Source organism: Euleptes europaea, chromosome 4 (genome assembly GCF_029931775.1).
Source record: "Euleptes europaea isolate rEulEur1 chromosome 4, rEulEur1.hap1, whole genome shotgun sequence".
Taxonomy (NCBI): Eukaryota; Metazoa; Chordata; class Lepidosauria; order Squamata; family Sphaerodactylidae; genus Euleptes; species Euleptes europaea.
This window is the reverse complement of record NC_079315.1, coordinates 49,791,654-49,851,329: the sequence shown is the minus strand read 5'-3', so window position 1 is coordinate 49,851,329 and position 59,676 is coordinate 49,791,654. Positions and strand designations below refer to the sequence as shown.

At 40.5% G+C, this 59,676-nt stretch overlaps 1 protein-coding gene across 1 annotated transcript; it reads left to right on the top strand.

The window, feature by feature from the left end:
- The first annotated feature begins 653 nt into the window (after positions 1 to 653).
- CEMIP2 (cell migration inducing hyaluronidase 2) lies at positions 654 to 55,191 on the top strand. The gene is made up of 23 exons (XM_056848097.1): positions 654 to 984; positions 4,847 to 4,987; positions 7,054 to 7,615; positions 10,275 to 10,438; positions 11,769 to 11,957; positions 17,927 to 18,096; positions 18,914 to 19,123; positions 20,295 to 20,500; positions 21,203 to 21,272; positions 22,542 to 22,670; positions 25,641 to 25,729; positions 26,516 to 26,647; positions 27,528 to 27,563; positions 27,917 to 28,072; positions 29,279 to 29,456; positions 39,164 to 39,379; positions 40,528 to 40,736; positions 43,818 to 44,000; positions 45,011 to 45,230; positions 46,982 to 47,080; positions 51,830 to 51,978; positions 54,497 to 54,600; positions 54,820 to 55,191. The coding sequence occupies exons 1-23, from the start codon at positions 654 to 656 to the stop codon at positions 55,014 to 55,016; spliced, it is 4,140 nt and encodes a 1,379-aa protein (XP_056704075.1). The 3' UTR covers positions 55,017 to 55,191.
- Positions 55,192 to 59,676: the final 4,485 nt, after the last annotated feature.

Sequence of the window (59,676 nt, the reverse complement as noted above, 5' to 3'; positions counted from 1 at the left end):
CACTCCACTGACCATCAGTCTTCCTACCTGAGCTGACGAAGTCTTTGGATTGCCGCTAAGGCATTACTGGGTTTTTGCCTGTTAGTGTTGCTAGTGGGGTTAGTTTTGTTGAACAATATTTGTTAGAATTTTCTGTTGCTTTCTTACCCAGGTCTCTGAAGATTGAGCATTTACACTTTCTAAATAAACAGTGCTGAAAACTTTGTTTCTTCACGGTTTAAATTTATTAATGTAGCAAGCCTTTTGGGGGGAGAGGGCACTTGAACCAAAATTTAGACATAGTTGGCATGCCTTGGATATGCACTCGTACTTATTTTATATGATCAATTGTTGTCTAATTGCAAAAACGAGTACTTAACCACCATAAACTAATTAACATTTTATTTCTCTGGCTGTTGTTCATCAAAATATTGCAAAATTTGCTGTATAAGTGCTGATGTTGCAGTTCAAGCTGGATTTTTTATTCCATAAAGTTCGAAATGTGTGTATTGTTTGAATATCTGAATATTTGCAAAAATAAATTCCCTCCACATTAGTCAAGAAGCTCCAGCTGACAGGATATGTACTAATGAAGTGTGTAATTCAAGTAAATTACTTAACAACTTGAATTTTAAATTATAACTCTTTTGTTCTTGTTCTAGTGACTGTGTAACATGCAAGCCATTGATCCCAAGGCAAGTTCTCCTGCCTTTCTTCAGCCTCAGAATGGAAGCAGCCATAAATCTTCAGGATACGTCCCCGGAAGAATTGTTGTCCCTTTTCGTCCTCCACCCCCTCCAAAGAACCAAGCTTCAGCCAAATTTACCTCTGCGAGACAGGAAGCTCATGCCACAGTAGCCTGCTCAGATGAGCAGCGACGTCAAGCAGAAGCAAGCAGGAAGAAAAGACACAAAAATACTCTCATTTGCTTTGCCATCTCTAGCTTTTCATTTTTTGTTGCACTTGCAGTTATTTTAGGGATAGCATCAAAATATGCTCCTGATGGTGAGTTGTTATCCTATTCATGTTGCCCTCTATAGAAGTGTGTCCTGATAGGTTACATCCTATGCATATAGGAGAAGTCTTACCAGATCCCTCCACCTCATTGTTTGTTTGTTCATTCTACACAGTTTGCCTGATGTATAACGATGGCTTATGTCAAGGCAAACTGTATCAAGGTGTACATTTCTGAATAACTGCCACGTCTCTGGCACAGTTTAACAAATAAAGTTGTAAACAGCTATATCGCTCCAAACAAAATCCAAAAACAAGAACAGAATCCATGTAGTGCCCTTTACTAGGATGAGCAATATTGACACAAAACATTGTGCAAGCTATCGAGCTCATCAGACTGGATGTTACAAAAATTTTAAGAATACAGGGGCGGGAAGCAGATATTTTAGGCTATGGTGTTAATATGTGATCTTGCAAATATTGTTTGTAAGATGCATTCAGGCAAATATTTGAACTTTATTGCTAATTTAAGAGATGCCACATAAGAAGAGCAGAGTGTTTGTGTGCCTGTTCCAGATGTTCATTATGCTTCAAATGAAATTAAGATTACAAATGTATGATTTTTGTAACATCTAGTGAAGTATTTACTCTACTTTTGTTTCCTTTTGACTCTTTGCTGCAGTCTTTATTATGTACCTCCAATTCCCATGGGATGTTGCACGCTCTGAGCGGCTTATTGGCTTCAAGGGGTATTTCGTATCTGCTATGGATCCAGTTTTCTCATTGTATGTCCCAAGTTAAAAGTGCTAGACTTAAATTCAAATAAACATAATGTCACAAAGAGGGTACCCAAAGAAAAAGACGCAAGCATAGAGAAAATTAGAACACTGTAGAAGGCCAGTTATAGTGGGATGGGGGAAAGAATCTCATTCATGCTTAAGACTTCACTTCTACAGTGTGCCATATATAGGGAACTGCCCTTGAAACTTGTTTCAGAGCTTCAGCCAGAAAAGAATGTGGTAGCCAGTATCCTGACGCGGGGTGTGTGTGTGTGGGGGGCCTAGTCCACCGGAAGCAGTTTACACTAGGCTTTCTGGTTTTTCACTGTCTACCTGTTGCCCTGACAACACAATCCAAAGCATTTATTTTGAACTATCCATTTATCAAACCCACAGTAGTCCCTTATTATCGCTTTAGTTCCCAGTGGGTGTATATGTTACCAAATATGAGCAAGTGTGTGGGGGGAGGCATTCTTGGCAGCTATTCCCTAGCCTTGGAACTTTTGTTTTTCTTCAGAGAACTGAAGAGTACGCATGGGCTTCTTGGAGAGGAAACATAACCCCTTATTAATTTGATTATGCATTTAGTGGTTGGAGGGGTAATTAAAATAACTCTTCTTCCTATCAGTTCTGAGCTGGAATTCTAACTGGAAGAAAACCCCTTTGAAATAATAGGATTTATTTGTGAATAAACACAGTATTATGCTTTTAGAATAACTTCTGGTATGTTTTATGTTGGGTTGATAGAGTTGAGCCCAGGAAGTGAGTAGATTACAAAGGACCTTTTGTAGGAGAAATATTATTTTCCTTCATTTAAAACTAAAGTGAATCATGAAAGTTATGGAAATATCTGTCATCATTCATCATGCTGTTTTCTATAGAAGTTACTTCACTTAAGGTGTAATTCACTTTGAGTAACTTAGGTTGGACCATTATATCAGCCTCAATGATTAGCACCTACTTACCTTCAGTTGCTTGAAGATAAATGTTTAAGAAGTATGCTAGAGTGAAATAACATCTTTCCAGATACATGAAAATGTAGAGAGTGGAATGCCGAAAACATTAAACACTTCTGGGAAACATTAAGACTGAGGGATGAGTTGCATGTTACTTATTCTAGAGGATTGCAACATATGAATAACCCTGACTTCACAGGACCAAAGTTCTATCAAGTGTAACATGCCGTTTCTGACAGTATAAGCCACAATCATGTGTGTTTATTTCTGGGTGTTTATTTCTATGAAATGATGCAATATACTACCCTGAACTTGTTTTCCCTGAAACATATGCATGCGGCAGCTCCAGGGTGAAGCTACATATTACATGCACATGTAACTGGCTGGAGAGCCAGCGTGGTGCAGTGCGCAAGAGCAGGGGACTCTAATCCCCACTCCTACACATGAAGCCTGCTGGGCGACCTTGGGCCAGTCACAGTTCTCTTGGAACTTTCTCAGCCTCACCTACCTCACAAGATGTCTGTTGTGAGGAAGGGAAGGCAATTATAAGCCGTTTTGAGACTCCTTAAAGGTAGAGAGAAGCGGGGTATAAGAACCAATTCTTCTTCTCATCCAGATGTTTATCAGGTGGTTAAAGGACTGTACAGTATCTTTTGCAGTGGTAAAGAAGAAGGAGGTAGAAGAGGTGCTCAGTAGTAATGACTAACACATTTTATATGGACAAATCTAATAGAAGGAAGCAATTCCTGAAAGCTTAGTGGATCAGTTTGTAAAATTGGCTCCAAAAGGAAAAAGAAAGAACTGTCATTCACACTTGGACTGAAACAAAGGGAAGGAAAGCACACTGTTGGGAAATGTTGTGAATCACTGGGGAAGAGGGATAGAGAGAAGGGGAACGGGCAGAATGATCTAATGAGTCGGTAACATTCTGATAATGTCCATGAATCATTCCTGTTGGTGATGGGAATTTAATAAGCAGCTGTCAAGATATTTTCTCACAGAAAAAAATGAAAAGAATGCCAATCCCTGGTTCTCAGGTAAACAATAATAGAGTAGAGGGTGTTTTAAACATTACAACTCTGAGATTTGAAACCAGATTAAAATTCCACGGGACACCCAATATTTACAAAAATGCTTTTCCTATCTACCAAAAATAATATGCAATATTTACAGTGTTTAGTACAAATGAGGGAAGGGGAAAATAATGAAGTGCCCAGTATTACCTTCCGAAATGTCCAATGGGTTTTAAAAACTGTTATGAATTGGCAGAAATGGCTATAATTAAGGGTATCTGTGGAACAGTCTTAGAATGTCCTTTTGTGATGACTTGGCCAGAGATCAAATTGCTTCTGCTGAAATGTGCTGCAAGTTCTGATGTGCCACTGAAATAGTGAAGGAAGGTAGGAGAATGTATGGAGTCATAGTCTCTTAGGAAGCCCCAGCCTGAGAGATAAGCAAGGTAATTTAATTGTAAATCACTTGCTCATAGGAGAACAGAGCATGGGAAAGTCTCGAGTCAAATGCAGAAGCAGCAAGAGAATGAGGGTTCGTGAAGTGTCTGCTTGGAGCACTGAGGGTGCTGTGTTATTCATTGACCAGCAAAGGGTAATTTCTGTATTCATGAGGATCACTCAAGACTCCAGAGAGTGGTCAGGTGTATATTCTGCTGCTGTGTATAGGCTTGGACCTACCTGAAATTTTGCATTCAACAATCTGAGAGGGGGGAGTATATAATTAATCTTTGTCCTTTTTTTCCTCTTTGTGTGTGTAAAGTGCCATCAAGTCACAGCTAACTTATGGCAACCCAGTAGGGTTTCCAAGGCAAGAGGCTAACAGATAGTTTACCATTGCCTTCCTCTGCATATCGACCCTGGACTTCTTTGGTGGTCTCCCATCCAAGGCCAGCCCTGCTTAGCCTCTGAGAGCTGACAAGATCAGGCTAGCCTGGGCCATCCAAGTTAGGGATTTCTCCTCTTTAACTATCTGAAAATCATTTTTAATCATCCCTAATGAGTAAATCTATGGGAATTTCTTTCATGCATTGGTTAAAACATGGCTTGGGGCCAGAAAAATTGCATCAATGACCAGTGAGCTGTCAGTTTCTTGTCCCCATTTTGAAGAGTTTTCCAGCTATCAAGATAACTTTGATCTAGAATTGTGTTTCCTTTTATATTGCAGAGAATTGTCCAGATCAGAATCCTCGCCTTAAGAACTGGAATCCTGGACATGATGGAGAAAAGAAATACATAATCAAGCAAGGAGATCTGTTTCGTCTGAATGCGGATGCCACAGTGCACTCTATAGTTATACAGGATGGAGGTATGTCAAGCAATTTCATGGGTTCAGTATGTCTTGAAGGCAAAGTAGATGTGACTGGAAATCCGTTTTTGTGTGTCTGTTGAATGTACATATAAAGTGAGGGGGAAAGTCTGTCTCTTACAACAGAAAGTGTATGTGGGTGAGATAGCATCATCTGTGTCTCTACACTTTGACACTTATCTTTATACTAGTTCAGTTTTAATACTGGAGATGAACTCGTGGAAACGGGCCCGCAGTGACGGAGCCCAGCCAAGGAAGGAGAAGGATTCCATTTCACCCACCTACATACACCTTCTGTTTTAAACATCAGATAAACATACACAAGTTCAACACATGCAGAAAAATGTGGTTGTACTCACTGTATCTTGCTTGTCCCTTAAAACTATTATTTGTGCTTGTAGTTGGTAGAAATGAAATGAAATGAAATGGATGGCATGAGTGTGGAACATCAGGAAAAACTTAAATAGTATTTCATAATTTTGCTTCTTATTGACCTGAGTCAGTTTCTTCCAAAGTATTTTAAATGGTGTGCACAAATGGGCTGCTTTTGTGCCTGTTACATTCTTTTGTTAAGAATCCTTAAACTATCCTTGCTTTGGAACCCTACAGCATTTTAAAATTTTGCATAATTGCATTCTGAGGGGGAAAAAAAATTGTGCCTATCCAACAAAAGTAATTAGTTCAGTGATAATTGCACAATAATATTATGTTTCAGCAGTTTCTGAATGGCACTTGGCACTATGTGAAATAGTGCATCCTTAAAATATAAGTTGTATCATTACAGTTGTGGATATTAACAAAATTTCAAGAAATGATGGCTCTCACCCTGGGAATTAAGGACATTCACATTTGGGAAGTACATCTTGGTAATTTCTAAGAATAGAGAACAGAGTATGGAACTTCAGAACAGCAATTCAAGCAGATTATTTCTAAAGGAAGTTTACTCCCAGTTTACTTCCTGTGCAGTGGAAGCAGGATATCACAATTTACTTTGTACTATTTAACCTAACATGGTACTAGGGAAGAACAAAAGGACATTGTGCAATGGCAATAAATTCAACTGCTGAAAATGTAGGAAGAATAATCTAGGAACATCAGCAACTTTGTCCTGTACAAACGGGACTCCCCCCAATAGTTCTTTCAGCATCACTTTTTCCAATAATCAGCCAATACTATAGCTCGATTCAACAACTAATTGGTACACTGTTACCCTCTTGTTGTCACTGGGTTAGACTCTAAGCAGCTTTTTGTACTGTAGCTATTACTATGACATCTCTTGATCTTTGGAGTTCAGAAAACATTACTCAGAGCGTTGGTGTTAAAACAGACAGCAAGTCCTAAGATTCCCTTCTTCCTTAAACGTATTAATTTAATACACTTTTATCTCACCCTTCCAAGGAACTAAAGTTGTTGTGCATTGTTTTTACTCTCCTCTATTTTATCCCCACAGTAAACCTGTACAGAATGTATGTGTCTAGTCCAGGGTCATCCAGCAAGCTTCATGGAAAAGTGGGGGCTTGATCTTGACTTTGTCAGATCCTAGTCAAACTCTAACCATTACACTACACTAGCTCTCATCATTTAAAAAAAACCCGTGTATGTAGTCTTCTTATGTAGATCCCTTGATTTTATTATTCTGGTCTATTTTCATGTTGATTCGCAGGGCTCCTTTTAGTACATTTCCGGTTGCTATGTCAAGTGCATAAAATATAAACAGATAAAAAGTACTTCACTGTCATCAGTGTGTGGGAGGCTTATTCAGCAGGATTTGGTTGGTAACTTTACAAGGGCATGATCAGACATGGCAAGCAGTACACAATGTTTTTTTCAGCCTCTCAGATAAGGTCTTTGTTCTGTGTTTGATATTTCTTGACATGCTGAACAATACTCATTTTTCTGTTAAACTTATTTGTGTACTTAGAGTTAATGTTTACTAATGTTTAAATTGCATTGTTAGTGCAGTTATTAATGTGTGTGTGTATAAATATATATATTCAGCACAATGTAGTTGTATTCCTCAAAATAGATACTATTAACTTGCTTACCAAAAATACTGTTTCTTGTAGGATTACTAGTCTTTGGTGATGACAAACAAGGATCCAGAAATATTACACTACGAACACGTTTCATCCTGATAAAGGATGGTGGAGCGCTTCATATTGGAGCAGAGAAATGCCGCTATAAATCCAAAGCAACTATAATCTTGTATGGTAAATTGGAAGAGGGTGATTATGTGCCAACATTTGGCAAAAAGTTTGTGGGTGTGGGCCCTGGTGGAACACTGGAACTGCATGGCACTCGGAAGTTATCATGGACTTCTCTGTCAAAGACTCTGCACTCTTCAGGACTTGCCTCTGGCTCATATACCTTTGAGAGGGAGTTTTCCAGAGGCCTAAATGTGAGGGTTATTGACCAAGATACTGCACAAGTTTTGTTGACAGATAAATTTGATACTCATGAATCTCAAACTGAAAGCCGAAGACTTCAGGATTTTCTAAAGGGCCTAGATCTTGGTCGCATTGTTGCTGTTGCTGTAGGAGATTCAGCTGCTAAAAGCTTACTGGATGAAACCAGAACAACCATACAGAATCTTCTGGGAAGCAAGCTCATCAAAGGATTAAGTTATAGGTAAAATATGGGAAAGGCCCTTCCACTGCTCTTGCAAAAGCAAAATGTCTTACTTGAAAATTTGTGTCTAAAGTAAATACTTTTGTTTGTAGTTTTGTCTTCCTCTTATGCAAAGGTACTTTGCATACTTTCATCATTTTTCCTTTAGATAGTATCTTGCAGGAAGTGTTACAGGAGGGATTTTTAGTTTGAAAGACTGCTCCTGAGGGCCAGAAGACTCTTGGTAACAGAATGCAAATTGGCTCACAAGTCTGTGGCAAGAAGGGGAAAGAGGATGCACATACTCCCTTACGCCATTCACACTTATGCAAGAGTTGAGAGGGATAATGTTTGCTGCTAATTTCCCTTCAAGCTGTAGCCCCCCCCCCCCATTTCCATGCATTCCGTTCTCAAAGGGTTTAGACAGCTGCAGGGAGAAAGGGGATCGACCTATTCTGTGACTGTCTCAATTCCTAGTTTGTACATATTCATCTACAAAATATATAGCAGTTTAAAGAAACCTCCCCCCTCCATTTTTGTAAGAAAATATAAATTCTTCTACAGCTTTAGTTTTAAAACTGTGTGTTTTTACAGTAAATATTTTAACAACTGATTTTTTAATGGCCATTTTCTCCTCTTGGAACTCACGTAATGGCTTTTCAATTACAACTGGTACAGTTGTGGTAGGTTCCTACCATATACATCAGATATGAAGATACAGAAGTTACCCTCATAGATTCATTTCTGTTTCTCTAGCATCCAGCATTAAATATATGTCACCCTTCACCAAATTAGCTTGTACTCATATCCTTCTATGCTCGTTGAAGCTTGCATGGTTGCCATACTATGCTTGATTCTGTGCATGAACTATTTGTTATCCTGCTTGTAGACCCATACTATCTCCATGCTTTCCCACAAACTCCTCATGCCAACACATATAACCAGGAGGGAAATGTTCACAAATACAAATTATGGGAAGCGGAGATAGCATGGATGCACAAACAGAATAATAAATGGGTCATGCACAGAATAGAGGATGGCAACCATGCAAGTGTGTATTTGTACCTCTAACATGCACAGTATGGAGCGCATGCACTGGTAGGTGTTCTGCATTAAGGTCCATGTTTGTTATAGTTAAGTATCTGACCTGTCTGATTTGGGTGAGAAGGAGACTCGCATTGCCTCTACTGTGTAATACTTACCACCCATGTTGTAATCCAGTGCCAGGAGTATGCCTTATGGCAGCAGTGGAACAAGGACATGTAGCTAGCATCCTACTGGACTTAAACATTCCTTGAGAGTGAACAAGGTTGGTCTGTAATTCATACAGCCATATACAGAGTGTCTGAGTTACAATAGGCAATTCATGATTGGACATATTTTTGAGAAAGTACTTATAGAGTAGAATATGTATTAAAAATGCAAGCATTGGTTGTCAGGAATAAACTTGTTCTGTCTAAATTTAGCTCTCTAACTTCAAAAGTTTTAAGTGAAATAATTGCTGGAAATGATGATACCAGTTGGCAAGCAACTTGGAGGGAAACAAGGATGGTAGAGAGACTAATTCCATTGGCTTCACTGCTCTCAAGTCAGAGCTGGTTTAAATTAAAGCTAATAGGAAAATCAGGAGTAACTATAAAGTCATTAATGTTCTGTCAGAGCAGTGTAGCTTTTCAGAGTTAGAATCGGGAAGGAGGATACAGAGGAGGATCTTGGCTTGCTTAGTGTGTCTACAATGAGGGTTTTGTGTGTGTGTGTGTAAAGTGCCATCAAGTCGCAGCTGACTTACGGCGATCCAGTAGAGTTTTCAAGGCAAGAGACTAACAGCCATGGTTTGCCATTGCGTTCCTCTGCATAATGATCCTGGTATTCCTTAGTCCCCCATCCAAGTACTAACTAGGGTCAACCCTGCTTAGCTTCTGATATCTGATGAGATCAGGCTAGCCTGGGCCATCTAGGTCAGGGTGAGGGTTTTATGCTAGGCTGATAAAATGTCCTGTGATGGCCCTGAGATGCAGCTATGGGAAACTTTGGACTTCCAAATATATTTTTTCCATTATTGATGCTTTGTATTGGGCTATCTGAGTTTGCTTAACGATTGCCAAGACACATACTTGGTTCTGTCATGGAGGAATATCCTCAACTTTCCCTGTTTCTAAGATTTTCTCTCCTTTCCCATTTGTTACTGTGTACTAATTAAAAGAGTTGTATTGCCTAAAAATAAAGTTAGAGGGACTTCCAATGATTAATGCAATGAAAATACTTTCACCTTCAGTATATTGGTGTTACAGTACTTTCAACACAATCCTCTTCTCCACTTTCCAAAATGGTGGAAGCTCCTGAAACAGATCCACCTCTAGGAATGCTTTAAATGCAACAGAAAATGCAACTAACTTAATTCAGCTGCAGATATAATTTTTCAACACTCTTGTTCTTTTTCGTTTCCCTTTACTGTCTTATGACATACAGATCTATTTGTATGACTCCATTCTAAAGACACTTTCTAAGCAATTTAAACGTTTAATGAAAATCTAATAATCTCTGAGGTTTACTGCTTTGATTTTACTTGCAACTGTGAAAGAAACGTTTAATACCTTGAGGATTCCCACTCTGTTTTGTACTTACGAAAACTCTGTTTAGGAGGCCTTTCTATTCAAAATATGTGCGTTGTTCTTTGCAGGCAAGCCTGGGCTATAGTTGGTGTAATCGGGGATGGAGATTGTAACGAATCTGTGAGAGACTATGAAAACCACAACACAAGAGGGAGAGCTCTTGCACAAAGGGAGTTCTTTACAATGGATGGTCAGAAGTTTGCTGTGCGAGCTTTCAGTGAATGGATTGATGGTAAGAATTTTCTTTTTAAGAAAACCAAACAGGTAATGAAATAGTTGAAATCTTGTGCAGCGGGAGCCAGTTAACTCTGAAAGCACCTTTCTGTGGTGTACCTGTGCTCTCTTCATGTCATGCTGTGATCTGGCTAGAAGCCAGAAATTGTGTTGGTTTTAAAGTAAAAAATCCAGATTGAATGGGACTGCATGTATTGTTCTCCTATGCTGTTATTTTTGCCCCCACTGCAAAAGAGGAGCAAGCATACCAGTCTGCTACAGGTGAAAGATCTCACTCCCCTGCATGTATTTTATTTTTCCATCATTTTCCATGCTTTTCATTTATCTATGAAGTAAGATTTCTTTCCTTTAAAAATCCATGAGAAGTATGTTTCTGGCAATATTTGACATATGTCCTTACCAGGCAACTCTGATGGGAAAAAAACATTCTTTAATTCGTCTAGTGTTTGCTGTTACAGCAACTAATAGCCCATTCCTGAGCCAAAAGGTTGAAAGTCCTTAGGAGGCCAGGAAGGGGCTGTGCCAGCGTCCGGGCCCCCTGTGCCGGTGCCCATGCCACTTACGCCACCCAGGGCGGCATGGTTGCCGGCAGGAGGGGCACGCATGCCATCATCCTGGTGCTGCTGTGCCAGCACCGCCCAGGGATACCAGCACAGCCTTGCGCCAGCATCCGGAGGGCTCACGGGCATTCCCAAGGTGTTCCCATGCCAGGCCAGGGGAAGAGCCGGCTTTAGATGGCCTCCTAAGCGTTTTCAGCCTGTGAACGCCCCCTTTGCCCTTACCTAGAGATATGCCACCTTTTGAGGTGGCATATCCCCATGCAACCCAGTGGAGCAGTTGCACCGGTTTTCTAGGTAAGGGTAAGATTTCAGCTTCGGTTGGGGGGGGGGAACCTCCTGCACTGCCCCCAGCCACCGGCACAGCCCTCCCCCTCAGGAATGGGCTGTAAAGGTAGCTGATAACAAAGCGTTTATACATATGAGTGTGGCAATTGCAAAGCATCCTTGGTCATGTTCTACACAGGCAGCTCTTTTCTTTAACGTGTTCAAGAAACTCAAGATCCATACAAATGTCTTTCTAACTTTTTGTGCTTGTTTATAAAGATAGGTAATTTAACACAAATTATATCTGGGATCTTCACTGCCAATTTTAAGCAACATTACTTATATAGGAACTTAAATAGGAACAGTAAAGGGAAAATATGCTACAGAATGATTGTTGAGTTATTGGCATACTTCCAGTACTGGTGTTTATGCTTTAAAGTTCTTAGTAGTAAAATGGCATTTTGTGAGAGCCTGCTACTCAGTTATTTCCTTTATTGGTCTAAGGTGTCCAGAAGTCAGGTTTCCAGGTTGAAGTAGTCCATGGAGTCATACTGGATCTGTTGGAAGATGTTAGTACTTGGAAAGCTGAAGACCAGATAGTTGTTGCAAGCACTGATTATTCAATGCATCAAGCAGAAGAATTCACTCTCCTTCCCTGTCCAGAATGCAGCAGATTTCAAGTCAAAGTTAGAGGTATGAGCTCAAGGGGGTGGGGAGTAGCATATATATCAAAGTTTGCATTTTCTTTTTATCTATAGCACTGCTACCTTAAATTAATACATTTACATGATTTTCTGGCTCTTAGAATCTGTTCCAACTGCTTATCATCCACTTTTCTCTAAATCCTCATTTGACCCTGACATGTGCACACACCCTTTCTATCTGCAACACGTTTATGAAAAGGAAGTTTCAGATCTCATGTGTGGCCTTTTGTGATTGGCTTAAATCTCTGTTTTTGCTCTGGGCATGATTAACATACAGATCACCCTTTGTAGATAATAGTGTCTGTTTTTTTAACTGAGTGTTTCCTATGTGCTTTTGTTTCACTAAGTAGTTTTGGTTTTTTTACGTCTGCAAGCATTTGTCATTCTTAGTCTCTCTGCTGCTTCTTCCTACAAAGTTTTGTAGAATATCTTGGGGGAGAGGTGAGACATGGAAGTATGGCAGACATGTGATTTTCATTTTGACTGGGCGCAGACATACATCCCTTTACTGAAGTAAAACATTTATTTATTTATTTATTTATTTATTTCGATTTATATCCCGCCAGGCTCAGGGCAGGTAACAACATTAAAATCAGCCAACCGGCACAATAAGTATTCATTAAAACTTGAAAACAATCATTAAAATTTAGGTGCTGATATTCTCTTTTTCTGCTCTCAGGAGTGAATTTCCTTGTCCCACCATCTTTAACTGTGGTAAAGCTATTGTCAGCACCAAAACTGTCGGCAGCTAAGGCTAACTGAAATTCTCGCAATCAGGCTAAAAAGCAGTTATCAGAACCTTGTTAAGAGAGAAATCTGGGTCTTGGCAGCCAGTCATGCCTCATATAGCTATTCCTTCACTGGATTCATGGTTTCCTCTGCCTGCTGTTCTTTGCAAAAACTCCTTTTCTCAGTCCTCCTTCCCCATCGTATATCTCCATAGTTTTATACATCAGCAGCAGGAATGGTGAACTAGGATGATTCTTCCTCTTTTTTGCAAGGCCACAACTATGGGCATTGGAAGGACCCTATTGGCCCTCTCCTAATGACTTTCATGCTGAAGGTAGTTGAGGTTAATAACTAACAAGGTATGGATACAGATTTGTATCCACCAAAACCTATTAAAGCAGATACATATTGGGGCAAAAAATCCCAGCTTCACATATACACTGATGGGATCTGTGCTGGCAGCGACAGACCAAGAAAGGGATCTTGGGGTGGTAGTGAATCACTCGATGAAGATGTCAACCCAGTGTGCAGCTGCTGTAAAAAAGGCAAATTCCATGCTGGCCATAATTAGACGAGTAATAGAGGATAAAACTGCTGATATCATACTGCCCTTGTACAAATCTATGGTGAGGCCACACTTGGAATACTGCGTGCAGTTCTGGTCACCACACCTAAAAAAGGATATTGCTGAGCTTAAGGAGGTGCAGAAAAGAGCAACCAAAATGATCAGTGGGCAACTGTCCTATGAGGAGCGGTTAAAACGCTTAGGGCTGTTTAGCTTGGAAAGAAGGTGGCTAAGGGGAGACATGATAGAGGTCTATAAAATTATGCATGGTTTGGAGAGAGTGGACAGGGAGAAGCTTTTCTCCCTCTCTCATAATACTAGAATGCGGGGTCATCTGCTGAAGCTGGAGGGTGAGAGATTCAAAACTGTTAAAAGGAAGTATTTCTTCACACAACTCATAGTTAAATTGTGGAACTCCCTGCCAATTTGGAAGGCTTTAAGAGGGGAGTGGACATGTTCATGGAGGAGAGGGGTATTCACGGCTACTAGTTAAAATGGATACTAGTCATGATGCATACCTATTCTCTCCATGATCAGAGGAGCATGCCTATGATATTAGGAGCATTGGAACACAGGCAGGATGGTGCTGCTGCAGTTGTCTTGTCTGGGGGCTTCCTAGAGGCACATGGTTGGCCACTGTGTGAACAGACTGCTGGACTTGATGGACCTTGGTCTGATCCAACAGGGCTTTTCTTATGTTCTTAATTCATCTGATCTGTATTGAGAATGGAATTACCAGCTCTCTTGGTGTAGTAAGCTCTTGTGCCAACAGACAGCAGAATCACAGACAGATCTGCCACTATGACTTCATGCCCATAATAAATACAATTATGCTGGTCAAACTACTGCTCTTGAAGCAGCTTCCAGTGATGCCAGGACAGGCTAGAACAAGAGTTGGCAACCCCACAGCAGAGAAGCTAGACACACATGGACAACCAAAACTGTGCGTCGTGCTATAGACTCAGCACTGCATTATGGATGGGGACTCTGTTGGATTGCTCCCTGGAAAGAGCCAGCAGAGATGCGAGGACATGAGCAATGTTCTGCATAGCAGCAGACTGCAAGTGGGGCTCATTCTATTCTGTACATGGTGAGAACTATGGATTTGAGAGGATGGCACCACTGAGAAGCTCCTCCAGCTCATATGCCTTTCTTCTCTCACTCTTGGGGAGTCCCACATATTGAGATTAACTAGTTGAAGTCATTGAGCCAATAGTTACCCATCCCTTGCATAAATAGTTGATGAATAGTTATTCATCACTTAATTACTTCAGAATCTTGTAAGAGTGGTGTTTTGCCATCCTATTTTATCTATAACCCTGCTGTGCAACCGTGATCACAAAATACCTCTAACTCCCTACAAATCACATGCAGCTTTTCCATCCCAAATGCATTAGGATAAAGAAATGAAGAGAGCTGGATGATAACTTACTACTTCTCTGAGCAGCCTTTTTCAGACCTGTCTAGGAAGAGAAAAGTCAACTGATTACTGCAATAAAGTAAAAATAAGGCACACAGCCATATAGAAATATGATTAAGGGCTATATTGAAGGTGACTGAGAGTTCATGTATCTGGAATTGACTGGGAAAACAGGGTGGCAAAAAAGTTAAGGTCATTGATGTAACAGTGGTGTGAGAAGAAATTAGATTTACGATAAGTATGTGAGTACACGGCTTCAGCATCCAAGCACTGCTTAGAAATTTTATTTCCTCTTACAGACCATGCATTTTGTTTTATTTTAATCCTAAGTATTATCTCGGGTGATTTTTGGTCTGTAAAGTGCTGCCCCTTCCGCTTCAAATTCTTCATCTTAGTAATTTTTCTCTCTGCTTCTTTTAGTCCTCAGACTTTAGCATCTGCAGAAAACTTTCTCACATGAACAAGGAAAAGCAAACAAATTATTCCCATATGGAAGTTGTTCTTTGGCCACCTAGTCATTTAATATCCAATTTCATTCAATGTTCCAAAAATGTTTCAAGATCCTCATCCCTTTCGACTTTCTTTTCTTGAATATTTACAGTCTTGCTGAGTTTGGGTGCAAGAAAATCAGTTTCAGATTTTAATGCCAGGAATAGTCTCCTTATATATTCAGTTTCTCTTACCTTTTATGGTTTGCATTATTTTTGAAAGCTTTTTAAAAATGGGTGTAAAAGTAAGAAAATTTATGGAAGAAGTTTTCAGTATATTTTAACATCTTCATATACTGACTTTCTAGGAGCTCCATGCAATTTACATTACACTGAACAACAGAAGTACAAAAGATGTTAAAAACATTACCCAGAACTAAAATATTGTAAAAAGTTAATTTCCACTACCATTTTGTACTCTGCTTAAATTATTTATATGTTATCATGAGACATACAAAGCTCCAGAAGCCCATATTGTCACTTCCACTTGTGAAAGTATTAATTTAGCTCTCTATAGTCAGCAACCTACCCTGATGTTTGGTGTATAACTTAAGCAAGTCATTATGAGATGGGCTTTGGATGAGTATATTTTGAATGCCATATCAATAGTTCCTTTACCTGGGTCATTCATTTTTGAGCATTGCCCATGGGTAGGCATCCAAGATCATTTCTAATTCCTGAGCCTGATCCCACAAGTAATTTCTCTGTTATTTAGTATTTATTTTTGTGTTGTTCAGTATTTATATATTCACACATTTGTAGTTTACAGTATGTAGCAGTCTTGTAGGCCTTGGTATAGATAACATCTACGAATAAACCTAACAGAGTCATCTTTATTCAGGCTGTCCCCTGAAGACTACTCCAAAAAAGTGTAAGGTCAGGCCATGTTTGAAATCCTTAGCATACTTCATCCAAATGCTGTAAGGTACTTAGTAGGTACTGCACCAACTCATGTGGCATTTCAATTAGAAGAATTTCCCCCCTTTCCATCACATCTTTGGCTTTCCAGGGGCTATTGTTTTGGAGTAGGAATATGCAATGACCACTTAACTTCCCTCTCCTCCTCAACTGTCAGGCCAATATATCATCTCCCATCATGTTTTTCAGACGGGGATCCCTGTCAAATGTTATTTTTCAAATATTATGATGGTTACTTTGCTTCTGGTAGTGAATTGGCAGTTTAGTAGAGTTATATGGAGTATGATTAGCCATTAAAGAAACGCTAGTGATATGGTGAGAAAAGCACAAAGAAAAGTTGAAGATTATAGCAAATTGCACTGTCCAATGAATACCTAGGGGGTGGCCTTTGGTATCTTAATACTGTGATCTTAGCAAATCCAGCAGCCTCTACAGTTGCTGTGAAGTCTTTGTAGAAACAGAGTACCTTTCTTTTTAGTCTGCCTCTTTTTCCAGGCATGAATGATATTACTAATTACTACCTTTTTCATCTTTAGCACTGCTTTCATTGCCATTGTATAGTTACTGTTCCTTTCAGAAAAGAAAGAGAGAAGACTGGGATTTAGGACCAGGTATCAAGGGATTTTGTGATGTGTTGACAAAGCTAGGCAGGCCACCTTTGTAGAAACTATGAAGCCATGGTGAGAAGGGATTTCTGAGTTTGTTTTTTCAGGAAAAAAATGGAAAATTGGGGAAAATCAAAATGCATGCAACAACTTGCATTCTTCTCAGATCTAATTTTACTGCTTTAACATCATGCCATGCATTAGTTATAACTTAGCATATACAATTGTACAGTTTGACATATTTATGAAAAATAAAGAATAGGGGGGCAGTCCTAAGCAAATTTACTCAGAAGTAAATCCCATTTTATTCAGTGGGACTTACTCCCAGGAAGGTGTCATTAGGAAATATACCCAATATTTGAGAGATCTGCAAACTTCTGCATCATATGCTACTGTAACAGATGTATCTTAGTGTTTTTCATCTGAGATAGCAAAAAATAAAAGTTTAAAGTAGAAAACTCAAATTTTGTAATAAACAGAGCAAAGTGTATGTATTTGCACATAAACAGTTTCATATGCTCACAACAGAACTTTCTAACATTGGAAAAAACAAGCCTTCAGTTATGTGTATCCTAATAGCAGATTAATTTTGGACCACATTCACCAAAACATATTTTAAAGGTATTTATTGTTTAAATGTACATGTCTAAAGTATCCACAGAAGTTATTATCTAGTAGTTTGTTTTATACAAAAATCTTCATATTAGACATTTTAAATGAGTAAAACCTTGTCATAAAAAGCATTTCACTCATTCCAAAAGAGAAAATAGTTCATATGATAATTTTGCAGGGCTCTCACAAATTTCCAATTTTTCCACTTAAAAAAATCTTTGAGGGGGTTGCCAACCTCCAGGTAATAGCTGGTGATCTCCTGCTATTACAACTGATCTCCAGCCGATAGAGATCAGTTCCCCTGGAGAAAAGGGCTTCTTTGGCAATTAGACTCTGTGGCATTGAAGTCCATCCCCTCCCCAAACCCAGCCCTCCTCGGGCTCTGCCCCCAAAACCTCCAGCTGGTGGCAAAGTGGGACCTGGCATCCCTAGGGGGGTGCAGGGAGAAACCGGTAATCCCACCTCTTAACTTTCCCCTGAGCCTTTCCATCTCTAGGCAAGGACAAATTCTGTCAATGAACATTGTCAATTAATCCTAGGTTGTACATATTCATATTGGATAAGCAATCATTGTTTTCTTTCTCTCACTTTCTCCACAACTTCATCTCCTTTGTGAAACAGAAACTCCTCAGTTCCTTCACACAGGAGAAATTGTTGATGGAGTGGACATGAGAGCAGAGGTTGGAGTTCTCACCAGGAACATCTTAATTAAGGGAGAAACAGAAGATTCCTGCTACACTGGCAAGGACTGCCAGTTCTTCAGTTATGATACTTTTGGTGGACATATCAAGGTACGGGGTTGGGGGGGGATTGATTTGCTTCCTGTCAGCTCAGCATCTGACTGAAAAGATCCCATAAGATTAATTTTTAATTTGGGAGAGCATTGGATTTGCCACTTGGATTTGCCAGTTAATGGCTTGTCTTGCCTACAGTATTTCTCAAAAGCTTAAATTAATTGTCTGAAAGGCAAATTTTAAAAAGTCAGGATTAAGGAAGGATCCTGAGATACATGGGAAAGTGAACATAACTATGTAGCATTTTTATGGGATTCTTTAAGATTATGAAAGCTTGCTTACTTTAATGATATTGCTTACATGGCCGATTCGACCCTGAACAACGTCACACTAAGATCAAAATAAGACAAAGAAAAAGTAACTAATGAATCTTGCATATTTAGAGATTATATTTTCCAGTTGTTCTTGACTCATGTAGAAGGATTTTGTAGCTCGTAAAAGTTATAGGAAGGGTTGTGTGACCAGGGAGCACTTGGGCATCCATCTAGCCCTGTGTTACCAATTAGGTTAGTTAATAGGTTCCCAGCATTGTTATCCAAGATCCTTTTCATAGGAAGTGCTGGTAACTGAACTTGGTATTTTATTCAAGCTAAGTATGTACTCTGTCAACGGCCATTGCTTTTGTAACTGCAAGCAACTGAATTTCAACTGTGGCTCTTCTGTGTGGTCATAACTATTGTTATGTTTGCATGATCTTTGATATTGTTATATTTGCACCAGATGAAATGAATGCCATAAGAGTGTGATTGAACGAACGGATAATTTTTAAAGAAAAAGTGATAATTTAGTATGCAGTTGGATTATTCTTTTTCAGATTGTGAAGAATTTCACATCTGTACATCTTTCCTATGCGGAACTCAAACAAATGGGTCAACAGGTGCAAGGATCTTACTCAGTTCATTTTCACCGCTGTGGAGATGTGGATGAGAAAGGAGGGTACAGCTATAAGACTTATCTAGATGGTCTCTCAATTCATCACTGCTTCTCCAGATGTGTGGCAATTCATGCAACAAATGGCTTGTTGGTAAGAGCACTGAATAAATGATACCTTGTAAAGGGAGTTGTGAAGAGCCAAAATGTTACTCTTTAATTTACATTTAAGTGTAATAACTAATGAAACTGTTGGTTGTGATTGTAGGGCAATTTAAGGGAGAAGGAGAACTCTTCCCAAGTGTGGGAGCAGTATCTGGGCTGCATCCACTCTGAAACAGACCTGTGAGGCTGCAATGGGGAGCAGGATAAACTGTCTGTTCTAGATTTTCCAAGCATGGTTAGGGAATCAAGTGCCATTACATCTGCATCAGTATTTAGAGGTGGATCAGGGGAATGGACTTGGGTTTGGATCTAGCCATCTCTTCCACTCAATCTCATCTGATTCCCCTTCTTAACTAGAGTCCCCATCCTTGCAGGTCCCCTGACTGGAACTGCATTTTTGGTGGAGGAGGGCTAATAAGAGTTAGTGATGAAATGCCAAACAAAATGAAAAGGTCTACAGCCGCTGACGGAATATAACAATTGAGGGAGGCAGACAAATCTCCATGGGGAGGGGGGTCCCAAAATTTAGGCACCACAACTGAGATGGCCTCTTTTTTTTAGTTCCCACCCTTCTAGCCTTCGAAGGTGGGGGCACCTGAAGCAGGCTTTCCAGAGATGACCAGAGAGATTGGGTAGGTTTATGTAAGAATAGGTATTATATAGTGGTGCTGGGTAGTTCAGGCAATTATTAATTCTGTTCAGTGAAAGCTCCTTTTAAGGGAAGGCATAGTTAAATCAGCTCAAAGATGGACATTGGTTGAAATGACTAACCATGCAAAGAGGAACTAATGCAGTTTGAGTCCCCAGTGGCAGCTTTGTCTAAAGGATAAAATGGGACAACATGGTACCCATAGTGAATTTCAAGCTTTTCATTAGCATTTACTTAGATTCTTTAAGTATCTTTACATTGTGATTGACACCTGAGGGTCAGGATTCTTGCTGCCTATTTATAGACGCGTCTGGAGAAATAGCACAAGATTCACTATACTCACTATTCTTTTAACATAGATGGCAGGAATTTGATGTTTCAGCTCATGTTTTAGCGTAACTCCTTCATTGCTGACACAAATAGCAATTATACCAGGATAGTAAAAATGTAATACATTTTTCAAGTTTGTAAAAGCAGTTGGGTATGACATCATGAACTTTTATTTCTGCAGATAAAAGACACCATTGGCTATGATACACTAGGCCATTGTTTTTTCATGGAAGACGGCATTGAACAGAGGAATACACTGTTTCATAATCTAGGGCTGGTCACCAAACCAGGCACGCTGCTTCCCACAGACAGGAATAGCACAATGTGCCTGGCTATGAGGGATCGAATATATGGGAAATACGTGCCAGTGCCTGCCACAGACTGCATGTGAGTAGATGGCTGTATGAGGGACAAAAAGTTACAAGTGCATATTGTCTTGCCCATCTATTCAGGGGCAATTTCTTTTCAAGGTCAAGCTACCCACTAAAGACTTAAACATTGAAGATTTTAAGAAGGCAATGTGGTACAGTGGATGGTAATTTTGGTTTGGTCATAGAAGACCCAGATCGCCCTGATTCATGAGACTCATTGCCTGACCTTAAAAACAGTTTAGCCTAAAAGGCTTCTTAATAAGATTAAATTTGGTACATAACTGTGTGCTACAATATGGCTCTTTTAACATATACAACATTCTTATCCTTTGGAGTAGAATATTTAGCATTCTGAACCTCATTTTTAATGAATATCATTAATGTGTCAAGAAGGTTTTTCATCCTCATGGATCAATTTGAATACATCCCATCTTCCAGAGAAAATTCAAACTGTGTAATTTACTTCTGCTCTTTAATCCTCAGTGCAGGAAATCAAGTTTCTTTATGAAAAACAGATTAAAAGTATCCCAGTTTGTTGCCAGAAATTGAAATGCTGACATAAGCACTATTTTAAGCACTGAAACTCAATGCATGGAGAACTTTGAAAAGGCAAAGAATGTTGCATGTTAAAAAAAACTATTACTTGATACTGGAGCTAGGAACTTTCTACAAGATGGGCCATTCTTAATGTTCACTGTGTTTCACTCATATATTGCAGGGCTGTTTCAACCTTTTGGATTGCTCATCCCAACAATCACCTCATAAATAATGTAGCTGCAGGCTCACAGGTGAGATTTCTGAGCATTGTGACTGAGTAGTCATACTTTCCAAAACAAAAGCATATCTTCTATGGTGTGAAGGTCACTTTTTTTAATGGACATATCTTCATTCCTCTGTTGAAGCTAGTAATGTGGCATCTCTGATGAAAAACTTTCCCCCTAGATTTGCAGAATGGGCTTACTGTAAGAGTTGCACTGTGAATGTCATCTTCAGAAGAGTACAACTCTATACTTTATCATTCTAAAGTATATTTTAATGAGACTAATTTGGGACCTAAATGTAATGGAAAATACAAAGCGTATCACTTTTTCTAGAGAATGTTTTTGCCTTAGAACTGAAAGGTTCAGTAAATAAAAAATATGGATGTGACTATGGTCACACTTTTAAACCAGGAAAAAATGAGCTAGTATAAAAATGAGTTGGTATAAAACTAGAAGAACACCAGGGCTGTTATCCTTGCTGTGAAATTTAAGTGAAAAACAGAATGTGTACTTTATTAAATCCGATGATGTCTGTAGACTTCAATTATAAGTAATTATGTTGAAGCTTGGTATTCATATTCTTAACGGGTTCTTAATGGACTGAAGTTTTAGATTGTTCAGTTTAATTTTATTGTTTATAAAGATGGATGTAAAAATCTGTATGGAGGAGCATGGAGAATTTGAAAACCAAGGAGTTTGCAAGCTAGGCAGGAGCAATGTGATGACATTGCGAAAAGCAATATGCCATTTGGAGCTGTATAAATATGCACTGGGCAAACATTTTGACATGTGAGATACTTGGAACTAGTTCATTTTTTGACATATATGAATACGTAAACAATCCAGGGAAAATTTGAAACAGAGCAATAGATGCATTAAAGGCTTTTCAGAAGCAAGAAACCAAAGGAAAACATAACTGAATTCTTGCTGTTTCTACTTGCCAGGGGTTTGCCTACCCACTGGATTAAGGGACAGATCTTACTCTCTTTTTTTAAAGTCTGTCCCTAGGTTAGACTAGAATGTTTCTCCTCTGGGTTAGTTACTTTCTGTCTCAGCCAGAGAGGGAAGCCATTTTTTAAACCTCTTCTCTTTAAAAAGAGGTGAGGTACATATTTAAAATTCTATATAGAATTAACTATATAGTACCTAGAAAGTTACTAAGTTTTCCTTGGTTCATGAGGATAGAACAACAGAAAATTAAGCATATGAAGAGACTCGATGTATTGATGATAACATCACTTCGTTGGCTTCCAAAGTGATCTGCGACTATCCTTGTTTGTTCCTTCTTATTTTAAGGATGCTGGAATATGGTATTTATTTCACAAGATACCTACAGGAGATTCCCGTGGATTGTTTCCTGAAACCAAAGCTGAACTCACACCCCTAGGAATTTTCTATAACAACAAGGTTCACTCCAATTTTAAGGTAAGAGTCAGTCTTGTGAACTGCAGTTATGTATGGTTTACAGCCGAAATATAAATCAAACCTGTAGTTAGCCACTTGCCCAAAGTCCTAATTTAAGACAGGCACAAGCTGTCACGTTTCTGAGAACTGAGCAATTTATTTTGGGGGTAGTTAAATGCACATCATTATCAATCTCTGTCTTCATAAGTGAACATCTATGTATGTTACAGCCAATATATTTAATTGGTATGGGAAGCAGGTTTTCTTCCTTATATTTTTCTAGCTTACAGTTGAAGATTCAACTGAGAGCCACCGTGGTGTAGTGGTTAAGAGCGGTGTACTCTAAACTGGAGGACCGGGTTTGATTCCTCGCTCCTCCGCACGAAGCCTGCTGGGTGACCTTGGTCTAGTCACAGTCACAGAACTCTCTCAGCCCCCAACTACCTCACATGGTGCCTGTTGTGGGGAGAGGAAGGGAAAACAATTGTAAGCCGCTTTGAGACTCCTTAAGGTAGAGAAAAGTGGGGTGTAAAAACCAACTCTTCTTCAAAAGCGTACTTTAATATTACTGTTAATGGGCTTTCCTGGAAAATAACCATGTTCTCTGCTCAATCCCTTTAGAAAACACCATAAACAAAGCATGTATCTATTTCTGTACATAGCTGTGTGCAACTATAAAACACTGCTATAAACTAGAGTAAAAAAAGCTTGAGTGGTTACATAGTCAAATGAAACAATATTGTTGCTGCTCTGCATTAACCTTTATATGGCCCAGAAAGGGTTTTTTTTGGGTCATTTCTGCACAAATTGGTCTTCCCTGCCCCCAAGAGTTCAACGTTTGTCATATGTTTCTGAAACTGCACAAATTTTCAGAAAAACTTGTCAACCAATACAAAGGGCTGCTTTAATGCTAGAGTCTTGGAATTCATCAGACAATCCACCAGACAATGTTTTATTCAAGGGAATTATACCTACCAGTCTTCTAAATGAGACTCACAATATTATATAAAAAGCGTATAAAAATCCCCTCAACATATTATCACAGGCGCCAAAGGCATGGACACACACACACTCCCCTCAGCTGGACTCCAAAGCCTGAAACAAACCTGGTTGAGAGAAAACAGCTGGTGGGGCATTTGCAGGAAAGAATCTGTATGCATAAGAAAAAGATTTATATACCTCTTTTCTGATGAGCACCCCTCCTTCATGCTCATGAATTCTCTCCTACAATTGCCTCTGCATCTAAACAAATGAAACTACAAATCTGCACTTTAACACCTGGGGGGGTAAAGTCAGACCCTTCACAATACCGTATTTCACCGCATAATCATCGTCGACGCATAATCGTCGCACCCTGTTTTTTCAGTCCAAAAATTGGTTTATAACCTTTCATCGCGTAATCATCCCATGGTATAATTCTGTTTGTCATGCCGCTTAAAAGGTAAACAGAGCAGCAGTGTATTCACCAGTGGCATACGGATACGCATTTATCTCTCACGCATTGCGAGCCGCGAACCTAGAATTCTCAGCGCACGCGCATTGTCAGTATATTTCTGAAAGCTGACGTGTGTGGTTTGTTTAGAGCTCTGCAGTACTAATGGTATTGTCAATCAACCCAATGAAGCGACGCTAGCTGGGAGGTGTGGGGAAAAAAGCTGGCTGCTGCAGCCCAGCACCTGGGCATCACAGCCACGTTTCCCGCGTGGCATGCCAGATGCCGGAAGAAGGGAGATACTGGCAATTTTTTTTAAGCTTCACATAATGGTCGCACCCCACTTTTTTGCAAAACAAATTGACATAAAATCTGCAATAATTATGCGATGAAAGATGGTATCTACCCCCTTATTCTTGTTTCCTGCCTTTTCCTTTCAGCCATTTCCCTCTTTAGCTACTGAAAACTATGCAAAGTCACTTTGATTTGTTTAACACTTGAGTATATCATTTCCTCTTTCTTACCTGTCACCACTACATCCTGGAATAAAGGTATGGAGCACATCCTTTCTTTCATTCTTCCAATACAGAGTTTCCAGAGCTTCTTCTCTGTGCCATTTCTTCCTTACCCTCTTTATCACATAATCTTAGGCTCATTGGGAAGACCCAAGAACATCAGTACTTTTTGATTGTGTATCAGGAGGGTTCCAATGATGTAATTAAAATACAATCACATTTTATATGTCTGTTATGCTTTGATATAATAAAACCCTTAGACATCCTTAGAAAGAGTAATTTAAATTGCTGTAATGGGCTTTTAATTGATCCTGGGTCTTTCTGTGAAATTCACAAAATTAAGCAATACCAAATTAAGCAATCTTACAGTTTGTGGCACTTTTTCCTGTTCGTTTCTTAACTTAAAAGTCTCCTGTTAGTTGGCTGAATGGAAATTAATGATGTCATGTCCCAAAGAGAACTAATCCCTCAAAATCTATTTAAAGAGTTGTCAAATAGTTTTTTTGTTTAGTGATGTCCTATTGTAGAAATTTGAAAGCCAGTTTTGTAGCCAGTTCAAAAAGAGAATATCAGTGCATCTGCCTTTGATCTGAAAGTAGGGTATTCTGATTTTTTTATTTTTATGTAATATTGCAATTTCCTGGTTTCTTTAAGTCTGTGAAAGCTCCAGGCTCTATTCAAGAACATAATCCTATGCCTTTTGCATATTAGAGGAGTGTACTTAAGATACTATTGTGGCACAGCGATTGGTCAGATTCATTTCTTACAGCATAATTGAGAGCCAGCATGGTGTAGTGGTTAGATTGTCGGCCTAGGATCTGGAAGATCCAGGTTCACATTCCCACATGATCGTGGAAGCTTGTTGGATGACCTTTGGCTAGTTACACACTTTCAGCCCAACCTTCCTCACAGGGCTGTTGTGAGGATAAAATGGAAAAAGATGTAAACTGGTTTGGGTCCCCACTGGAGAGAAAAGCAGGATATAAATGAAATAAATAATAACTGAAGGTGAAGAAGCCTAATTTATCACACCATTTATTGTAGGCTGGTTTATTAATTGATAAAGGCGTCAAAGTCACCAATGCGAGTGCTGAAGATCCAAGGGAGTATCTCTGTTTGGACAACAATGCAAGGTAGAATATATTCCCTGAATAATAATTAGAGTATTAAATACAGAACGCTCTTATTTATTGATATCTGAGCTCACTGTTTGTTTGGTCTCTCAATCCAGTTTTAGGAAGATCTTGCTCCAAGGCAAGGCAAAAAAGAAAATCACTGTTTCAGTCTTGTTAATAACCTCGGTCACTAAACTGTTTGTGTTCCTGTCTTTCAAATTGCTGAGTTTAGTCACAGTTGCTGTTAAGTGAAGCTATTTTTATATAGTGAGAATTGTTTAGTGTCCCATTAACAGTCAGTATTGGGGACTCAAACAAGAACATACACCCTTCACCTGTGGACTCTGTATAGCAGTACTTGAACCATCAGTGAGCTCAGAGATAGCTTAATACTTTTGTCCATCTCTTCCATGTCTCTTCCATTTTCTCTTGCCTTCTTAAGAAATGGAAAAGCTCCAGAAGTGGCAAGTGATCATTGCATTCTTTCAAAAAATAATTTATTTCCTCATATTTATATCCCACCCTTGTTCCTGGCAATACAAGGTTAAACCCTCTGAGTTGCCTGCCTTCAGCACGTTGTTGCCCATAGGGTTTGAAGCATCCAAAGAGTCATTTGTAGAGTGGCTGTCAGGCATCACTTAAGGTCAGACTTGAAGTAAACAACCTCCTCTTGATGCAAACATTTTGCCTCTTTTAGTTTTGCAAAAAATAATCTTGATTGTTTGCAGAACTGTAATTTTGGATGCCATAAAAGTATGTGCAAATATCCGTGGAGCCGTTTCTGATATCTTTTTCTTCTACCAGGTTCCGGCCCCATCAGGATGCAGATCCTGAGAAGCCCCGTGTTGCTGCTGTGATAGATGGGCTAATAGCTTACAAAAACAATGACCATGGGGCTTGGGTCAGAGGAGGGGACATCATCATCCAGAACTCCGGGTAAGTTTCCAAGAGCTACTATCTCTGTGTTGCTAGAAGTAAATAGTTCTTTTAAACCGCACTGCAAGAGCTGTGCTAGTAAAACTTTGTACTGTTAACGTCTCAGGATATAAAGGGTAGGGCATCTTGGCCGTCTTCTGGGCATGGAGTGGGGTGTGTGTGGGAGGTAGTTGTGAGTTTCCTGCATTGTGCGGGGGGTTGGACTGAATGACCCTGGTGGTCCCTTCCAACTCTATGATTCTATGAAATATCAAAGTTTACCTATCAAGGGTTATTGCTTTTGCTTTGAATGAGGCTGTGTGTTTGCAGGCCTAATTGTAAATTTCGTAAGAATTTGGGGCAAAGCCAAGGATGGAGATGAAGCAAGTTAATTAAAAGTTAAACAGTATGTTTTTCCTAATGTTGCATCACAGCAGTTTTGAAGAACTGTGCAAAAGCAAAATATTTCTAGACTTCTAAAAAGATTTCATACAGCTTTTAGTTATCATGCACTGTAGTTTTTCATCTTTGCTCAGAGATTTTGGCTGTAATCCTTTGCACGCTTCCCTTGAAAAAAAAAAGCTAAATTGAACTCAGTAGGACTTGCTTCTGCATAAATATGCCTAACACCAGGCTGTTAATTTTCATTCCATTTTAAAAGAAAGCATTATTCCATCTCTCCTTGTACAAAACAGATCTTTCAGAAATCTGTTAGCAAAGTAATTTACATTGATCATAAACATTTGTGCTGCCCTACCTAATGGCTACATAATGTCACAGTGTATGTTAGTACAATCATTGGCATGCTCCTTCAAATGACTTATTTGCTTCATATTGTGTATTGTCTGAGGTTTAGATCATAGTGTTTGATAATTCCAAAACAATGGTTTTTCTCTTCTAGATTTGCTGACAATGGAATTGGACTGACCTTTGCCAGGTTGGTGCTATTGTGCTTAATTTCTGCACTTTCTTACAAGTCTTCCTTAATTTCAGAATGTAACTGCACATTTTGTTTGTGTAGTTGAAATGAATTGAAAGGCAGCAATAAAAGCCATGGAAGGATTTTTTGAGCCAGTGGCTCCAAATAATGTCTGAGACCTGCGTTCGAGGCCAGCTCACCCACAGGCTTCCTGTGATCCAGGTTTTGATTTACCATAAAAATTATATTTCGGACTTCCAAAAAGAAGGACAATGACTTTTAATTTCTTTTTGAAGAGATAATGTTGCCTCTTGGAAGTCATAAAAAATATTATGTTGCTGAACATGATCCCTTGCCTTTGTTTTTGATAGTGATGGAAGCTTCCCAAAAGATGAAGGCTCCAGCCAGGAAGTTAGAAACTCTCTGTTTGTTGGTGAAAGCAAGAATTATGGTTTTTTAGGTGGCCAGAACAAATACTGGGGGACTGGAGGAATTGACAGTAAAAATCGCACTCTGCCTAGAAATCGGTAAGAGAACAGAGTTGCCCTTCCAGAAATATAACTCTTCCTTTCATTTTTAAAAATGCAGTAAATCTGATGCTTAAACATAAGCTTGTTCAGCACTTCTTCCATGATTTGCTTTGCTCATGATGTTTCTGTAGAAATCATCAAGCAGTTGTTGCAAAGGGTGCTGCAGAATAAGTCTTTCACCTTCTCAGGATTTCCCATTTCTCTGAGACTTAAATTGTAATGTGAATGATTATCTTTGAATTATATTTGAAGTGCTTCCATGTTCATCTGTATTGAGAAGTTGGGGGAAGTAGTGAGAACATAATGAGGGCAAGCCCAAACTAGCAGCCTTTGATTTCTATGAGGTAATCAAATATTAAAGCAAAGCTTAATTTTTAGAAACTCTTGCTCTATTCCATACAGTTGTTTATACCACGTGAGAGCCATTCATTTGTAGGCCCATTTATTTGACAGTAAGTCCCATTGCAAGAAACACAGCGGTCATCACCCTTAATCATAATGTGTACAGTTTCATCAACGCTGCTTCCAGATGGAGCCCTTGTTGGCACACTACTTCAGCATTGGGACAAGTCTGAAACCAATTTGTGTTAGTCTGTAGAGTGGACCAAGGACTAACTAGTCCTTGGTCTATAGCACAGTACAAAAGAGGGATAATTGCATACGGTTTGGCCACTATTTGGTGACATTTTCTCATAGTTGCATTCTTCCTATTCTGATCTAATTAGATACAGTGGATGCTGATGTCTGTAAGGACAGTGGGAATTAAGTGTTGAGTTCATATATAAATTTGATTGTGGTTCCTTGGCTTAAATGTACACTCGCTTCAAAAATTAAATTTTGTGCAACTAGTTTTAATATGCTGGAATATGCTCTGGGCCCTTAGGGAAAAGCAGGAATAGAAAGTTCATTAAATAGGATGTGACTATGGCCAGAATAACTACTGTTCAAAAGTCTGTCGTTGCCAGTACCATGTGTAAGCACTGTTCTTAATGCAAAGCTGGACATAGTTTAAAATGTATCTCACTGACCTTAATTCATTAATATTGAACTTTTACAGCCCAATTTTAGGCATGTTTTCTCAGAAGTAAGCCTCACTTAGATAACATCAAACTTGTTCTTTGGTAACTTTTGTTGTGAAGATGTGTTCTAACTAGTGTGTGTGGTGGTTAAAAAGGTATCTTCTAAATATGTGTTCTTTAACAGGACGTTCCCAGTCAGAGGCTTTCAGATTTATGACGGACCTATTCATCTCACCAGATGCACATTTAACAATTTTATACCAACTTCAGATAGATTCACCAGTGCCATTGGATTTTTGTTGAAAAACACCTGGCAAATGACACCAAAAAACAACATTTCCCAAGTGACGTTTGGTAAAAGTGTAAGTTTTGTGGTTGTAGTACTAAAATAGGAGTGGAATTACTATTTGAAGGTAATAGGGGGTTAATTTTATCTTTCAGGCTTCATTTGTGCATATGCACTAGCCTTAAATCATTGTCTTCCTCCAGAGGGTGAAGACTTATTTGTTTAATTTGGTGTTCCTTTACTGATCCTCATTCCTGTTAATGTTAATTGCTGTTTTATATATATAAATGTATGTATTGCTTTGTTTTGTAAAATCAATTCTTAATATCTTTTTACTTGTTCATTGCCTTAAAGGCCCTACTAGGCAGGATAAAAAGTTTTAAATAAATACCTTCTTACCTCTCCAGCTGCTTCATCCTTAACTTATTTTTATATCAGAATTTGTTAATCAGTGCCTCTTCCATAAAGTTACTGAGCTCTGGCGTAGCACCCTTATGATATCTGATGATCTATGGATGTAAACTTTGGACAGAAAAATGTGAGCCACTGTCTCACTGGCCTGTCCGTCCAGTCCCTCCAGCCCTTGAAGGGGCCGAGCCAGAGGCGCTTCTTCGGTCTCAGACCACTCTGAGGGAGAGTCAGAGCTATCTTCTCCCCCAGAGTTCTAGGCCTTGCTGCAGCCAGCCTGACCCATGGCTCTGCTCCTCGGCCTCCACACTCTTCTGGTTTTTATAGAGCCTGGGTCCTGAAGCTCCACCCGGCCTCCTGCCCTGGCTCCACCCCTAGCCTGCCCCTCCCAAGGCCATAAAAGGGCTGCCATGGAGGCTTGCTTCAGCCCCCATGCTTCCCCAGCCTGCGTATTGGGGCCAGCGTACACCTCGGCCCTGCCCTCCCCTAGCCCTCTCAACCATCAGCTGATCGGCGGGCTCGACGCTGCAGGGTGTGGCACTTTGGGCAGGCCACGCTTCAGTTACCAGCTTCCTTCTTCGGTCTCCGTCCTCCACGCTGACTGGTCCGTAGTCGGGAGGGGCGTTGCCCATGCCCGCAACCTGTGGAGGGAACGGGAGGCATGTTGTCTGGGGTGCAGCTGGGTTCCTGGTTCTCCCAGACACCTTTCTCCAGCCCTGATGTAAGCGAAGGGGGCAGAGGAAGGTCCGTGGTGCCTGCGGTGGACCCTGGTGTGGGACACAAAATTTACTGAATTTGCTAGCCCTTTTTGCTATTTTGTGACCGAGTGCACTACAAAAAATATGCAGAGTTGAAGTTATGTTTCTGGTTACCTCAACAAAGGCTGTCGTTCTAAACAGTTCCCTAGTGAATATCTCTCTGCCCAGATGCACATCCATCACTTCTAACCTCTTTAGGTCAGATATTGCAAAATGTATCCCAGAGACCTCTGTTTATAGTTACCTTTGCAAGGAAGGTTGTTTTATACTTTAAGGGAAATGATGAGACCTTTAGTACAGCATCTTTTTTAGCAATTATATGCTCTCTGTGTATTCAAAGCCTGATGGTGCATATATGGCTGCTCTATGTTGAGATAGCTGCATTCCATCTCCCAAAAGTTTATCACCATCTTTCTCGAAGACATTTTTACTTTTGATACTGTTGAAACTAAATGATTGAATAAGGTCTTGTGACATAACAGCCCCACTGGCCCTGTGGACACTGCTCCATCCTGACCTCCAAGGTATCTAGGCACCAGTGACTGCCCAGGTCTCTGCCCGGTGACGCACCACTCTCCCATCTTTCCCATCCCTTAGAGGGATTCTGTTTCCCTCTTTTGGTACTGCTGCCACAACCTTTGTAGGAATTACCCATCGCGAAGACCAGCTACCCTTCACTGCATTGCTGTTCTAAGGCACCACTTCATGCCTGTGTCTCCTACTGTCCAGCAACTGGTTATTACAGGGTGTGCTTACTGAATTTGTGTGCCACTGGAGAATAGCGATTTGCTGACTATCCCCCTTCTCCTGGCATCCATTTTAAATAGCATGTTCAAATGGTGGAGGTCTGTGTGGTACAGAGAACAACTACCAGCATTCAAAATTATAAAGCATTTATTAAAAATAAAATATCCACATACATACTCTCATCATAGCAGCAGATAGAGCAAGGAATCCAAAGGAAAGTCATAAACATGCAATACCTCTGTCTCTTATGCTATGCATGCCCTAGCTGATCTTATTCTAAGGCAGGTTCTTTAACTTAGGCATTACAATGTTCCCGCTCTGAGGAGGATGGCATCTTGATCTTTAGGTGATTCCTACCGGCTGCTCAGGGGAGCAGGACTAAAGTTCCACTTTCTGCCTACTCAGTAGGACTTCCTGATCCTCAGTTTTCCTCCTGCCTCAGTAGGGAGGTGAAGCAGCAGAGTGAGCTCTGCAGCTAAAGTGAAAACAGTTAGGAAAGCCATCTGCTTCATCTTACTTCTAAACCTTCATTCTTATTCTAATTCTTCTACCTAGCCTATTTTTCCCCCTTTAGTTTCTATCTACCTAAATTCTCCTCAATTCTCCCCACCTCCCCGTCTCAGCCAACAGGCACCATAATGGTGTCCAGAGATGAAAGAGAGCAAGATGAGTTCCTCTCCAGCTAAGACCATGTAACAGGTCTTATTGCCCTCAAAGAAGGAGCTCACAAAAATGGTCTCTACCTTCTGCGGATGTGGTTTAGCTAGCAGAGGAAACGGAGGGGACTGAAGAGGCTATCGCACGCAAGCACAAAAGGCCTGATGCAGCACCAGAAATCGGTATGAAAATATGGAGAAATGCTGACGAGGCCCTTACCTCAGAAACTGTTGCAACAAGGGTGTTTGCAACCGGGTGAGCCCCTTCTCAATATTGGGTGCCCCCTGGGACAGGCACTGCATTTCAGCAGGATAGAGATTTCAGAGTTAGCTCTTCTTTGTGAAGAAATTGCCACGCTTAGAGGGGAACTGCATGGGCTACAGCCTGCTTCTCGTGCCTCATCCTCCAGAGACTCCCCTTCTCTTCCCTCTCATCGGTGCACTCTGCAAGCCAGGCAAGGCCCCCTCCTCCCAGGCAAGGCCTTTCCTCATGGCCAATGAAAGCGGGCAGGAAAGCAAACACAGAGGCTGCAAACTCATGTTCCTGCGATCTTGCCATCGCAGAGGGGGAATCAGAGGAAGACATAAGGGAGGAGGGGGAATTCTCTTCAGAAGAAGAAGAGTTGGTTTTTATATGCTAACTTTCTCTACCACTTAAGGAAGAATCAAACCGGCTTACAATCACCTTCCCTTCCCCTCTCCACAACAGACACCTTGTGAGATAGGTGAGGCTAAGAGTGCTCTGAGAGAGCTGTGACTAGCTCAAGGTAACCCAGCTGGCTTCATGTGGAGGAGTGGGGAATTAAACCCGGGTCTCCAGATCAGAGTCCACCGCTCTTAACCCCTACACCATGCTGGTTCTCAGGAAGAGGACAAGACGGTAGAGGAGGATCAACAAACCAGATTATTATCTGGGGAAGATTTCCAGGGTTTATTTTCTAAGGCCATTATTGCATTAAACCAGTCTGAAAAGTTCCCTAAACAGAATAAACAATGATGCCGTACCCACCCCAGTAGGGGGACAGCTTCAGGGCTTCTCTTCCCAATGGTCCCTGCTGACATCGAAGCAGTGGGTTCAGCAGGTAGTGGCGCAAGGCTATCAGATAGAGTTCTACAGAACTCTGTTGGACAGGTTCATTCAGTCACCCAAATCAATCAAACAAGAAAAACACCAGAGAACCATAGCAGTGATTCAACACCTGCTGCAGATAGGTGCCATAGAACCAGTTCCCGTAGAAGAGTGTTTTTCTGGCATTTATTTTATTTTCTTCACTGTGCCCAAAAAAATAGATACTGGAAAGCCATACTAGACCTAAAAGAAATGAACAAGAGACACTTCCATATGGAAACATTGAGATCAATAGTAGAAGCCCTGTGTCCAGAGGTATTCATGACTTCAATACATTTGACAGAGGCATATCTGCACATACCCATTCACGACTTTCACAGAAGGTACCTTCAATTTGCCTACCAATCCAGCTATTTCCAATTCCAAGCCCTACCATTCGGGCTGTCCTTGGCCCCAAGGGTATTTACAAAGGTCTTAGTAACCCTGATAGCCAAGTTGAGGAGGTATGGAATTCCAAGTTCCATTCCTACCTCAATGACATACTGGTGTGTGCTTCGTCACTACACCTAGCCAAAGCACACACAGAAGTGATGTTGCAAAAACTGGAACAGCACGGTTACCTAATCAACCAAAAAAAAGCCATCTATGTCCAACCCAACAACTGACTCACCTGGGAGTAGTGATAGATTCCAAGAGAAACAGACTGTTTCTTCCAGATGAAAAGGTGACCAAGATCTCCACCATAGCGAGATAAGTGACAAATACCATGACATCCAAACTAATGTCACTCGCCAAATTACAGGGCTTGATGATCCCTTGTATAGACACAGTCCCCTGGGCCCGGCTACATTTGTGTCCGCTACAGTGGCTGCTTCGTCCGCACCAACTTGCGGTACTACACAAAAAGGCCAAAGTAATATTCATTCCACCATCCACCAAGAGAAGCCTAAATTGGTGGTCTCACAGGAGCAACCTGGACAAGGGGCAACTCTTTGTACAAGACAAAATCATTCAAGTTTTCACCAATGCCAGCCTAAAGGGTTGCGGAGCCAAGTGTGAGACTCACCTAACTCAGGGACAATGATCAACATCAGAAAAATCACTACATATCAACTACTGGAAATCAGAGCAATCAGGAAGTCCCTTGTAGAATGGTGGGCCATCAACATGTCTTGATATGCACAGACAATGTGGCAGCCAAAGCCCATGTCAGCAAACAGGGAGGGTCCAGGTGATTGAGCCTCCACAAGAAAAGCTCCTTGTTTGGGCGGAATCCCACTTGAAATCCATCAGGGCAGAACACATTCAGGGAGTTCTCAACACAGAAGCAGATTGGTTGAGCTGCAAAACAATGGAAGAAGGGAAATGGACAATCAAGTCAGATACCTTCTGGTAACACAAAGATTCAGCGTACCAAAGGTGGACCTATTCACCACTATATCAAACTGACAAGTTCTTCACTTCTATTACAAGTTTCAGCATCTGGAAGCGGAGAAGGTGGACACCCTACTTTCACCACACGTTCCCTCCTTTTCCCATCTTACCCAAGGTAATAAGGAAGATTGGAGTGGGCATCCATCATACTCATAGCCCCATACTGGCCCAGGACACCTTGGTATTCGAGCCTTACGGAACTCTCAATCCAGAGTCCTTGGAGATTATCAGAAACTCTGGACTTACTACAACAGGGTCCACTACACCATCTGGACCCATACCGGATGTGCTTAATGGCATGGTACTTGGGAGGCAACGACTTGTGAATAGGGGATACAAACACAATGTGATTGACACAATATTGGAGGCCAGATGTCCTTCCACCAGGAGGCTATAAGACATGGAATGAAAAGCCTTTGTACTATGGAGCCATTGCAGGCACATTGACCCACTAGTAGCCAACATAGGGTCCATCCTAGAATTCCTACAAGATGGCATAAGTCAGTCATTAAAGGCCTCTACCTTACGTAAACAGATTGCGGCTATCTCCTCCATTTTATCGTCGATGGAAGGATTCTCTTTAACCAAACACCCTCAGATGCAGACCTTCCTAAAGGGAGTGTACCAAATGCCTCCTCTGGTCATACACAGGTTTCCCACGTGGCAACACCACGTAGTTCTTAATGCCCTCTAAAAGCCACCATTTGAGCCCATCTGAGAAGTCATATTAAAATTCATCTGAATGAAGACCATCTTCCTAGTAGCCGTAACATCAGCACATAGGATATCAGAACTAGGGGCTTTACCCATCAACAAAGGTCTCTGCATATTTCATAAAGAAAAAGTTGTTCTCAGACCAGACCTTGTGTTTATTCCAAAGGTGAACTCTTACGTTTCACAGGAGCCAGGAAATCCAATTACCATCCTTCTGGGGTTTCCGGTTCCTGACGGAGCAACACCTTCAAACTGAACCTCCTCCGTGAGAATCGTACTTTTAATATAATTTTATACAATTTGGACACTTTGAAGCTCAGCAAATTACTTTGAAGTTGCTTTGAAGAAGTTATCTTTGATTTACTGTTATCTGAAGGGGAGTACCCTGGTCATGTGTTAAGCTTCATGTTTTAATTTATGACCCGGCAGCTGGGTGGAGGAGAGGAGCTCAGCGTCCCTGAGATATATTCTCTATGGGGCAGCTGCTTGGACTGTGTATTGTGCTGTAGTCTCTGCTTGGACTGAGTCAAGAAGCTGTAATAAGTTTCCCCCCCCCCCCCAAAAAAAAAATCAGACGCATTTTAATGGGGGCTGGAAAACGCTCTCGTGACTCAGAGGACTTAAACTCTACCCCTGCAAGCAAACAAAGCAAGATTGGGGACTATTTTATTTCTGCTAATACCACTGAGTTCACTGTTCCTGTTTCAAACCATGCTATCCTAGCAACCCCTCGGTGGCGCCTCAACATAATACTCAGCGGGAAGACCAAATTGAAGCTCTAACATCTTTGTCGGAAGCCGAAGAGGTGGACTCCAGGGATTCCAGTAATATCTTAAAGGAGCTTTCTCTCCTCACAGCTAAAACAGTGAACAGCATCTTTGAAACTCTGAAACGTGTGTGTTCAAAACTCGATCATCTAAGCCATCAGGTCACCAAGCTCACTAGTAAGAGTCAGGTGCAGTCTGAGCGTCCAGAGTAAAGTATTCCAGAGCGGAGTTCACACCCATCCCAGCATGATGTCACCAGAAGCCAAGTGAGTCCTAAACTCCTCCATTCCAACACAGATGGAGGTTATTATCAGCTTGTTCTACAGCCACATAAGGCTTGTTTGAATATACACCATTTTAATGGTTATATCCCAGACTGGAAAATGAAGTCTTTTGCCACCCAGCACTTGTGATCCCTCTTGGGAAATAGATTCAATTCTATCGACTTGAAGTCAGTTGAGCCCCTTAACTCCTCACAACAGTCCTGTAGTGTGCTACTAACCTTTGACAGCTCCATTCTTCCTTCGTTACTTTTTCGTCAGAAACGTTACCTAAGCTCCAAAGGCATTTTTCCAACACGGGTCTTCTCCAATGTTATTCAGTCCTCGCTCTTTTCAAAGATTGATCACTCTCCTAAATCTATGGCCCCGGATGAACCTACCAGGGGGATTCTTCCCAGCGCTTCCCAACAGGATTTAATTAGCTGGTCTGATGCTGTCAATCTCAGAGAAAACAATGAAGACTGTCTCCACCTTGAGAACAGCATTGAGGAGGATTTGATTAGCTCTTTCACAGCTTTACCTGCCTCGGAGCAGATGGCAATAACAGACTGGAGCAGTTGCGAGTCAGACTTTTGGAAACAAAGGAGGTTACCTCAGCGCTCTTGTCCCAGACTTCTCCCCCTGCCATGGTTAACACAGAGGTAGCCCTACTTCAGCCTACTCCAGCTTTATTGTCCCCTATCTCAACTAACCCTGTGAGGGCCTTTTCTCTAGATAACTCACTGTCCAAGGCCAAAGATCTCAACCATGATCGCCTGTTCTCCAAAGCTGGGGGGAACATAAATGAGTCATCAAAGCAACCTCCAGAGAATATTGAAATGGAAACTTATGGATGCCCCCCTCGGAATTTTCTTGATAATCCAACCACGCTCAACCAAGTGGCTCAATTCAACAATGGCTGTTTTTTTATGGACTCTAGGGGAAGCTTAGAAAAGATCGAGAAATTAAATTGACAACTAAAGTTATTATCTTGGAACATTATGGGGTGGGGGAATAAGTTATACGACTGAATTTTTTCCAGTTCTTGCGTAGGCATGACATTCTGTGCCTCCAGGAGACATGCGTGCAAGCCACACCCGCTGTCAAAACCCACTCAAAGGGTCGTGGTAGTGGGGGTTTGGTGGTTTTCGTTTCGTAATTACCATCCTTCTGTCACATCCAAATCACTTGAAGGACCGAGAGTGGCACAGATTGGACTTGAGACATCTCCTAAGGATTTACATCAGTAGGACAGAGAGTATCAAGAAAATGGAAGCCTTATTCATCTCCCTCACAGCAACCAACAAAGGGAAGAAACTCTCTAGACCACCTATCAGCTATTCCATCCTGCAGTTCATTGCAGAGGCATATAAGGCAAGCAAACTTCCAGTCCCGAAGGGCATATCGGCACACTACCTCCGGAGTGTGGCAACATCATCAGCATTTGAAATAGAGGACTCAGTCGAGCAAATATGTCGCGCAACCACTTGGTCATCCGTGTCCACATTCGTGAAGTACTATTGCCTGAACATATATGCATTGGCAGATGCCACCTTCGGAAGAAGAATCCTGCAACAGGTCGTGGAAGAAGCATAAACCACCCAACGAAGACTAGCACTAGAAGATCCTGAAGATCAAGATGCCCTCCATCCTCAGAGCAGGATAGAACCTTGATTACTTACTGTGAAGGTTCCTTCTGCTCTGAGGATGGAGGTCATCTTGCCCACCCTGAGGGAAGAAGGGCTATAAGAAGAAGAAAAGGAGAACAATAAACAACACTCAGCAAACCAATACCACATACAATGCACATAAGTTTTTAAAAATCTAACTACACACACAGAATAAAGTAACAGGTAAGTGTTGGAGAATTGATTTTTTAAAAACTTATGTGCATTGTATGTCTTAATGTTCTCACTCTTAATGTTCTCCCTTCTCTTATTATTCTCCAATTCAGTTATTAGTAACAGTTATGACAAAGTTTAGAGTTCCTGTCAGAGTTAGCTCAGGAAGTTTTAAACTGAGGTTCCCTGAGCAGCTGGTAGGAACTACCCAAAGATCAAGATGTCCTCAGAACAGAAGGAACCTTCCCAGTAAGTAATCAAGGTTCTTTTCTAAAAGCTGCCTATTACCTTGTGTATTTGTTCAGGCAACCCACATGTGTCCGCCCCACATGGCAATAGCAGCCTTCAGCTGGTGCTCAGGTGTGAGCATTCCTTCTCCCTATATGGAATCAGCCAAAGAGACCTTCCCCCTCTATGCCAAGGGATTTACTCTCTGTTTACCCACCCCTGTGGTTCAAAGAAGCCTTTCCTGAAATCTCCAAGAAAATACATTCTATCATCTGTCTCCCAAGTCTCTGTCCTCTTCTGGGTGTCAGCTTCTAGCTGGAGTTATGAACTGACCATTTAATTGTCTTCAGCCAGGGAGGCTATTAGCATTTCTAAAGCATCGCTGGTTGAGGTTGGAGAGCATTTGACCCACCCACCCCCGTTCTCTGAGAGCCAGCATGATGTTAACAGCAGAGGACTCTTATCTGGAGAACCGGTTAGATTCCCCACTCCTCCACATGAAGCCTGCTGGGTGACCTTGAGCCAGTCGCAGTTCTCTCAGAACTTTCAGCCCCTCCTGCCTCACAAGGTGTCTGTTGTGGGGAGAGGAAGGAAAGGTGATTATAAGCCACTTTGAGACTCCTTAAAGGTAGAGAAAAATGGGGTATAAAAACTAACTCTTCTTGTTGTTTTTCTTCATCGAGAGATAAAGAAAGAGAAACTATTTAAAACTAAAGGTGAAGATTTTGTACAGCCCAGACCTCCACATTATGATGTATTCCCCCACAGATTATATTTGGTGCACATCATCCCCTAATTCCAGAGCAAAGCATCTCTATTACCCAATTTAACAACAACAAAAATTGTACTGCTACTGAATTTGCTTTAGGGCAAGAGACTCATATTCTTCTTGTCTTCTAAGGTTTTTCTAAAAGTCTTTTTTGGAAAACCCGGTCCTTGGTTTGAAGAGAGTGATCTTGATGGTGACAAGAATTCTATATTCCATGATGTAGATGGATCAGTAACTGGATACAAGGACACTTACGTTGGTAGAATGGATAATTACTTGATTCGACATCCAGACTGTATTAATGAGACCAAGTGGAATGGAGTTATCTGCAGTGGGACCTATGCTCAGGTTAACTGAGATGTCATTGTATATTTTTGTGGTTAATATATATAAAATACGAACAGCAAAAGTTTTGTCTTCCATTTTCTCAAACTTCTACAAATTTTTTAAAATTTAGTCTATTTAGTAGGCTCAAAGATATATATTTTTAATTTAATCTATTCCGTAGGGTCAAAGCAGAGAGTTTAGAAGAAAGAGGTTTTCCAGAAATGTAGGATTGGGTATGGAAGGGCAGAATGACCTATTCCTGCATTGAAATAATAGCTGACTGTGTGATCTTTCAGTTCATATAACCAGAAGTGCTTAAATCCTTTCCAACTTCTAATTTCACACCAGCTTTCAGAGAATATTTAGATGGGCTGCTTTTTTCATCTTGGATTTGCCCTTAGTCTGTGCAAAAATTCTCCAGTTGCTAACTTTTTAAAATCTTCCCTGTTTACATAAAATCTAGAACTAATTTAGTTACTCTGGAAGACAGTTTTCTGTTCAAATTATTTTCTAATTCTGTAATGCTAGTTTTATTGTGTTGTTCATTGATTGTCTTACGGAGTTTGATTGCATTCTGTAATCTTCCCAGTAAGAAAGGCAAGCTTTATATAAATGGAGTATTTGAAGAAGGGATTCTGTTTATATTGCCTTAGAGGCTATGGGCTTGTTCTTCCACTTCCATTCTTCCACTTTCTGCCTTGTTTCCTGTTTAATACTAACCATAGTATGTTCTGGTATCTGAACTGACAACCTGTTGTTAGTATTTGGTCTCTAAACCAGAACCAGAACTCCTTGCTTTTTATTCAGGTTTGGAGGGAAACCAGTAATCATAGTTCAGTGATTCAAACATGGTTAATTGTAAACAGGAAATGAAGAAGGAAGTGACATGGGCAAGAGTGAAGAATGCTGTGCATAAGTTTGCAGTTCCTTTGCGTTCATCTGAACTGAGCCTTTGCTTATATGCTCTCTAGCTCAACTTGTCATCTCAATTCCTCATGTAATCTAGTGTAAAACAGGATTTTAATGTGAACTTGGATGTGCAACAGGCCATTCAAACATGTTAGGGTGTAGGCTGTATCTCCTTCCTTTTCATTTGTATTGTTTCCACTTGATGTAATAACTATCTTTTAAAATACCCTTTTCTTTACTAATACTTGCTTTCTTTTTAGGTATATGTTCAGACATGGAACCCACAGAGCCTAAACATGACTGTTGTGCGGGATGAATACCCTTACAACCCTATGATACTTCGAGGTATTAATCAGAGAGCTGCATTCCAGCAATATCAGCCTGTTGTGATGCTTCAAAAGAGCTATACAGTTCATTGGAATGGACAAGCTCCACAAACAACTTTTTTTTACCTCATTAACTTCAACAAGTATGTTTCTTTTGATACTTCATTTTGGGTTCTGAAGAATAGTGTTCTGTAGTCGTAAAGAAATCAGTTATCATCAATGTTACAAAGCCAAGGGAAATATAATTTTTAAATTTCATTTTAGTTTTTGCAGTGAAACGGTACAACTTACTACAGACTGCTCTGAGAACAAAGAACGCAAGGAAGAATCTATAGTTTAATGAAAAATAATTCTTGTTCCTGTAACAACCACCAGTGCAACCTTAATTGGTTTAATTTACATTTGTTGTCAAGAGATTTAATGCATTGATTTTCTTTAATTTATTTACTGGTCGGGCAGACCAATCCTCTGTGTGTGTGTGTGTGTGTGGATATGCGGCAGCCGGGAGTGGAAATAAAAGGAAAGAAAAATGGAAAATGGTGAAAATCCTATTTTGGTAGCGTAGCCACACCACAGCGCAAAGGGGCATTCCCGAGATGAAACGTGTCTGGAAGTTGACTAATGTCCCCTGGTAACACTCCTCCCATGCTTGTGTGGGCTTTCCCTTCTGGGATTTCCCTGCCAGTATGGCAGCAATGGCGGTGAAGGGTTAGGGTTAGGGTGAAGGCTGGTGCAGCTCCACGGCTCCTTGGCACCAGCGTGTTTGCCCCCGCACCGGCATCTGTGCTACTTTGTGCTGTGGTAAAGTGGTACGGACGCCAGCACAGAGTCACGCTGGCTCCTAGTGAACTATGCCCCCCCTTAGGATTGCAGGCTAAATAGGAAAAGTGAGTGAGTATAAAGGTAGATTTTTTTAAAAAAAGTTTAGTTGTTTGGGGCCACAATCCATCTGAAGATCTCCAGCACAAGCCATGTTTGAGTGTACCTCAGCCACTCCAATTTATTTCAATAGGGCTTGTATAAGAAGATGAAGAAGATCTGATTTTTCTCTACCTTTTAAGAAGAATCAAAACGGCTTATAATCTCCTTCCTTTCCTCTCCACCCTTTACCTAGTTCCACACAGGATAAAAATGCATTTTGTCTTGTATGTCAACTATCTTCTGTGACCAAGACATTCTGTGACCAAGTATTTAAAGAGATGAGTGTGGTCTTATGGATAGAGTATTAAAAGGCCCTAATTTAGGGGAACTTGGTGAGAGATCTGTTCTGTTCAGTTATAGCTAGTTCTGTTATTCACAGTTTGTTTTATTATTATTTTACATAATTAAAACATTTTTATACTGCCATTCTACCCAATTAGGGTCCACAAGGCAGCAGCCCTAAAAGCACTGAAACTTTTAAACAATTATAAATACATTTAAAAATATAATATTGAATTAAACACATAAACAACACTAGAAGGAGAGCCAAAAACTGTCATTCAGGTATGCCAGATGAAACAAAAAAAGTCTTCACCTGCTGGCAAAAGACACCAAAAGAGGGTGATAGACGAATCTCTCTTGAGAGGGAGTTCCAAAGTTTTGGTGCCACGACCAAGAAGGTCCTTTCTCAGGTTGCCAGCCGTCTAGCCTCAGATGTCAGGGGCAACCGAAGTAGGGCCTCCAAAGATTATCAGAATGAGCAGGTATGTTCATATGGGAGAATGTGGTCCTTAAGGTATGTTGGTCCCAGGCCAGACAGGGCTTTCAAGGTCAATACCAGCACCATGAATTGAGCTGGAAGCAAATTGGAAGCCAATGTAGGTGGAACAAGACTGGAGTGGAGAGGGAAATTAGTGGGTCTGCTATCTTGGACTTTATTCTCACCAACAGGAAAGAACTGGTTGACAAGGTGAAAGTAGTGGGCACCCTGGGTAGTAGTGACCATGTAATTTTGGAATCTTGGGAAAGGAAAAAACTGTGCGTAGTCAGACAAATGGGAAAGCAAATTTCAACAAACTTAAAGCTATGCTGGATAGAATCCTATAATCAGAAATATAGTTAAGAAATACTTAAGGAGAAGGGAGTTCAAAAGGGGTGGGAGTTTATTAACAGTGAAATATTGAAGGCACAATCATAAAATATTCCTATGAGAAGGAAAAATGGGAGGAGCCTAAAGAAGCCAGGGTGGCTACATAAACAGTTTTCTAAAGATTTGAGAAATAAAAAATACTCACTTAGTAAATGGAAGGAGGGCCTTATAATCAAGGATGAATATAAATTAATAACCATTGCTTGTAGGGAGAATGTTATAAAAGCTAAAACTCAGTATGAGCTTAGACTAGCGAGAGATGCTAAACACAACAAAAAGGGGTTATTTTGTTACGTTCAGAGTAAGAAAAAGAACAAAACGTGGTAGGCCCATTGCGGGGACGGGGAAATAAAAACACATCAAGCCAAACAATAAGAAATTCTTTAAGTACATAAGGAGCATGAAACCAGCTAGGGAAGTAATGGGACCATTGGATGACAATGGGAGAAAAGAAACACTAAGGGAGGATAAAGTGATTGCTGAGAAACTAAATGATGCATACCAATTCTCTACAGTATCAGAGGAGCATGCCTATTTTATCAGGAGCTGTGGAACACTGGCAGGATGCTGCTGCAGTCATCTTGTTTGTGGACTTCCTGGAGGCACCTGGTTGGCCACTGTGTGAACAGGCTGCTGGACTTGATGGGCCTTGGTCTGATCCAGCAGGGCCTTTCTTATGTTTTTATGTTCTTATGACCCACTCCAGTCAAAACTCTAGCTGTAGCCAACTGTAGCTTCCAGACAGTCTTCAAAGGCAGCCGCACATAGAGTGCATTACAGTAATCTAATCTAGTTATTACCAGGACATGCACCACAGTGGTAAGAATTTTTCTGTCCAGGAAGGGCCGTAGCTGGCTCACCAGCAGAAGCTGGTGAAAGGCACCCCTGGCCACCACTGCCACCTGTTTATCCAACAGAAGGCCTGGGTCCAGGAGCACCCACAAGCAATGAATCTGCTCCTTTAAGGGAAATATAGCCCCATCCAGAACAGGGGATACAACAAAGCAACCATCTTGTTTCAGGGATCCAAGGATAGCTGCAGTCAATATTGGCATGTTTGCAGTGTTACATGATAATGCTGATTAAGAACAATTAACTGTAGTAGACAGTAAAAAAAAGTGAAAAAAATTGTTTTTTCTTGTTCTGCTTCTAGGGATGACTGGATTCAAGTAGGCCTCTGTTACCCACCAGATACTTCATTTCAAGTTATCTTTGATGTATTCCAAAGGCAGGCATCTGCTTACTATAGTGTGGAAGACTACGTACCTGTTTCTTCAATGGCAGAATTGCAGAAGAGGCAAACAGAGAAAACTTTCTACTTCGATAACAGCACTGGGTAGATACTCAGTATATCCAAAGAATAATATTTAACTTTTTGAATTCAGCATCACATTTTATACAATTATTTTATTATGTGAGCAGCCTATGGAGAGTCAGCATAATTTTTTTTAATTAAACCTTTGTAGTGTTTATACCTGTTTGGCCCAACTCTTCAAGATAGGAGTTGTACCCTGAGTGTAATAGAGAGTCTGCATGACTTCTCTTTATAAATGGAGTGGTTTATCAAGTTGTCATTTTGTCAAAGGTTACCTTAATGTAGGTTGTTCTGAGTTCCATTCATGTCATTTATTACTCATCTTAAAGTATGGTGTTCTTCACAAGCCTTTTTCAGAGTTGTTCTAGAGAGGACTGAAATAAGGATTGCGCTTGCTAAAAACAGCCTGTATTTTTATGAGTAAGACAAATGTCAGCGTAGACAGGCATCTGCAAAGTGAATAGGTATGGCTGGAGGTCATCTAACAGTTTGCTGGAAGGGAGGAGAAGGGGGCTTACTCTCCCCCCTTAGATTTAAAGTTTGATGTTGACTCCAGAAAGTGCTTCCAGGTCAAAGGTTCCTTTTATGTTCAGCATATTTGCACAGCAATTGTAACTCTCTGATGACTTCTACAAACCTTATTGGGGAGGGGTAAAGCACAGTCATTGTGATTAGTATGATCCTAATAGAGAACCATCCAGACATTACTGGGCAAACTACCATGCATTTTGTATTTTGTGGGGCTCTGGCTACTGAGGTCTGTGCTTCCAGCTCAGTATTTAAGTCACTCAGCCAGTAATACTAAAGCATCTGTGTTGGCAGTGCTCTTGTTGGCACGTCACTTTAAATAAGAGTGTTTATGTCCATGCATTAAATATGGAATATTTAGGAAATTAAGCATATTTTAAGCAGCATTATAGAAAAGAAAGGTTTTGTGAGGAATTGTGTGAAATAAATTATAGAACCTCCATAGCTAACTTTCCAATAATACATGTTCTTTTTTACTCTCTCATATGTGTATTCATCTGTAGGCTGCTGTTTCTATTTCTTCGTGCCAAATATCACAGAGATGGCCACAGTTACTGTTCATCTCAGGGATGCGAAAGAGTCAAGATTCAAGCTAACTTCCGGTCAACAGCTGTCAGTAACTGCTTAACAAACACTTATCCAAAGTATGCCCAGCAGCCAACTGTTGTGAAGAGAATGCCCACAGAAGCTACAGCTTCCTGTGAAAAATGTGGTGCGGCTCAGGTGAGAAAAGAACACAGAACTGAGAGTGTTATGGATGGTTAATGTTTAGCCTCTTATAGTTATGATCAAGATTTTCCAACATGTTGATGGAATACTTGCAGAAACAGTTGAAGAAGGCAGGAAGGAAGAAAAAGGACATACCTAATTGTCTGGTGGATAGAGGGAAGAGTACAGTGTTGAGAGCATCATATTAGGACTAGGAAGATCTGGAATCAAATCCCTGTTAAGAAATGACTGTGACTTTGGGTCATCTCACTGTATCAACCTTATCTCACAAGGTAAATGAAAAAGGGCACATGAGAACTTGTACACTGCCTGAGGTCCTTGGAAGAAGGGTGGAATAAAAATGTATAGAAAAGTCCAGAGAAGAAAGTGAGAGAAGAAACCCAAGGAAACTACTAGACTGGACAGTGTGCTTAAAATTTCCAAAATCGAGACATTGCTTGAAACCGTTTGCACCATAATTATGACTGACTAATTCCAATAGAAAGGATATTTGGTCTCAACAATCTCGGGGTGCTAATAGTGGTGTTGTGCAAGGAGTCTGTCTAGTGCTACACAGCTAAACATAATTTGGTGGAAAGCTGTTCCACTGAAAAACACAGTGCTGATAGCTAGTAGCACACATTTGTACTTCACATCTCTGTGTATGCCATTCCTGATCTTAGCTTTGAAAAAAACATTTATGTTAATAAACATTCATCCTTTTGGTTGCTTGAACACAAGAAGCTGCCTTATACAGAACCAGACCTTCTGCCCTTCAAAGTCAGTATTGTCTACTCAGACTGGCAGCAACTCTTCAGGATCTCAATCAGAGGTCTCTCACCTCATCTACTGCCTGATCCTGGAGATTCTGGGGATTGAACCTGGAACCTTTTGCATGCCAAGCAGATGCTCTGCCACTGAGCCACAGCTCCTCCCTGCTTACTGGTTTCAACCTTTAAAATGATTACTGAGATTTAGTGCGATTGTATTAATTGCTTCCATGTGGTTGAAATTCTAGCTACCCAGAATGAGCAATAAAACATATGTATATCACTTTCCTAGCAAACACCAAAAAAATAGCCATTAGTTGTCCCCCTTTTTGTATAATGTAAATTTTCCCCATAAAATTATTTGGCATAAACTGCACAGTTTTGTATTCAGACTATTATGTAAAACAATTTATAGCTAACCTTAAAATAGTTAATTAACAAGGCATGCCAGTGTGTGGCTTTTGGAGAACTTATAGCTGGATCACTGCTTTCTGTAATAAGATACAGATATGCACATACATAGCAAATGATGGGAATAATACTAGAAGTCTACTTCAGTCTTATTGGAATCCATGAAGTTGAAGCACATAATTGTTCACTTTCATCTCTCTGATATTATTGGAATTAACTATTTTTTGGATTGCAGTTGATGTTCAGTAGAACCGGTCAAAATTAGATCCTGGGATACAGCCATTAGAGTTTGCTTTATCAGTAGCTCAACACTGTTCCAGAAAGTAAGAGGTAGACAAAGTTTTTAAGGAAAAGAGGCAGTTTAGTGAACCTCAAACACACTCATACCTTTTCACAGGAGAAAAAAATGTGTATGCTTTGACCAGGCAGTAATCCTTGATCTTTTTTGTTTTATTATGTTGGTAATACATGTTCGCTTTTCAGTTGACAATAAAACTTCTTCAGGATAATAGTTTAAATTACCATCTTGTCTCAGACTAATTCTACAGATTTCTTACTACTTGTAATTGTATTTATGTTGTTCAGATGGTATTTACCAGTTATCCTCATAAAACCTACCTCCTTGTGGAAATTCAGACTTTGAGCAAAGAAGAGTTGCAAAGGAACAAAGAATCTTCTATCTCGGTGAGTATTTTTGTAATCTTTTTGTGGGCCTTAATTTAACTTAATATGATACTATTCTGTACTATGTGAGATACCATCCTTCCAGGCTACAGAAGTGTCCTGAGCCCGCCTCTACAGCTCCGGCCTTGGGACTCTTCCACCCTTCCCCACCCAACACCAGAAGCCCGGGGACCAGTGTCGCCCACCGCAGCGATCCCAATTCACCTGGTCCTCCCTCAGAGCAGGACCGAGAGGCAGTTGGGGGGCTGCCTGCTGCCGAAGATGGCTCCTGGAGCAGTGCAGCAGCGCAGGGCCTGTAGGCTGCCGGGAGAAAAGTGGCAGAAGGGGAGACGACGTGGGGCCTGCCTGCCGCCGAGGAGGATGCCCAGAGCAGCTCAGGGCCTGTTGGCCGCCGGGAGAAGGGCGGCAGGAGGAGAAGTGATGGGGGAGGCAGCATGCTGCTTGCTCACCACCGAAGAGGATGCCAGGGCAGCGCAGCTGCCACGAAACCAGCAGGGAACTCAGTGGCCGCCATCCCACTCGGGCTTGATGGGACCCTGAGAAGCCTCCAGGCCCAGAAACTCCCCAGCCTTGGCAGTTGAGCTGGAGACCAAACTACGACAAGACATGCAGTGGGGACAACGCCCAGGAGAGCCTACGGAGGGGAGGCAGGGCTGGGAGCAGCCACAGGCTGAGAGGGAAAAGTGAAATGGAGGGAAGGGTGGAGCTTGTCTCAGTGGCCCTTAAATGCCCTCGGAAAGGCTGGCCAGGGGTGGAATAATGGGCAGGCCTACCCCATAAAGGCAGGGCAGGAAGCAGAGGCCAGAGAGGAAGGAAGGCAAGGGTGTGCTGGGCAGAAACCTCAACACCCAAGGCTGAGAAGGAGAAAGGAAGGAGAACGCTTTATCCCCATTCTCCGATACTGAGGCCTGTGAAGCACCTGCCTGACAGGGTAGAGGGAGGACCTAGACCTGTCGACACTATGTGATGCCGTGGTGACTCTGCGCAAGAAGTAAAGCAGTATTATTATGTTGATGTTCTGCTGAAGAGATTTAAATATAGTTATATAACATTAGTTCTTCTGCTGCCACTTTTCTGTTTGGGCAGCAAAAGTGAGGCTGGGAAGTGAAGGTATTCAGCCAAGCTTGGAAGTCTGAATTTTAATAAGTATTTATGTCCTATAACTTAACGCTTAGGTTTTCACAGTCTGTTAGAATCATAGAGTTGGAAGGGACCACCAGGGTCATCTAGTCCAAACCCCTGCACAATGCAGGAAATTCCAAACTACCTCCCCCACACACCCCCAGTGACCCCTACTCCATGCCCAGAAGATGGCCAAGATGCCCTCCCTCTCATCATCTGCTTAAGGTCATAGAATCAGCATTGCTGACAGATGGCTATCTAGCCTCTGCTTAAAAACCTCCAGGGAAGGAGCACTTACCATCTCCCTAGGAAGCCTGTTCCACTGAGGAACCGCTCTAACTGTTGGAATATTCTTCCTAGTATCTAGACGGAAACTCTTTTAATTTCAACCCATTGGTTCTGATCCGACCTTCTGGGGCAACAGAAAACAACTCGGCACCATCCTCTATATGACAGCCCTTCAAGCACTTGAAGATGGTTATCATATCCCCTCTCAGTCTTCTCCTTTTCAGGCTAAACATACCCAGCTCCTTCAACCTTTCCTCATAGGACTTGGTGTCCAGACCCCTCACCATCTTTGTTGCCGTCCTCTGGACACGTTCCAGCTTGTCTACGTCCTTCTTAAATTGTGGTGCCCAATACTGAACACAATACTCTAGGTGAGGTCTAACCAGAGCAGAGCAGAGTGATACCTTCACTTCGTATGATCTGGACACTATAGTTCTCTTGATGCAGCCCAAGATCGCATTTACCTATTTAGCTACCGCATCACATTGCTGACTCATGTTCAGTGTTTGGTCTACTAAGACCCCAAGATCCTTTTTGCACACAAGTCTCCCCCATCCTAAGACAAGTCTCCCCCATCCTTTAATTATGCATTTGGTTTTTCTTGTCTCAATGCAGAACTTTACATTTACCTCTGTTGAAATGCATTTTATTGGTTTTAGCCCAATTCTCCAGCCTATCAAGATCATCCTGTATCCTGGCTCTGTCTTCTATCCTCCCAATTTAGTATCATCTGCAAATTTAATAAGCATCCCCTCTATTCCTTCATTCAATATTTATAAAGATATTGAACAACACAGGGCCCAGGCAGATCCCTGAGGCACTCCACTAGTCACTCCTCTCCAAGTGGATTAACAAGCACTCTTTGGGTGCAATCTGTCAGATCCACCTAACAGTAACATCTAACAGATCCACCAAACAGTAACAGGATCTAAATCACATTTTCCCAATTTTTCAACAAGAATATTATGAGGAACCTTATCAAAAGCCTTACTGAAATCTAGATAAACTATGTTTACAGCATTCCCCTGATCCAGCAAGGTAGTAACTTTCTCAAAAAAGATAAAATTAGTCTGACATGACTTGTTCTTGAGAAACCCATGCTGGCTCTTAGTAATCAGATCCATCCTTTCTAAATGCTCAAGAACTGACTATTTGATTATTTGTTCAAAAACCTTTCCCGGTATAGAAGTCAAGCTGATGGGTCGGTAGTTACCTGGATCCTCCTTTTTCCCCTTCTTAAAGATGGGGACAACATTTGCCCATCTCCAGGCTTCTGGCACCTCACCTGTTCTCCAAGAATTCTAAAAAATAATGGTAAGAGGCTCAGAAATTACATCTGCAAGTTCTTTAAGTACCCTTGGATGCAATTCATCTGGCCCTGAGGACTTTGTTTCATTTAAAGAAACTAGGTGTTTGTGCACTACCCCAATGCCAATCCTAGGTTGCAACTCCCTCTCCTCATCATGTGTTCTGTTTATGCCATGTTGAGCACCATTTCCCTCGAAGAAAAGACTGAGGAAAAGTAGGGATTGAGCAGCTCTCCCCTCTCTTCATCTCCTGTTACAATTTCACTTTCTGGTCCCCGCAGTGGGTTTATCATGTCCTTGTTCTGTACATAGGGGGAAAACCCTTTTTTGTTGTGTTTAGCATCTCTCGCTAGCCTAAGCTCATACTGAGCTTTAGCTTTCTTAACACTCTCCCTACAAGCACTAGTTATTTGTTTATATTCCTCTTTGCTTATAAGGCCCTCCTTCCACTTCCTAAATGAGTCTTTTTTATTTCTCAGATCTTAAAAAGATGTTTATGGAGCCACCCTGGCCTCTTTAGGCTCCTCCCATTTTTCCTTCTCATAGGAATGGTTTGTGATTGCGCCTTCAGTATTTCATTTTTAAGAAACTCCCACCCTTCTTGAACTCCTTTCTCCTTAAGTATTTCTGACCATGGGATTCTACCCAGCATAAGTTTAAGCTTGTTAAAATTTGCTTTCCTTAAGTCCAACCTATATGTCTGACTACGTACAGGTTTTCCTTTCCCCAAGACTGTAAATTCCAAGATTACATGGTCACTACTACCCAGGGTGCCTACTACTTTAACCTCATCAACCAGTTCTTCCCTGTTGATGAGAATCAAGTTTAAGATAGCAGATCCCCTTGTTTCCTTGTCTACTTTCTGGATTATGAAGTTGTCAGCAAGACAAGTCAGGAATTTATTGGACCTTGCATTTTTAGCAGAGTTGGACTTCCAACAGATATCCGGATAATTAAAATCTCCCATGACCACCATGTCCCGTTTCTTTGAGAATTTTGTAATGTGGTCTAGGAGTGTCTCATCCAAGTCTTGTGCCTGGTTTGGTGGTTGATAGCAGACCCCCACCATAATATCACTATTATTTCTTATTCCATTTATTTTTACCCATAGACTCTCAACTGGACTTCCATTCTCAGATTCATGTATTTCTTCACAAGTATACACATCTTTGACATATAATGCTACTCCTCCCCCCTTCTTTATCCGTCTGTCCCTTTTAAAAAAGTTATACCCCTCAATCTTAATATTCCAGTAATGAGTAACATCCCACCAAGTTTCAGTAATGCTTATTAGGTCAAAATCCCCTTCCTGTATTAGGGCTTCGAGTTCTTCCTGCTTGTTTCCCATACTCTGTGCATTAGTGTACAGACATCGGAATCCGTGGTTTATGTACCCCAAGGTTTTCATTTCTGTACTTACTTGTGAGTTTATGTTTCCTTGCATACATGCCACTCCCTGCAAATCTTTATTGTTCTCGTCTCCAGTTATTGTCAGCATACTAGGCTTTAAGTTTTTGTCTCGCTCCCCCATAGGATTTAATTTAAAGCCCTCCTGAGTATAAAGTGATACACTGTAACTAGTACGCATCATATGATGGGAATTAACCTAGCAAATTCAAATAGTTTTACCTTTTTGATAACTAGTCTCCTTAATTAACCCCGTTAAAGAGAGCAGACAGTTTACTGGAGACAGTTGTGGTCTCCTTTTTGTAAGGCTAAGTAAAAGAATGATTAGCTCACTATGACGTGGCTCAGAAGGTGGTTGTGGACTTGGCATAGTACACTTGATTGTGGTTTCTGTAATGCAAAGCGAACACAAAAAGGCCTGACCAGGTTTCCGTGGAGGCCATGTAATTCACTTCAGCAGAGTTTTTGAAGAACAAGACAAACAGACAGCAAATTGTTGATTGCCAGAAGCACAGTGTAGCCATCTCTAAGCCAAATGATGATAAATGGGATGGAACTGCTAGTATTCACAAATTACTGTTGTAGAGGGAAAGGGAAGTATAATTTATGAGGTCTCTCATTCCAGGTCAATGGCATCAAGTTTCCATTCAAAGATGTGGGCATATTCACTGTAGTCATTGATGCCTGCGGTGGACAAGTAACAAAAAAAATATTTTTCCCTGAACCAGACATAAGAAAACTTGAAGAATATATAAAAACTGGAATTCCCCAAAGGTACGTGATACAGTGTAAACCCCTCACCATGCTAATAGCATTTTCAGTGAGCTTTGCGTTTAGACTTCAATGCTATTGCTGAAATGCGCAGAGGTGCGTAATCATAATAGTGTTTAAAAGTTTATTTAAGGAACTTGCATTTTTGCTGTGACTTGTTCATTGCATTTCATTTTATAATTGAAATTACAGAAGGATGTTTTATATTCTGGTATAAAAGCTGACCAATGTAAGTATCTTTCTTGGGTTATACATGGACTTGGATATCAGATCTTAATTCTGTGCCAATAACAGTTGGATTATGCAATGTGAATAAATTATGCAAAATTAGGAAAAATGTACAAATCTGTCTAACCATGTAAGAGAGGAGAGAAAATTACTAGTGCACTGAAGCCCTATCTTCTGAATTTGTTTGGTGATTTCTGAGAATTCACCAGCCTATGTGTTTTGAAGATTAGGTTTTCAGCCATAAAATTGATTCTTAGGAATGCTGGTATTAGATGGCTTTGCACATAGTGGTCCTGAAAACATGGAAGACACTACCCTGCTTATATTCACTGTAATCACCAGATCATTTTTATAAACCCCAGAGCATGAATAGTTTTAAGTAAGACATTATATGAATTGAATGCTATCTGTATATTCGTTCTTCCATAAGAAGGTAGTGTTAGTAGCAGATTCCTTCTAATGTAGCCTCCATATTTCATTATTGGGGTCTGCTTTCTACAACACACTAGGAATCATTGGTAAACAGAATTATAAAAGGAGTTTAAAATGTAATGGTAAAGGTAGTCCTTTGTGAAAACACCCGGTCATTATTGACCCATGGGGTGATGTCATATCACAACGTTTCCTAGGCAGACTATATTTTACAGGGTGGTTTGCCATTGCCTTCCCCAATCGTTTAATCTTTACCCTCAGCAAGCTGAGCACTCATTTTACTGACCTCGGAAGGATGGAAGTTACTAAAGGAGTTACTAGGATTAAATCCACCCTAACATACACTATAATTTTAGCAGTCCTGCTTCCACCTGTTGAATAATCGAGCAGTAATCGTGCAAGCACCAGGTCATTCCTGACTCATGGGGTGACATCACATCCCTATGTTTACCAGGCAGACTATGTTTACGGGGTGGTTTGCCATTGCCATCCCCAGTCATCTACACTTTACCCCCAGCAAGCTGGGTACTCATTTTACCGACCTCGGAAGGATGGAAGGCTGAATCAACCTTGAGCCAGCTACCTGAAACCTGCTTCTGTCGGGATCGAACTCAGGTTGTGAGCAGAGCTTTTGACTGCAGTACTGCAGCTTACCACTCTGCGCCATGGGGCTCTTAATATTCTATGTTAATAAACTACAATTTAGAGATCAACTTGGATTACTGAGATGCAACTCCATCAGCTTCCAGTGTTTAACCATGTAACTTTGTAAACTGTTACTATTCTCCATTTTAGTAGTTAAAAGGTTATAGACATTAACAGAGGGTAAAGTACCTATCTCAGCAGGTCAGAACAAACACGTTTAGTAACAATGTAATCCTAAACGAAGGTTACACCCTTCTAAGTCCTTTGGTATTTAACTCTGCTTAGGATGTCTGTGTAAATATGTCAGGTTTGTGATATAACAAACCCATGGCGGATATTGACTTGCAGTCATAAAGATTTGATTTTTATTTCCTTAAGCTGAAGGTGACCTTGACAAACTGTTTGCCTTGCTTAGTTACAAAACATCCATAACAAAGAGTAACTTTTTCTAGAGCTTGAATCAAAAGTCTGCTCCGCTTGCTTGGCAAAAAATACTACTAGGATCCAAAGTTTGTGCTGTGTCACAAAGGGTTTAAGTAGCAAGAGGTTTTTCCCTTAATACAAATTTGGTTCATTTTATAATGTGTGGCTTATGTATTACTCAGTATAACAAAAGATGCCTTTACCTGTATGGCCCAGGCTAGCCCGATCTCGTCAGACCTTAGAAGCTAAGCAGGGTCAGCTCTGGTTGGTATTTGGATATGAGACCTCCAAGCAAGACTTGCAGAGGCAGGCAATGGTAAATCACCTCTGAATGTCTCTTGCCTTGAATGCCCAATGGGGTCACCATAAATTGGTTGCGACTTGATGGCCTTTTATACCACCACAACAAATAACAGTTGTATTACCTATTTCATAGTCATTTGCTTGTTTTTGTGAAAGTTTCATGGAAAGTCATAATATGAATGCCTAATTCTTGTTCCATAAAATACATTTTTACAATTACTTTTCTGAGTTTCTCCTCTGCTTTCATAAAGAACTAGACAACTAAGCTGTAGAAGGAATGATGCTGCAGTATAGCTGTATGAACTACAGCATTGCCAATTTAACAGTATGAGGAAAAGGTCATCTATCATTACAAAGAATGTTCTCACAATGTACTGACTGTTCTGTATGCTATCTTTTGAAATCCAATGAAAACATGCTTCTTTGTCAAATGTATCTTATTACTGTGTGTCTTCAGTCACCACCCTTTCCTCTTCATTCTTTCTCTCAGGTCAATAGTTGTATTGAGCTCCAGAGGGGATATAAAAAATCTTAACATTTCCCAAGCCTTAATGACTCTGGGAGCTGCAAAACCAGCATATCTTCAGAACACAGGTTTGTTCCATTTTACAAATAAAATCCCTACAATCATTTCTAGTGATTTTTGGTGCAATTTTTTTGTTGTTGTCGTTATCCTATGTTTAATGAGTTTTGATCATTTCCAAGATAAATTTGATTGACAGTAGAATTTTGAGAGCGGAAGTTTTTAATATGAATATTGTCCATCACTAAAGATGTTTTTCTGTTCTGAAGTTTTTTCTTTTCCTGTTCCAGGGAGCGCCAGCTTTCTGGGCTTCAAAGGAAGCTTTAAACCATCTTGGATAAAGCTGTTTACCAGTCCTGCAGGGCAGGGCCTAGGTCAGATAGAAAAGTATATCCCTTTACAAATGGAAGAATATGGTTGCACCGGAGGAAACACTGTCCGACGAAAAGATTTGGAATTTTTAAAGCAGGCTATAAGAACACAGTAAAAATTAAGGTGCATGTGAGCACTGAAGACAATGTGAACTAACTTATTTATTTCATGAGATTTGAAAATGTACTATTATCCCAAGTACATCATTTTGCTGTTTGGTCAGATATATGCCTACATTGATGCTTGAATGCCAATCTGTGCACCTTTGGATTGTAAAAAATATTAAAGAATTAAAGTATTTGTTTTAAAAAGTGGTTTTGAGGGACGTATTTCTGACGTTTGTATTTTTGTATTCCTGAGAGAACTGTGGAAGATTCAGCTATCATCTCCTGAGTTGATCAGAAGTACAGATTTGGGTCTTGAAATATACAAGTTGTCTTCCAAAAGCACATGTATATGCAAATATTTTAAAAATATTGTCTAATATTTTTCTTTATTTGCAAGCTTTCATGTGTGGTCTGCTTACATTAATAGTGTATGTGTGAGATAGGGATTGACAGCAGAAACTTCTTGATCAAGGAAATACATTTTTAAGCTATCCAGGTCATGAAAGCTGATGCTTTGGTGTTCTCTTGAGTCTCATGCTAATACATGAGTTGCTTTTCCTTGGCTCATGTATTAACACATGATACATCTGTGATGCACAAAAGCAGCGATTTCTTCAGTATGAGTCCCTTTTAACATCCTGTTGCCTTAAGGCTGCATGGCCGAGAATGTAAGGTTGCAGACACCCTTGATACTAGTAAAAAACAACAACAACCCTTCTCTTAGCCTCTGGAAAAAAGCTGCTAGACATCTTCTTGGACCTTCATGAGCTTTGTTAGCTTAAAAAGCTGTGCAGGAGATCGATTCTAAGCCCCTTCATTGCTTACCCATGTTCATGACCATACTATCTGTTTTCAGAGATGGCTTGGAGGATCCCAGTCCACCAGGAGTACCTTTTGAAGGGTCATTTCAGGCTGAAGTGGGAAGAGGAGAGAGTCGTATTCTGGGAGCAGAAATCCTTCTGCCCACTGAAATGCTTTACTGGATTCACATTTTTATATATATATATATATATATATATATATATATATATATATATATATATATATATATAAAATACTTGCTGCTTATGTTGTTCCGTTCTGTTATATATAAAATACTTGCTGCTTAAGTTGTATGTTGAAGTGTGTTCTACCTCCATCAGTCTGGAGGTTTTGTGATGTTTTCTCCTTGGAGTTAAAAAATAAAGACCGAGGAGGCACATGCTAGGAAGAGCTGCTAAGGCACTCTTCTGCAATGCACAACAACGTTTTTGTTTAATGTATCTTTGGACTCCCCTTACTGATGCAGTTACGTTTCCTTTTAGGAAACACAGTTTGATAGAACTTTGTTTGTTGGCTTTGGCACAGCCAAATGTCCAACTAGAGCTTTGATAAATATATGTACACATACACACACACAGAATTGTGTACACCACAGCTTTAGGACTGCAGCCTCTATCCCTGTGGCTGCAGTTAAAAGTTTGAATATTAAGTGACAAAATGTTATCATGCAAGAATGCAGATCCAATTAAGTTGTTAAAGCAATCAAATGTTGCAGAATTCAGGCTTCCTGTCATGGCCACAAGACTTGTTTGGGGTTTGATTCTCGAATAGAGAGTTTGTTAAGTGTCTAATTAGGGCTGATTTTTTGGGGCTTTAAGCAATAAGAATAAACAGTAATGTTGATGTAAGAAAATATAGATTCCATGGTCTCTTGTTTCAGTAGTCTTCTGGTGAGCTATGCACACAGTATGACGGAGCTAAGTAATTAATGGCAGCCGTTTAAGAACAACAGATTTTTATACTATTGTTAAAAGCAGCACATGAGTGTACTTCAAAAATGAGATTAGTAAATTAAACAAAAATTAATAAGCATGTGCTAACAGATGCTGTATATGGGGCACAATAAAACCCAGTGCAGACGAAGTATTCAAGTGACTGCTTGTGTGAGCCACTTAACCTGTAAATGCTCACAATGCAGAGCTGTTTGGGAGGGGAAATAGTAACCATTAGCTACAGATGGTAGTGATTAAGTCCCTGCTGATACCATCTGTTGTTTGTATTTGACAAAAATAAGATTGGTTATATAAGGTAAACACATCAGGCCATCATTTTATAATAGATAATACTTATATTTGTCCTATGAACAAACAATTATCTTTAAGATCTCATCAAAGACTAATCTACTAGGACTTTTCGGGAGTCTTAAGCAGCCATGAAAAGAGACTTCTATAGGTACACAAAGGGAGTATTGATTTCCAGACAGTTCCATGTGGAGCCATGTAACTTTATTGAAACTGTGGTCCTCCAAGTCCAGAGAAAACTTTTTCCAAGTGTGAAAAGATGGAATTGTGTCTGTCTCTGACTTTGGCTTCCACACGAAGGAGACTGTTCATACATAGGCTGAAGGGGAAATGGGACCTGCCAGATGGGCCAACCATGATTAAGATGCTGCTGCATGGTGCTCTGAATTCAGCTACTAACATGTTAGTCCACACTCCAGATGGACTACAGTGGGGCCTGGAAGGTCAGGGTTCAGTCATGAACCAGAGTGGGAACCTTGCTTCTGATGTCTGCCAGTTCTTTGAGATAATAGGTTTGCCACAGGTAAAACTTGCTAGCCTGTGTGAATATGTGTGATGTTTTTGTTAATCTTTCAGTGGTCATCAGAGAGGGAGTCACCCATCTTACACCACCCCTGCTTGTAGTTAGTGGGTTGGGTATTCAGAATTCTCCAGATATTGCAGAAAGGTAGAGGGTACCCATTCAATTGAATTATTCTATAATTTATGGACCCTGATCAGATGGAAAAGGGACATTAAAAAGTTTTGAATAAAAAATAAGAGCTGTAGCATGTAGTGGGATTTGTGCTTCATCTTTTATCCCACAACCAAAAGTGATAAGACCTGAAGCTTATCACCACTTGGTGCTCCACAGAATTAAGGTGCTGGTTGAATATGGACAAGCAGTCAGGGCCCACTCAGTACTGAAGAAAGTGTCTTCTTTGTATATAGTACCTGAAACATCCTGCTTCTATTCCGGAGAAGCATGAATAGGGAAATGGGTTTGGATAGTAATGAACATTTTAAAAAAAGCAAAGTTGTGTGACCTCATTCCTTAATGATTTTTTTTAGTTTTAAAAGTTTTATTTCGATATACAAAATAAGCATAACTTAAAACATGAACATTCATGTTCATACAATGTGTATGGATTTATATTTATATAAATTTATATTTTTTTGAGTTCCGTTACTCTTTATCTTTTCAATATATCGTCATATCTATCCCATTATCCAAGTCATTTATAAAAATATTAAATAGTACCAGTCTCAGGACAGATTGGCACTATTCCAATGCCAATCCTAGGCTGCAAATCCCTTCCCTCATCATATGTTCTGTTTATGCCATGTTGAGCACCATTTCTCACACAAGAGAAGACTGAGGAAAAGTAGGAATTGAGCAGTTCTGCGCTCTTCATCTCCTGTTACAATTTCATTTTCTGGTCCCCACAATAGGCTTATCATCTCTTTGTTCTTATTCTTACTCTGTACATAGAAGAAGAGGAGTTTGGTTTTTATATGCCGACTTTCTGTTGGAAAGGCAATGAATGCAAAACGAAGAATCCTGGGCATGTAGATGCACAATCATTTCCCCCCTTCTAATCATGTTTGCTATAACTGTTTTTTTACAAGTAATTATTAATAGCAGAAAAGCATATTATAGTATTATTGGATGACAGCAGGGTTGCTACAGTTTTGCAGTATTTGGCTTCTGTTTGTATACATACTGCTTTCAGGCAGGACTTAGATGCTGCACTAAAAATTCCTGGAAACACAAGTGAGGATGAAGACAAGCTGAAGCCAGCCAGCCAAATATTAATTTTTATAGTACGAATAGAAGGTTTAGTCCTGGATCCTTACAAAGAGGCTTTGTAGCTAAATACATTGTTCCTCGCTAAGCAAAGAAGCATCAGAGTATTTTGCTATTCTTACTACACAATAACATTATAACAGTTCTCCGACTGTTCCAAATGGTTCATGACACTACATTACCGCTGCCGACACAGATCCTTCTGTTCTTCTCCCTTGTCCCACCCATGCTGTTATGATTGTTTATGATTTGTATAGCTTCTCTTTTCTTGGGACTTCTTGAACAAGACAAGCAACCTATTGACTGGTATCAGCTGAATGGACAGGTCAGTGGAAGGAGTCACTTTTCTTCTCCTGTAGCTGGATGACACAGCACTAGATGATAACTGTTCCCCCTGAGCTCTCTGGAGGATTCAGATACAGAAAGTCTGGTCCTAGTGACAGATCACTGCCTGGTGCTTCCAGCAAGATTCAGTTGTTAGTTTTGGCATTTGGCTAGCTATGGCTGTTGTCTAAACAGAAAATCACCAGAGGATAAAGAGGCTCAGGCAAAGAGCACTACCCAACATTTTCACTGATTAAGGTGAAGCCATTCTTATAAAAGGTCATTTTAATCATTAAAGTTAATGTAAGCCCCTAATTTGAAACTATAATGAAGGAAGTTCTCAAAGTAACCTCTGGTGCAATTGAATTAGCACTATTTGCCCAAGTTCTGTGTAAAGGAATACAAAGAGCTGTTGCTATGGATACCAGTGTAAGGATGTCTTGGTTGGAGGATGGATTAAAACAGGCACCTCATAAGAAAAGATTTTCCATTTCT

Coding starts and splice junctions, on each gene's coding strand:
- CEMIP2 (XM_056848097.1), top strand. CDS start 654: ATGCAAGCCATTGATCCCAAGGCAAGTTCTCCTGCCTTTCTTCAGCCT. Junction 21,273..22,541: donor ATGTAGCTGCAGGCTCACAG/GTGAGATTTCTG, acceptor TCTTATTTTAAG/GATGCTGGAATATGGTATTT. Junction 40,737..43,817: donor TACCTCATTAACTTCAACAA/GTATGTTTCTTT, acceptor TTCTGCTTCTAG/GGATGACTGGATTCAAGTAG.